General features: G+C 37.8%; 4 protein-coding genes across 4 annotated transcripts; 1 reads left to right on the top strand and 3 right to left on the bottom strand.

The window, feature by feature from the left end:
• Positions 1–5,229: 5,229 nt before the first annotated feature.
• On the top strand, positions 5,230–6,183 carry LOC130836255 (olfactory receptor 7A17-like). Its single transcript, XM_057708320.1, has one exon. It carries the CDS (start codon positions 5,230–5,232, stop codon positions 6,181–6,183), a length of 954 nt encoding a protein of 317 aa, XP_057564303.1.
• A 9,947-nt stretch (positions 6,184–16,130) lies between these two features.
• On the bottom strand, positions 16,131–17,081 carry LOC130836254 (olfactory receptor 7A17-like). The gene has a single exon (XM_057708319.1). It carries the CDS (start codon positions 17,079–17,081, stop codon positions 16,131–16,133), a length of 951 nt encoding a protein of 316 aa, XP_057564302.1.
• A 22,933-nt stretch (positions 17,082–40,014) lies between these two features.
• Positions 40,015–40,881, bottom strand: LOC130836168 (olfactory receptor 7A10-like). The gene has a single exon (XM_057708233.1). It carries the CDS (start codon positions 40,879–40,881, stop codon positions 40,015–40,017), a length of 867 nt encoding a protein of 288 aa, XP_057564216.1.
• Positions 40,882–50,619: 9,738 nt separating this feature from the next.
• LOC130836253 (olfactory receptor 7A17-like) lies at positions 50,620–51,555 on the bottom strand. The gene has a single exon (XM_057708318.1). It carries the CDS (start codon positions 51,553–51,555, stop codon positions 50,620–50,622), a length of 936 nt encoding a protein of 311 aa, XP_057564301.1.
• Between the last annotated feature and the right edge of the window lie 20,534 nt (positions 51,556–72,089).

The following is a 72,089-nucleotide window of genomic DNA, read 5'->3' as shown; positions in this document are numbered from 1 at the left end:
TCCCTCTGGTAACCACTACTCTGTTTTCTGTATCTATGTGTTCACTTTTGTTGTTTGTGCATTTATTTTTATTTTTTTATATTCCACTTGTAAGTGAAATTATATGGTATTTGTCTTTTCCCATTTTATTTGTTTCGGTTAGAATAATACCCTCAAGGTCTTTCCATATTTCAAGATTTCACTTTTTTTATACCTAAGTAGTATTCTATATATATATATATAAATATAAATGTATATATGGAAATATATAAAAAATATCAACCTTATCCATTTTTTTGTTGAAGAGTACTTAGGTTGTATCCATAACTTGGCTATTGTAAATGTGCAGCAATGAACATAGTGGTGCATATTAATTAGTGTTTTCATTTACACACTTTTTTTTTAAATAACCACACTGACACACATACTTAGGTATTTACAATTCCATCTTTTATATTTGCTGGAAATTTGAGACAAAGTTGGAGGATTAAAAAAGTGAAAAGTTTGAACATTTTAATTAACATGAAATGAAAGATGTATAAATTTAGACATAATGATTTAAAGTAGAATGGATGAACCTATTATTCATAACAAATTAATTTTCCTATATTAATGTCTCAAAATCCTTAAAGCCAGAGCCACATTTCAATTCATAGGAGGGTGAGTCAAAAATTATCCACACTCTGGCTGTAGAATTTACAGAAATTTTCATGTAACCAGTGTGCGGATAATTTTTGACTCACCCTTATATAATCTGTATCAGCAAATGGGCCCAAATATCTCCAAATTGACTGTAATCTACATCTATTTCAGGTGGGATATCAATGCAAAACTACTACATTCAAGAAAGCTAGATAAATGAATTGAGAAATTGAAATTCAGGTTCTTTCAACAAAATTTTATTGGATAAATGTCCATATTGGACTCCAATTGCTGCTGTAACAAATTAACACAGCAGTGACTTAAAACAAACATATCTATACTGTGACATTTCTGAATATCAGGAGCCTGAAATTGTTTCTATTGAACTCAAATAATGAGATCACCTTGGCTGGGTTCCTTCAGGAGGATGGAAGGAAGAATTTCTGTCCTGTCTTTTCCCAGTTTTTAGAGAATATGTGCCAATGATTACGTCTCCAAAGTCAGCAGTTTATCATTTTCAAATCTCTCTGGGACTCTCACACTTTTGCTTTTCTCATCCTCATTTACAGGAGGACCTGTGCCTACTATAGGGATTTTTTAAGAATTAGATTCTTTGGTGTGATTCAATGGCCCTTTTATAAAATAATTGGACACAGAATTTACCATAACCTCTGAATAAATTAACATGCTGTTCATTTAAAATTTCATGCAAAGACTATTTGGGGTGGAGAAATGTAAAACTATGTACACATGATACTAAAACATAAGGAGAGCCTTGCTTACTCAAAGATTTGGCCACAGTCTATTACCTTCCCCATCAACACCATCCTGGAGCCCCATTAGTCACCAGGTAAGACCTGCAGAATCAGAAACAGCATTTGAACTGGCATCTGGGTGATTATTTTGCACAGTGAAGTGGGGAAAATGTTGGTTTAGAACAGGTTTACTCATTTGCTCACTGTTGACATTTTGGGGCAAGATCATTATTTGTGTTGGATGCTGGCCTGAGCAGCATCCTTACAGACATGACCAGATATCACCCAGGGCAAAAGCAACTCTGAGAACACTAGCTCAGATTCTGAAAACTGGAAAAAAAGCCTGACAAAATTCCCCAAAATGCCCCGTGCCTTACTTAGATTGTAACTGGCATATAAATAATCACCATGAATCTTATTTGTGCAATGGAACACTGAGGTCATAGTAGTACTATCTCAGAGAATGGAGTTTTCTAACAATTATCATATAATCCCTATAAGGTGTTAAGATCTAAATATATCTTTTTAATTAACAAACATTTTCTAATGAGGGATTAACTGACAGCTATTAGCTAGTGATGGAAGTATGAAACCACTAGTTGTTTTGTCAAAATTCTCGTGAATCCAAGCAGTGTACTACATAGGAATTCAGGTTTTAAAAAGTCAACTCACTTCTCGAAGATGGGAATATTAGTTTCTTGGACATATTAAGGGCTGCGATCCACCAAAGGCAATGCATTGATTAGATCCTCAATCTTAGACTCTGGGGAAAACTTGAACTCGGGGTTGGGATGTGGTTATGGGACCTTAAGGTTCATTCCTCTGGAAGGTAGGAGAGATCATGGTGAATGGTTAATAAACACTGAATTCAACTGTCTGGTAACATTGTGTCCTAGACACAGAGAATTAGTAGAATTTTTTTTTTTCTGTCCGGACCAATGTCCCGCAGGGAAATCAATTATTACAGGTGGTGGTAACCAGAGGGACTAGGGAGCTATAAACATCTCTTCTGCTGGGTCCCTCTGCATGTGCGACCATGGGCTGAACAGGATATGGTTACTGGTTTTCATAACTCTGGATGCAGGACAAATGTTTGACACCATTCCGCTGTTTTGTCCTGGAAAAGAGCTTCTATCCCCATCATCAACCATCCAAGACAAATTTGGACATCTTTGTGGACAACCTTCCTCTCAGAGACTCCACCCAGGTGAGCCAAGAACCCAGTAATACTGCAGAAATTCAAAGGCAATGGCAGCCACAAACGTTTACCTGAGTTCACCTGAGGGGCAACTGAGGCCAGCCCAGAGCTGAGATCCCTGAGGTTGTTTGTTGGCTTGATTAATTAACTAACGTATTAATTTATGATGACAAAAGTATAAGTGAAATTGAACTCGGCAATGCAAGGGTCAGTGTTGACCATTAAATGGTGAAAATGCAGGTCTGATTTGAAAAGAGAATAGGAAGTGTAAAGTGCTTCCACTAAAATTAGAACCTAAGTACAAACATCTTTGAGATTAACTGGCTAACTGGAGTAGAGAAATAGGGTATTAGCTGTGGAGGCATATACAGGGACATTTTTGAAACTATGGAGCATATTTGACTATGATGAAAAATGTCCAGACCAAGGAATGCAGACACTTTCTTGCAACAACAGTTCATGAGACACACATTTCACAGCATCTCCCCTTTGTTAGTATTCACATAAAAATATATTAATTATGTGAAAAGGGGTATTTTAATGAGCTTACTTTGCAACCATTTCATTTCCTGTAAGACTGAATATATTTGCAATTCTGTTAGCCAGTTATTTTATCAAAAACTGCCTAAGTCCTTTACTTTTGTATTTCTGATTTTCTTCTTTCAAGCAAAGAATTGGAGTTTTTTTTCATCATACACTGTTTGCCATTTGGTTATTTTATTCATGCACGCAAGAATTTATTCAAAATATCTGAGAGTTTATGAATTTCATGTTGTAAAATCTTTGTCAGCCATATTATGTTCTCTCCACTGCTTTACATTTTATTTAACTGAAGGAATAGAGCTTCACGTAAATGTTCTTCACTTGTGAATCTTTGCTTTAAACACAAATGAAAATGAATGTTCTTCTGCATATTTGATGCTAATAAGTCATGCTTTATACATGTTTCTAACTGCTTCCCACATATCCTATTCCTTAATGTGTAAATAACTTTATTGTTAATAGATCTATTTATGAAAATTGCATAATGTTCCGGCACCATTTGGAAGCCATTCTCCTTTACTTGTGACTAAAGATCACCTTTACCTTCCACATACGTTCTTGAATCCGTACATCTCTAGGTAAGGGGAAATGATAATTTAGATATTGCTTCCTGCCCACATTTTAGAAGACTTTCTGTCATATTCTTTTACTTCCAAGTCTTTGATAATCTAAAAGTGAATGAGTGACCCACACTGATATCACTAAATTGTACCTATATTATATCTCTGTTTTTTAGAAATTAGTTTTGGATTTTCCATAACTTTTGTTTCATAAATTTGTATAATGAATTACAGTTTTTTATATTGAATTGACAGACTCCACTACAGAGATAATCTTGCCCACATATCATCATAAAGGTGTCATAATAGAGATTAAGTCAATTTACCCTTCATGTCCATTAAATTCCCCTCTTTCTCTCTTTCTCTGTTTGTGAACACATTTTTTGTGTTTCTTTATACACAGGACAGAAAATAGCCGTACCAAAATGGAGTCCCAAGATTACTTGTCCATGGGAGGCTTAAAAATAGGAATTTCTACATACTATTTCTGCAGAATTCATGAGAAAGTTAATATGATCTGGCCACCAAGTGTTGTATGCATTCATATTCTAAACAGTGAGGGGGGTGAGAGAACATGGGAGTAACACACATCAGGAGGCCATGGGTGTGCTATGCTGTGTGTGTGTGTGCGAGTGGGCGTGCCTTGCAGTGACAGAACCATTCTTAGACAGGGATATGTGGGCTCCTGTATTCCAAGGTCATGCTTATAATACAGCCAATGTTTGGTGCTAAGGGAGATCTGTTTCAATTAAGAGGAGGCCTTTGCAACCAGATTACTACAGTGCAAGAGGTACGTAGTATGGACAAGAGAGTCCCTGTGTCTTGAACTTTAAGCAGCAGTGAAGCCCTTTGTTCTTCAAATTCACTGACTCCATCACTCACCCCTTCTCCCTCTCTCTCTTGCTTATTATTATCCCCATACTGGCCTCCTTTTTCGGATTTAAACATCTGAAAGAAGGGTCTTTGCAGTGGTCCTTCCCTCTGCCAGGCACACTCTTCCCCAGATATGCTCTGACTCCTGCCTGCCTTCTGTTCCTTGAGGTCTCTGTTGAAACGTCACCTTGTCTGACTATCTTACAACAACATCCAGTAAAACATAACATCTCATATATACTCCCTGCTTTATATCTGCTTTGTTTGCTTCATAGCCCTGGTCACATATGACATGCTGTGTAATTCTTATGTTTACTTATATACTTTCACCATTGTTAGGTTTGTGGCAATTTCTGTTTTCAGCATCTTAAACTTTTTGACCAGACCATGCCAGATAAATAGTCTACACTGAATATACATTCCTCAAATGAAGGAAATCATTTATCATTTAAATTAGGGAATATGTAAACTCTTAAGGGAAATGCTGATTTGGGGACAAAAATTCCTAATCAGAGATGAAATGGGGATTCCCTGCAAGGAACCAGATCCATGTACAAAACATTGAAATGATTTCTTGACTGCAAAATGTAAATTGTAATATTTCAACTACTTGAGTGATGCTTGTTTCTGAAAAATTAATCACATTGTCTTACTGTTTCCTGGAAGTTACCTCCACCATATGGACCCAGGGAATGATACACAAATTTCAGGAATTCTTCTTCTGGGTTTTTATGAAGATCCAGAACGGCAACCCCTAGTATTTGGCCTTTTCCTCTCCATGTACCTGATCACTGTGTTTGGGAACCTACTCATCATCTTGGCCACCATCTCCGACTCCCACCTCTACACACCCATGTACTTCTTCCTCTCCAACCTGTCCTTCGTAGACATGTGTTTCATCTCCACCACCATCCCAAAGATGCTGTGGAACATTCAGACACAAACCAAAGTTATCACCTATGAAGGCTGCATCACCCAGATGTACTTTTTCACAGTCTTTGTATGTTTGGATGGCTTTCTCCTGACTGTGATGGCCTATGACCGGTTTGTGGCCATCTGTCACCCCCTGCACTACACAGTCATCATGAATCCCTGGCTCTGCATTCTGCTGGTGCTGGTGTCCTGGATCATAAGTATCCTACATTCCCTTGTGGAAAGTTTAATGTTACTGAGACTTTCCTTCTGCACAGACTTAGAAATCCCTCACTTTTTCTGTGAACTCAAGCAGATGGTCCAATTTGCCTGTTCGGACAACTTTCTTAATAATATGGTAATGTATTTTGCAGCTGGGCTGCTGGGTGGTATTTCCTTGGTTGGTATCCTTTACTCTTACTCTAGAATAGTTTCCTCCATAGGTGGAATCTCATCATTTGAAGGAAAGTATAAAGCATTTTCCACTTGTGCATCTCACCTCTCTGCTGTCTCCTTATTTTATTGTACATGCTTTGGAGTATACTTTACCCCTGCTGCTACGCACAGCTCACACTCAAGTGCAGTAGCCTCGGTGATGTACACTGTGGTCACGCCCATGTTGAATCCCTTCATCTATAGTTTGAGGAACAATGACATAAAGTTTGCTCTCAGAAAATTATTTGGGAAGAGTACTATAAGAAGACCATTTTTCTTAAGGTGAAGAAGTACCATGATTTCAGTGATCCAGTTTTCATGGTGAGAAAATGTTCTTCTTCCATGAGATTAGAAATAGAACTTACTCCTTCTAATGTATTTTTGACATTTTTATTTCTACCTCTCTAATCGAATTAAGTGACTCACATTATTAAGGTTTCTGGTCTCAAGTTGTCCTCCTCCTTCCCTTTGATGTTTTCCTACTTTCCAAAATGTATTCCCAACATTTGATTAGAGGTATTTGGAAAGTCCCATTTACCTAATGGGACAAAGTAGATTTTTAAAGAAGAATTTCTTCTCCAAAACAAATATTGTCCTGATTAATTTTTCTCTTGTGTTGCTAACAGAATAATCATGAGTTCTTCTACTGCTATGGGGAAAATACATTTGGAAACTAATGCTATTTATAAAATTTTGGAAGAAGGAAATCTAAGACCATATTTTTTTCACTTACGTGCACATACATCCTTTGTATATCGCTATCTTAACTCCTCTTCTGGAAAATGTAGACTTTACATATAGTGTGCTTTATAGATGGTCATTTGGTGCTATTCTTATCATTGGGGTCCTGTTTTATTATTCAGCTCTGTGTTTGCAGAGCCAATTATAATTATTGTGAAAAACTGATCCTCAAATCCATCATCCCAAGAGAAATTCTTCATTGAAAGAAAAAGAATTAATAAATAGATGAAACTAGTATGATCTTAGAGCCAGAAACGACCTTAACTTTAGTGGATCAAAATTTTAAATGATGCACTGTATCACTATGTAACACTATTTCTTTTTCATGTGGGACATCTACTCATTGGAGTATGGAAGATGGTTGTCTAAGGATAAGGACGTGTACAGATATGGGTGAACAAATGATTGGTGTTTAAAATTATGTTTATTGAATTATCTGACAGAAAACATCCAATTCTGCTTACAGTATGACTCATTGCATTGCTTTAAATGAAATATCTCCCTTCCTCAAAATTTGGTCATGACAACTAAAGGAGGGGTGAACGGTCATCAGCAGAACCTTCCAATTATATGTCTCCTTTATGCTCTGGAAACTATTCATCTCTGTGGATGAAGAATAAGTAATGACAGACCCTAAATTTCTATGCAGTCATGTGACTCAACATCTCCAGTTTTCCTACAGAAATATGCCATGTCCTTTCAATCTTTCCTGTTTACCTGGAATGGAATCCCAGTATAGACACGTTTTAATACTGTTTTCTGAAATAAACTTTATAATGGAATAACCAAGAACGCTGTCTTCGAATTTGAGAATAAGTGCCCACAAAAAGCAGCAGATGGTTATAATTGTCCTATTACGCAGCTATTCCTGCATTACCAGCCATCCTATATCTTTTTTTTTTTTTTTTTGGCACATGGGCTTAGTTGCTCCACGGCATGTGAGATCTTCCTGGAGCAGGGATTGAACTCATGTCCCCTGCATTGGCAGGCGGATTCCCAACCACTGCGCCACCTAGGAAGCCCTACCAGCCATCCTAAAAGCAAATGATTTAACAGAATGCCTTTATTGTCAAAGAAGAATGTATGGTGAGGTTTTCTAAGCTCTGTTGGTCTCCTCGGGGTCTACAGTCAGATGTGAAACGCTAAACTGTATTTCTTAGACTCACCCATGGTGTTGTGTCTGACTTTGATGATATTCTCTGTTTTCCTTTTCCTTTTTTATTTTTAATGTGGCCTCCTTTGGAATTTTCCTCCTTATTTAAAATCGAGGCATATTTGACATATAACATTATACTAGTTTCAGATGTAAAACATAACGATTTGCTATTTTTATATGTTGAAAATGTTCTCCACAATAAGTCCAGGGACCATCCATCCCCATACATAGTTACAATCTTTCCTTATGGTGAGGACTTTTCAGATGTACTCTTTCAGCAACCTACAAATATGCCAAACAGTATTAAGAGGTCTCCTGAATCGATATATGATAAATTGACTCCATTTCTATATCTAGGTTAACCTTCTATTTTACAGAAAAAAATGAGTTTATTAAGTGGAATTACTATAATTTACCTCTAGTTTTCCTATTTCCCTATATGAAAGTTTGGTTTACTACCAAAGAAATATCTTCCACCCCTGTTAAGTGTGAGTCAGTTACCTGTGCTCTATATCTTACCTGAGCCATGCATCATTAGATTTTAATCTTTTAACTAATTTATTGAGTATAATTGCAGACTATCAAGTGCACATATTTAGTGTAGAATTTGATGCATTATAGAAGATATATAACAATTAAGAGTGTATACTGCATGTTTCCATTTGTGTACAATTCTGGAAAGTGTACAACGAGCTTTCTAAGGCTTTAAAATTTAGTCTTCCTGAACCTCATTTTCCTTGTTTCTGAAGGTAATGTGGGAGAGTAAACATAGCTTTGGATGGATCTATTGAGGAGGAAATGAAACGTGTAGAAATATATCTTGAGCTCAAAGAAATGCTTATAGTTGAAAGTTATGCATATGTAGATGTACGTGTATGTTTGTATACATTTTTATTTCCAATAAGTACACTCACATCCATATATGTACACAGACTCATTTATAATCACATCTTTTATGTTGAAAGGAAACGAGGGTTTTTTGGAGAGAACAAACATGAAAGCAATGAACATTTGAATTAATGTAAAGTTAAGAGAATGTAAAATTAGACAAGAAGGTATAAAGGAATTGAATGATGTAAATTTGATTTCTTTTCCTATAACAATGCCTCAAAACCATCTAATCCTTAAGCACAGTTACATTTGTGCGACGGGAGGTTCTCTATACAACTAATCAAGCTAAGTATTTCCAAATTGTCTTTAGACTTCTACTTAACACAAAATGCCCTTCCTCAGGTGAAACTAAAGAATGAGTAGTTAAAAAAAAAGAATGAATAGTGAGGCTTATCTCAATTTCCTGAACAAAAATTTATTGGATAATTATCTCCATCATATATTCTTTTTGCTGCTCTTCCAGTTTCTAGCATCCATCTGCATTCCTAGCCTCATGGCCCTTCCCCCATGTTCAGATCTCTCTGTGAGTAACATGCATTTGCCCCTTCTCTTCCACATTTAGAGGACAATTGTGAATAGTTTAGTCCCACCTGGAGAATCATGGCCAATCTTCTTAAGGAAAAATGATTAGCAACCTTATTCTACCTGCTACCTTAGCCATCCCTTGCTATATATAACAACATGTTAAAATATTCTGGGCATTCTAATGTGGACATCTTTTGGAGGACTTTATTCTGCCTCTTACAAACTTTTTAGAAGTATGGTATTTGCTGTCACTCAGAGGTGATTATATTTAAAAAATAACTCACTGAATATCTTACAGCCTATATGAGAGTTAATGCATTTTTCTTTCAATCATGCAAAGGTGATTTTTAGTGAAAATGACCTTAAAATATTTATACCTGATTCTAACACAGAACCACTAACTTTTTCTCAAAAAGTAGTTCTCAGACCAGGACCTTGTAGTATCAACCTCACCCTGGAGCTTGTTGGAAATGCAGTCCCAGGAGGCCCAGCAGGACCTCCTGTATCAGATTCTGCATTTGAACTCGCATCCTGGGTGATTGGTGCACACATTAAAGTAGAAGTACTGTCCAGAATAGGTGTTCTCACCTTCTCACTGCGGACATTCGGGGATAGATAATTCTTTGTGTTGGGTGCTGTCCTGTGCATTGTGTGCTTAGCAGCTTACCTTCACACATTGTCAGATATTCCTTCTCAGGGGAGACATCATCTCTGGTTGAAAAACTCTGCCAGAATTTGGGAACTGGAAGCATCCTGACTGAATTCCAATCCAATTCCCATCTCTTACTGGGAGTATAACTTTGGGCACATCCCTAAGCCCCTCCCAGTTCTATTTCTGAGATGGAGAATGTAGCTCATAAGAGTATTTTGTCAAGCATGGACTCTAAAAGTAAACTCAGACAATCTATGTATGGTACTAACCTTAGGATATAGTGCATTGAAATATCTACATAGATCACCTATCATTTACAATGTTTTATAATGGACTAAATGGCAGCTTTTAACCAGCGATAAAGTATGAACTTCCTAATTGTTTAGGCAAATGTGTCCTGAAACAAGGAGCCTATTGCCTGAGGTTTAATATGAAGGGAACACAGTTTTCCCTTTTATTGAAGAGGAGAATAGAAAGGTTCTGGAGACATCAGTAGCTTTTCTCTCTGTAAGAGAAATGAATAAACAGAAACCTCAATTAAATAGCATCAGAAGACCAGAAGGGGGAGCTCTCGGGTCCTGTGATGATAGCATAGCCCAGCAGGAAGAAGAAAGATTCCTCTTTTTTCTTGGCAAGAGCTCAGCCACTGAAAAACCACAGACTTAGTTTACGATTGCCCTGTTAACTCCCCTTTCCCCTCTATAAAAGCTTTCTGCTTCCCTTGCTGTGCAGAGAGTTGCGTGTGGCTTGACATGGTTGCAGACCTCTAAGTGGAAATCTCTCCTGATCCCAAATAAACCCATTTTTTAAAAGAGTTTTTTGTTGTATTGACATTGAGCTGTATGAGCTTTTTGTATACTTTGGAAATGTAGTGTGAATCTTTGGCTTTTATTATAACTTTCTTTTTTAAAAACTTTTATTGGAATATAGTTGATTTGCAATGCAATTTAGTTGAGGTTTCTCTTTATTCATTTTTAACAGTTAAAAAAAGCTACTGATATCTCCAGAACCTTTCTATTCTCCTTAAAAAAAAAAAAAACAAACAAACAGGGTGGGGGCAACTCTGTTTCCTTCATATTAAACCTCAGGCAATAGACTCTTTGTCTCATGACACATTAGCCTAAATAATTAGGAAATTCTTACTTATGTCACTGGTTAAAGACTGCCATTTAGTCCATTATAAAACATCATAAATTATAGGTGATACATTTAGATATTCTAACGCGCTATATCCTAAGATTAGTACCATACATAGATGGAGTTTAATTTTAGAATCCACTCTTGACAAAGTACTATTATGACCTGTATTCTCCATCACAGAAATGAAACTTAGAGGGGCTTAGGGATTCTGCTGTTTCCATGTATTGTATTTTTCATTTCACTTGTCATATTCTTCAGCTCTGATGATTACTTTTTTCTATATTTTCTAGCTCTTTGTTGACGTTCTCACTGGGTTCATCTATATTTTTCCCAAGTTCAAGTACATTATTTATCTATATGTCAATGAGTTTTTTAATGGAGTTTTATCCTGTTATTTCATTTGAAAGATATTCATCTGTTTTCTGTGTTTTAATTTTCTCTGTCTCTATGAAATTAGGTGAAAAAATTACATATTCTTTTCTTGAATGTGTGTCCTTGTGTGGGAGCATCCCTGTGCTGTCTGCACATGCCCAGTGGATTTGGCGGAAGAGCTGGGTCCGAAGGGAGTGTGGGCTACATCTCCTCCCATATTGTGCTGGTGGTTGCTGCCTTGGTAGGAAGTAGCCTTGATTCATAGGGGATAGTGCTAGAGGCAGCTGGGGTCCAGGTTTTCTTTTAAGCTCAATGCTGGCTGCAGCCCTACTGGAGGCTGGACCATCACCTGAGTTTTGGGGCTGCACTTCTCAGCTGGTTTAAATTTTCCTCAGTGTGTGTGCCTTTGTTAGAAGTGGGTTCATAGCTGAAGGGGATGGCATTGAACTACTGAGCTGTTCCGCTCTTTCTCTGGTATGTGTGTGTGTTTGCAATGGCAATGATGATCTCTGCCCTGGCTTCAGGTGGAGCTGGGGCCCAAGCTGGCTTCTCTCCCCACCGGAGCACAGGTGCATGCACAACAGCTAAGGCAGCCTCCACTCTGCCTAGAGGAAAATTTAGCCCAAGTGGCTCCACTCCTGCCCAAGCCTGCACACACATGCTGGCAATGACAGTCTCTGCCTGGCTAGAGTCAAGACCAGTACTGGCTCCACTTCTTCCCTGATTCATGCATGCATGTTTGCAAGGGTGGCCTCTGCCTCAACAGGAAGCAGTGCTGGAGCAGGAGCCCAGTACAAAAGGGGAGGCACAGTGGGGTGGTCCTGCCGTGCTGGCCAGAGCCTCAGGCAGCTCTCAATATGTTGCCCCCATGCTGGACAGGGTGTGAGGAAGTTTGAGCACGTGCTCTTCAATAGTGTAGTCTTGGTTTCTTATAACCCTCCAGGGACCCCTGATGGATTTCAAACCAGCTAAGTGAGACATCTTCCTAGGGTCGGACTTGTTGCCAGAAAGAAAAATACACAATGTAAGAGTTGTGAATGTCAGGTTTTTTCAGGGACCTTACCAATTGCTTTAGCCTGGGAAACAGCCTCTCAGTAGCTCTGAGAGGACTGCTCTGCAGAGGTACAGGGAGACTCCTGTGTACACATATGACTTCAGCCTGGGAATACATGCCATCGAGCTTACATCTCTGTAAAGGTTTACAGCTAGTCATTAACTGATATTTCAATTAATGATTTTAGTGTTTTTCTGTGTATGGGGAGATGCAAGAACCTAACTTCATTAAAATTCTTCCTAAGAATTATCTAAGTATCTAAGAGGCCTGTTTTTCTAAAACACAGAGTGTCTTATTCTGTTTCTCATCCTTAATTCACTTCAGGGTGCACTGTTGGTCCGTGACTGCAGTGGCTCATGATTTAATCCTTGTTGAATTAGTGGGCAACTTTCTTTGCTTTACAAACCGCAGGTGTGGCTCAAAGCCTTAACTCCCCAGAGAGGATCCCTGAGCCTGTGATAGTCCGCTTTTCTTCTGGGTCATTCAGTGGGTATGAAAGTCCTGACTAGATCCTTTCTTCTCCACTTCCAGCAGATTCTTTGATGTTCCTTCTTTATAATCTTGTTTATAAAAGAGCCATTGTTCAGATTTTTATCAAGGAGAGTTGCTGTATAATTACTTGTATTTTTGATGTGTTTGTGGGTTGCTGAGCTCAGGGTCTTCCTACTTCTCCATCTTGATTCTGCTTCATCCCTGCATTGCTGAGTTCAAAGTTCACTTCTCTTTTTGGCATCATGAATAAATACAATAATTAATTAATCAAGCAAACAACACAGTGATCTCTCAGCTCTTGGCTAGGCTGGATCAATTCTCAAGTGACTCAGGTAATTTTTTTTTGGCTTCCATTCTACCTGACTCTTTGATAAAATACCTGATGGACTCTTGGATTCACCTGGATGAGATTTCTAAGAGAAACATTACTTTATGCAAGTCAGAATTCCTCCTGGATGATTGAGGATGGGGACTGAAGCTATGTCCTCAGATAAGACAGCAGGAAGGGATGAAACATCAGTCCCTCAGCCAGTCAGGACTCAAAAGAAACATTTTTTTTTTTTTTTTTTGTCCAGCTCAAGGCCACATACCTTGAGGTATGTAGGTATTGCAGCAGAGGAGACATTTACAGCTCCCTATATCTGTCCATTGGTACATTTTTCTTTTGTTACTCCAAGCGCTAATAACATGATTTCTCCAGAGGAAAATGGTCTGGACAGAAACAAAATGTATCCTACTGAATGTCCCCTAGAAACTAGGTTAGCATCCAAGTGAATTCTTTTTTTTTAAATTTTAATTTCTTAACCATGAACTCTCATGCTTTACGAGGTCTGACCTCTCAGCACCTTATCACAACCCTGAGTACAAGTTACCTCCAAAGCCTAAGACTGAGGAACCAGACTAGATTAGTCACAAAACTTTGACTTCTGGGGGTGTTGACAGAAAGCAAGTAGACTTCAAGTTATTCCTCCAGCAAAGATGAGTTTATTTGGGATCAGCAGGCAGTTGTGATTTGGGACCTGCAACCACGGCAAGTCACATGCAAGTCTCTGCACAGCAAAGGAAGGAGAACAGTTCTATAGAAAAGAAAGGAACTTTGAGGGCTGTAGTAATCAGAGTCCGTGACTTTTCCTTGGCTGAGTTCTTACCAGGAATAAAAGAGGAATCTTTCTTCTTGCTGCTGGGATCTGCTATCATCATAGGGCCTGAGAGCTTTACCTCCTGGTCTTCTGATATTTTTCTTTTCTGTCTAATAGTATTTTCCAGTGGGAAAAATTACTGATATTTCCACAAAATTTCTATTCTCCTTTTCAAAAAGGGAGCTGTCTTCCCTTCATGTTAAACCTTATGCAATGGGCTCTTTGTCTCATGACATATTTGCTTAAACAATTAGGAAATTCTTGTCTGTATCTCAAGTTAAGAGCTAGCATTTAATCCTTCATTATAACACATTTATAAGTTGTGACATATTAGGTTATTTTTATGCAGTATCACCTAGGATTAGCACCTTATATAGATTGTCTGCATTAATTTTTAGAATCCATTCTATGATGCAATACTATTATAAACTATGTTCTCCAATGCAGAAGTGGGACTTATAGGTGGGCTTGTCGATCTGTCCAAAAATATATTCTAAGTAAAGGTAGGTCTCACTGTCAGAATGCTTCCAGTTCTCAAAGTCTGTACAGAATTTTTCAACTAGAGATGATTGTATCCCTTGGAGGTATTTGGCAAATTCTAAAGTGATGCCGTTAAACAGCTATAATGAATAGGACAGCACCCAACACAAAGAATTATCTAACCCCAACTGTCAATAGTGAGAAAGTGAGAAAACCTATTCAGGAAAAGTATTTCTCCAGCTCCAATGTGCATACCATTTACCCAGCATGCAAGACCAAATGCAGATTCAGATTAATCAGGTCCTGGTGGGCTCAGAAATTCTACATTTCTAACAGGCTCCTGGGTGATGTTGATACTGTAAGTCCAGGTCTGAGGACTACATTTTGCATAAAGATTCTGTGGTTTTGTGTTATATTCGGGTGTACATATTTTAAGGTAATCTTTGCATGTCAATTATACCTCAATTTTAAAAAGGAGATAGGAACCAAAGGATGTTACATAAAAAAAGAGAGAGGGAAAGAGAGAGAGAAGATCACCATAGACACACACACCATCATGGGTGAGCCTTAGAAACACAATGTAGACATTCACAGTTGACTAGAGATTCACGAGGAGACCAGCAGAGCTCAGAACAATGCCACACCATACATTCACATTGGGTAACAAAGGAATTAACTTAAATCATTTGCTTTTAGCGTGACTTGTTATGCAGGAAAGGTGTATGCAATACAATAATCAAAGCTAACAGAAGTGAGGACAATGATGATATTTTAAAAGGCTAATCACTTGTTCACCCACATCTATAAACTTCCTTACGCATCCACAACAATCCTTCCTATGCCAATGAGTAGATGTACAACATGAAAAAGAAATATTGTTACATAGCAATACATTCTAAGTTTTCAAATTTTACTCCTTTAAAGGTAAGATTATCTCTGGCACTAATATCATACTAGGTTCATCTATTTATCAAAATTTTTGTTTCAGCGAAAAATCCTCTTGTGATCATGTATTTGATGATCAGTTTTTCGTAGACACTATGGTTCATACTGTGGACACAGAGGTGAATAAGAGGACAGGATCCCTGTGAGAAGAATAAAACCAAATGACCATCTATTAAACACATTGTATTCCAAAGTCAACCTCTTTTGAAGAGCAGTTGTTAGATTTACTTCTACTATAAATTCTATAAACGGCCTTCATTGTCAAGTGTAGTTTTTTTTTCCCCACAGCAGTAGAACACCTTCTTACTATTCTTTTTGAGAAAACAAAAGAAAAATTATTCAGTATGATATTTGTTATTTGAAAATAAATTATTCTTTAAAAATATACTATGTCTAATAAGTAAATGGGAATTTCCAAATATTTCTTATCCAAAGGTAGGAATAAATTTCAAAAAGTAGGAAAACAAGAAAGGAAAGGAGTAGGATATTATAAGAACAGAAACTTAATAAAGTTACTTAATTTGAACATGGAGTTTGAATAATAACATCAAGAAATACATAGAAGGAGTAAGTTCTATTTCCAGTCTTATAAAAGAATTAAAATTTCTCTATATGAACCTTTGATCACCACAATTGTGGCAGTTCTTCACCTTAGGAAAACTGGCCTATTTATAGTTTTCTTCCCAAATAATCTTTCCAGAGCCCTCTTTATGTCTTTGTTCCTCAGACTGTAGATGAAGGGGTTCAGCATGGGTGTGACCACAGTGTACATCACCGAGGCTGTTGCACTTGAGTGTGAGCTCTGGGTAGCAGCAGGGGTAAAATACTCTCCTAAAACTGTACAATAAAACAAGGAGACAACGGAGAGGTGAGATGCACAGGTGGAAAATGCTTTATACTTCCCCTGAGCTGAGATTCCACGTAGAGAGGAAACTATCTTTGAGTAAGAGTAAAGGATACCAAACAGGGGACCACCGCCCAGCAGCACAGCTGCACAATATATCACCATATCATTAACAAAAGTGTCAGAACAGGCAGATTGGACAATCTGCTTGAATTCACAAAAAAAGTGAGGAATTTCCAAGTCTGTGCAGAAGGACAATCTCAATACCATTAAGCCCTGTAACAAGGCATGCAGGGCACTCATGATCCAGGACACCAGCACCAGCAGTCCACAGAGCCGGGGGTTCATGATGACCGTGTAGTGCAGGGGGTGACAGATGGCCACAAACCGGTCATAGGCCATCATGGTCAGGAGAAAGTTATCCAGACCTACAAATAGTAAGAAAAATGCCATCTGAGTAACACAACCTGCATATGTTATCATTTTGCTCTGTGTCTGTATATTCACCAGCATCTTTGGGATGGTGGTGGAGGTGAAACAGATGTCTACAGAGGACAGGTTGGAGAGGAAGAAGTACATGGGTGTGTGGAGGTGGGAGTCTGAGCTGACAGCCAGGATGATGAGCAGGTTCCCAAACACAGTGATCAGGTACATGGAGAGGAAAAGCACAAATATGAGCGGCTGTAATTCTATTTCTTCTGAAAATCCCAGAAGAAGAATTTCTGAAATGTGTGTATCATTCCTTAGGTCCATGTGGTGGAGGTAACTTCCAGGAAAGAGGAAAAGCACATAATTAATTTTACAGAAATGAACATTTGCTCATTACTCACATAGTTGAAATATTACAATTTATATTTTTTAGTTAAGAAATTATTTCAGTATTTTTTGTGTATAAAGCTGGTTCTTTGAAGGGAATTCCCTTCATTTCTGAATTGGAAGTTTCATCCCCAAATCCACATTTCCCTCTAGAAGTTATATACTCTACAGTTTAAATGAGAAATTATCTTATTCACTTAAGGAATGTATATATATATTCAGCGTGGACTATTTCTCAGGCATTTTCAAGTCAATAAGTTCAAGACGCTGAAATATGAAAACTGCTACTATCTAATGATAGAGAAAGTATGTAAGTAAATATAAGAAAAATTATATAGTCAGATGGTGACCAGAGCTATGATGCAGACAATGCAGTTTTAAACCAAGGAGTGGATACGAGGTGTTATATTTTACTGGGTGTTGTGTCAAGGCAGTCAAACAAGGTGATGTCTAAACAGAGACCTCAAGGCAGAGAAGGCAGGGGTCAGAGCAAATCTGGGGAAGCGTGTGCCTGGCAGAGGGAACAGCCACTGCAAGGGCCCTGAGGAAGGTGCTTCTTTCAGATGTTTAAATCCAAACAAGGAGGCCAGTGTTGGGATAATAATAGGCAAGACGGAAAGTGATGATTGATGGTGTCAGTGAATTTTGAAGAATGAAGGGAGCTCACTGCTGCTGAAAGTTCAAGACAGAGAGTCTCTCATCCACACTATATACCTCTTGCGCTTTATTAACTTGGTTGCAAAGGGATTTGTGAATTGAAACAGATCTCCTCCTTAGCACCAAATATCAACTGTGTTCTGACCTCTGTATTAAAAGGGTCACCCTGGAACATATGAGCCTTTGTACCCTTGTCTGAGAACTCTTCTCACTCAACAAGTCTCTCTCTCTCTCACACAGCCCCTCCCCCCCCCCCCCCCCCCCCCATATAGCACACCGTGGCCTCCTGGTGTGTGTTACTTCCATGTTCTTCTAATCCCTCCCACTCTTTAGAATATGAATGCATACAACACACAGCGTCCAGATCACAGTAACTTTCTCATCAATTCTGCAGAAATAGTATCTAGAAATTCCAATTCTTAACCCTCCCATGGACAAGTAATCTTGGGGCTCCATTCAGGCATGCCCATTTTCTGTCCTTTATATAAAAAAACATCCAAAATGTGTTCAATAACAGAGAGAGAGAGAGAGAGAGAGAGCGTGAGGAATTTAAAGGACAAGAAGGATAAATCGATTTATTCTTCATGATGATATCTTGTATGTGAGATTATTCTTCGTAGTGTAGTCTCTCAATTCAATATAAAAATATAACTCAATATAAAAAATATGAAACAAAATTGAAAAAAATCCAAAACTAATTTCTAAAAGAAAAGACATACAATAGGTACAATGTAATGATATCAGTGAGGGTCACTAACTCACTTTTTGATTACCAACGGCTCAGAAGTGAAAGAATATGATAGTCTTTTAAAATGTAGGAAGAAAGCAGTATCTAAATCATAATCTCCTCATGCAGAGACATATGGATTTAAGAATGCATATGGAAGATAAAGCTGATTTTTTTTCAAATGTAAAGATCACCTCCCGAATAGTGTCTGAACATAATGCAAAATTCATAAATAGATCTATTAACAATAGAATCAATTAAACAATAAGAAATAAGATACGTGGAAACTAGTTAGAAATATCAATACACATGGAGCATGATATATTAGCAGGAAATACGCAGTGGAACATTCAATTTCATTTGTGTTTAAAGCAAGGATTTGCAAGTAAAGAACATGTAAGTGAAGCTCCATTCTTTCAGTTAAAAACATTTAAAACAGTGGAGAGAACGTAATATGATTGACAGATTTTACAGCACAAAATGTATAAACTCCCAGGCTTTCTGAACAAATTCTTGTAGACATGTATAAAATAACTAAATGGCAATTAGCAATGATGAAAAAATTCCAATTCTTTGTTTGAAAAAAGAAAATCAGAAATACAAAAGTAAAGGACTGAAACAGTTTTCAATAGAGAAAATAACTGCTTAACCAATCTAGAAATATATTGTCTTACAGGAAATGCAATAATTGCAGGGTAAGCTCATTAGCACACCCCTTTTCATACAATAAATACATTTTTATTTGAATACTAACAGAGGGGAGATGCTGTGAAGTGTTTGTCTCCTGAACTACTGCTGCAAGAAAATGTTTACCAGCATTCCTTGGTGTGGACATTTCTCATCATTGTCCAATAAACTCCACATTTTCAAAAGTGTCCTTATATCACTGAACATCCCTGCACAGCTAATCTCCTATTTCTCTACTCCAGTTCATCTCAAAGGTCCCTGGACTTAGGTTGTATCTTTTTGGTGGAAGCACTTTATATCTCCTATTCTCTTTTCAAATTGAACTTACAGTTTCATCGTTTAATGGTCAACATTGACCCTTGCATTGCTGAGTTCAGTATTCACTTATATTTTCTCATCATAAATTAATACATCAATTAATTAATCAGGCCAATAAACAGCTACAGTGATCTTGGCTCTGGGCTCGTCTGGATTGGCTCTAGGTGAACTCAGGTAAACGTTCTTGGCTGCCATTCCCTTTGACCTTCACCAGAGATATTTACTGGGCTGTTGGACTCACCTGGGTGGAGTCTCTAAAAAGAAGGTCTTAACATTGATTCCAAATTTGTCTTGGATGGTTGATGGTGGAAATAGAAGCTCTGTTCCCCAACAAGGACAGCAGAATGGTGTCAAACTTTGGTCCCCTAGTCAGAGTTATGATTCCGAAAACAACAACCATATCCTGTCCATTCCAAGGATGCCCAGGCTGAGGGACTGCAACGGAGGGGATATTTACAGCTCCCCATGTCTGCTCATTAGCACATTTCCCTCTTGTAACCACCACCTCTAATAAGTGATTTCCCTGAGGGACCCTGGTCTGGACAGACAGAAATAATTTCCTGCTAATTCTGTGTCCAGGACACACTGTCACAAGCCAGATCAATTCAGGGTTTATTACTCTTTCCAGAATCTCTCCCATTTTCCAAAGGAACAAAACATAAGGTCCTAGCACCTCATCCCAACCCTGAGTTTAAGTTTTCTCCAGAGTCTAAGATTGAGGATCCCTTCTTAATTAGGTTCCCAATCAATGCATTGACTTTGGTAGATCACAGTCCCTGATATCTCTGGAAAATCACTATTCCCGTCTTCAAGAAGTGGGTTAACTTATTTTTTTAATATAAATCTTTGGTTACTACACTGCCTAGATTCATGACAATTTTGCCAAAGCCAGTAGCAATTTTATACTTTTAGCACCAGTTAAGAGCTGTCAGTCCCTCATTAGAAACTGTTTGTTAACTATAAGAGACATATTTTAGATCTTGGCACCTTATAGAGATTATGTAATTTTTAGAAAACTCCATTCTGTGAGACAGTAAAATTATGATCTCCATTTTCCATTGCAGAAATGGGATTCGTGGGGGTTAGTGATTTGACAGTTATAATCTGAGTAAGGCATGGGGCATTTTTTCTTTTTAATTCTGTTAGTTTTTTTTTTTTTTTTTCTTCCAGTTTTTAAACTCTGGGCCAGTGGTTCTCAGTCAGAGTTGCCTTTGCCATAGGTGATATTTGGTCATGTTGAAGGGATGCTGCTAAACACCTACAATGCCCAGGACAGCGCCAAACACAAATAATGACCTTGCCCCAAATGTCAAAAGTGAGAATAAGAGTAAACCTATTCTAGACCAGCACTTTCCCCAGGTCTCTGTGTGTACCAGTCACCCAGATGCTAGTTCAAATGCACTTTCTCATACAGGGCATCCTGCCTGGTGAGTAATGCGGCACCAGGATGGTGTTTTTGGTGAAGGTACTGAACTGTGGCCAAGTATTTGAGTAAGCAAGGCTGCTGTTATGTTTTAGTATCATGTGTGCATAGTTTTACCTTTTCTCTACCCAAAATAATCTTTGCATGAAATTTTAAATGAAAAATTTTTATTCATTCCAGAGGTTATGGTAAATTTTGTGTCCAATTATTTTATAAAAGAGCCCTTGGATCACACCAAATAATCTTTGTATTAGCAGAATAATGGCCCCAAAAGATGTCCGCATCCCAATCCTTATAACCTTTGAGTATGTTATTCTACATAGCAGAAGACATTTAAGGTACTAAGTGGAATAAAATTTCTAATAAGCTGACCTTAAGTAGGTTAGCCATGATTATCTAGGTAGAAATAACTTAATTACAATGGTTCTCTAAATGTGGACGAGAGAGGCAGAAGAGTTAGAGTCCCGGAGAGATTAGAAAAAGTTAAGCTGTTGACTTTGAAGATGTGGCCACTAGCCAAGCAATGCAGGTAGACTCTAGAAACTGTAATAGGAAACGAAACAAATTCTTCCCTCCATCCTCCAGAAGGTAGCCAGCCATGCTGACCTCATTATTTTAGCTCAATAGAAACAATTTCAGCCTTCTGACATTCAGAAATGTAACATCATACATTTATTTCAAATTGCTACTGTGGTAATTTGTCCAAGCATCAATAAGGATTCAATACAGATATTTATCCAACAAAATTTTGTTTGAGAAAACTGAATTTCAACCTCAATTTATTTATTTAGCTTTCCTTGGATATAGTTGTTTTGGGTTGATATCCCATCTGAATTAAATGTAAAGTCAATTTGGAGATATTTGGGTCCATTAGCTGATACAGAGAATTTTCCATTATATAAATTGAAATGTAGTTCTGGCTTTGAGGACTTTGAGACAAGAAGACAGGATAATTAATTCATTATTAATATTAAGTTCATTCATTCTACCTTAAATCATTGTGTTTGAATCTACATTTCTTCATTTCATGTTAATGTAAATGTTCATTCTTCCACTTTTTTAGCCATCCAACTTTGTCTGTAGTTTCCAACAAACATAAAAAATGGGATTGCAAAGCAGTATGTGTGTCAGTGTGGTTATTTAAAAGAAATTGTATACAACATATTCACACAAATACACACACGCACTCCTTACTCTTGACCATTTTCATTGGGCACAAAAGAATATTTCCACATATTTCATTTATTCGTCTACACATCCATAAGAAATTCTGTTTCGTGTCCTGCATTACCTTTACAAATAAGGTTACTGTGGCTTAGGGAGTTTAAATTTTCACAATTATATCCAAAACAAAGATTATTTTGCACTATTGAATTATATACAAATAGAATCAGACAGTATGTACACATTTTTTATATAGCTCCGTTTCTACAAATTGTACATTTTATTTTATTTTTTCTAGCTCTGTTGAGATGTAATTGACCTATAACATTGTGTAAGTTTCAGGTGTACAGTGTAATGACATGACTTATTTATGTCTTCCAAAATAATTACCACAACCAGGTTGCTAACACTTTCATCACCTCAGAAAATTACCATGCTATTTTTGTGGTGAGAACAATTAAGATTTACTTTCTAAATAACTTTGAAGGATATAATAAAATGCTAACTATTGTTGCCAAGTTGTCTTTTAGATCCTTAAAACTTATCCATTTATAACTGGAAGTTTTAACACTTTGACCAATATCTTCCCAAATTATTTACATGTCAGCTGCTGGGAACCATCAGTCTACACTCTATTTCTATAATTTAGCTTTTTGAGACTCCACATATATGTGAGGCAATATTGTATTCATATTTTACTGTCTAAATTATTTCACTTAGCCTAACACCCTCAAGGTCCATTCATGTTATCAAAAATGCCGCATTTTCTTCTTTATAGCCAAAAATATTTCAATATATGTAACATTAGACCAATCCTTTCATGAACAACAGACGCTTAGATTGTATCAAGCCTGCACGTTGTGAGTAATGCTATAGGTACCCGGGCACATTTTTCTCTTTTAGAGAGTGATTTCAACTCTTTGGATATATGCCCAGAAGTGGAATTGGTGGATCCTATTCCAGTTCTATTTTTCATTTTTCAGATTAATTTTCATACTTTTTTACATCGTGCCTATAAATATATTATATTAAATTACCAGTAGTGCACAAGGGTAAACATTTCTGCACATCTTCTCCAAAACTAGTATTGTTTTTTTTTTTTTTCTTATTGAAGTAATCTTAGGTTTGCAACATGGTATAAGTTGAATGTGCACGATATCACATTTTGAATTCTCTTTACACTACAGTGTAGTCACCACCAAAAATTTAGTTTCCATCTGTCACTATGCATTTGTCCCCCTTTACCCATTTAGATGCTCTTGTATTGGTTGCAAATATTTAATGAGTGGAATATCCTCTTCTTGTATGGATTCCTTTATCATTATATAATGGCCTTATTTGCCTTTTGTTATCGTTTTTGTTTAAAGTCTATGTTGTCAGCTTTGAGTATTGCTACCCCCACTCTCTTGCTCTTTCCATGTGCAAGAATTGTACGTTCCCATCCTCTCACTTTCAGTCTTTGTGTGTTTTTTGCCATGAAGTTAGCCTCTTGTAGGTAGCATTTTGAAATCCAGTCAGCCACCCTGTGTCTGTGGATTGGGATGTTAAGTCCATTGACATTCAAGGTAACTATTGACAGGTATGCACCTATTTCCATTTTGTTTCTTGTTTTCTGGTTGTTTTGTGTTTATTCTCTCATCATTTCTCCTTCATTTTGTTCTTCCCTTGTTGTTTGATGATATTCTTGACTAGTATGATTGGGTTCCTTTCTTTTTAGTTTTTGTATATCTATTTTAAGTCATTGATTTGTGGTCACCATGGGGTTCATATATCTTGGTGTTTAATTCTATATACTTGTTTTAAACTGGGAGTCACTTAAGTTCAAACCCGTTCTAAATGCTCTACATTTTTCTCCCTCCCCAACAGGTTGCATTTTTGATATCATATTTTACACCTTCCTGCTTATCCTTTAACTATTTATTCTATTTATAGTTGCTTTTACCAGTTTCTAACCTTTTGATCTACGTACCAGCTTATTGATGGTTCATCCTCAGTTCTTACTATATATTTGCCTTTCCTAGTGGAACTCTTTTTCTTCTAGGTTTTTACTTATTTCCCTTTTAGAGAAGACCCTACAACAAGTCTTTTAAGATAGGTTTAGTATCAATGAACTCTTTTAGGTTTTGCTTATCTGAGAAGTACTTTATCTCTCCTTTTACTCTATTTGATAATCTTGCTGGGTAGAGTATCCTAGATTTCAGGTTTTCCCTTTCACACCTTGAATAGATTATGCCACTCCCTTCTGGCTTGGGGTGTTTCTGCAAAGAAATCAACTAATAGCCCTTTGGGGATTGTCTTTATGTGACTTTGGTTTTCTGTTGTTTCCTATAGAAATATCTTTGTCTTTGAAATAAATTTTGCCATTATAATTATGATATGTCTTTGTGTGGGTCTGTTTTGGTTCATCTTGTCTGGAACCCTCTGTGCTTCCTCTATTTGAATATCTGTTTCCATCTTCAAGTTAAGAAAGTTTTCAGCAACAATTTCATCAAATGCATTTTCTATCCCTTTCTTCTCCTTATGGAATTCCGATAATGCAAATGTTAGTAGACTTGATATTGTCCTAGAGATTCCTTAAACTCTCCTCTTTTTAAAAATCTGTTCTTTTTGCTGTTCTCATTGAGTGATTTCCCCTATTCCGTCTGCCAGATGACTTATGCGTTCTTATGCATCACTTAATCTGCTGTTAATCTCTCTATTGATTCATTATTTCACTTACGTATTCTTCAGCTCCAACTGATTGTTTTCTATATTTTCTAATTCTTTGTTGATATTCACATTGTGTTCTACTATTTTTTCCTGAGTTCAGTTAGTATTTCTATTACCATTGCTTTGAAATCTTCATAAGTTGTATTGTTTTTTTCTGTCATTAGTTTTTTTTTAATGAGGTTTTATCTTGTATCATTAGAAATATATTTGTCTGTTTTCTACTTTTGTTTAACTTTCTCTGTCTCTATGAAATTAGGTGAAACAGTTACCTGTCCTGTTCTTGAATGGGTGTCCTTGTGTGGGAGCATCCCTATGCTGTCTGCATGTGCCCAGTGGGTTTGGTGGAAAAGCTGGGTCCAAAGGGAGCGTGGGCTACATCTCCCATATTGTGCTGGTGGTTGCTGCCTTGGTAAGAAGTAGCCCTGATTCAGAGGGAATAGTGCTAGAGGCAGCTGGGGTCTGGGTTTTCTTTCAGGCTCAATGGTGGTTGCAGCCCTACTGGAGGCTGGACCATCACCTGAGTTTTGGGGCTGCACTTCTCAAGTGGTTCCAATTTTCCCCAGTGTGTGTGCCTTGGTTAGATGTGAGGTCATGGCTGAAGGGGTTGTCACAGCACTGCTGAGCTGGCTTCTCTCCTTCCCTGGTTCCTAGGAGCATGCACAACAGCAATGGGGATCTCCATCCTGCCTAGAGGCCAATCCAGCCCGAGCTGGCTCTGCTCTCCTTCCCAAGCGTGAACACACATGCTGGCAATGACAGTCTCTGCCTGGCTAGAGTCAGGCCAGTACCTGAGCTGGCTCCACTGCTCCCCTGGTACACATGTGCACGTTGGCAATGGCAGGCTCTGCCTAGGAAGGGAGCAGCCATCCCTGGAGCAGGAGGGCCTGGAGCAGGAGTCTGGTGCAGCCTGTGTGGGGAAAGGGGATAAGGAGGTGGTCCTGGCAGACCAGCCAGGGAACCAGGCTGTTTGCAATTTGTTGTCCCCATGCTGGACTGAGAGCAAGGAAGTCTGAGTTTTGCTCTTCAGGAGTGCAGGCTTGGTTTCTTATAGCTCTCCAGTGAGTCCCACTGGTTTTCACACGAGCTAACTGGGCACATCTTCCCAGTACTGGACCTGTCGACTGAAAGAAAAACACACAACGTAAGAGTTGTGAGTTGTGTGTTTTGAGGGGAATATTAAGGAGGACTTTAGCCTAAAAACAGCCTCTCAGTGTCCTGAAAAGACTACTCTGAGGAGGTGGAGGGAGAAGCAATAATATACATGACTCTGACCAGGGAACGCATGCACTCAAGCAAGCATCTCAGTAAAAGGTAACTGGTAGTCATGAGGAAAAGATATTTCAGTTAATGAGATTTGTGCTTTGCCTATGTATGGGAAGATAAAAGAATATGGTTTCATTAAAATTTTTCCAGAGATGTATCTACATAAGGGGCCTGCTTTCCAAACCACAGAGTGTCTTATTCTGTTTCTCATTCTTAATTCCTTTCAGGCTGTACTGTCAGTCAGTGACTGTAGTGTCTAAAGACTTAATCCTTGTAGGATTGGATGGTGGGCAACATTACTTGTTTTTCTTTTTTTAAAAACTTTTTATTTCATATTGGAGTACACTTGATTAATAATGTTGTGTTAGTTTCAGGTGTACAGTAAAGTGATTCCCTTATACATATACATGTATCTGTTCTTTTTCAAGTTATTTTCCCATTTAGGTTGTTACATAACATTGAGAAGAGTTCTCTGTGCTGTACAGTAGGCCCTTGTTGGTTATCCATTTAAAATATAGCAGTGTGTACGTGTCAATCCTAAACTCCCTAACTATTCCCCCCACCCATCTTCCCCCTGGTAACCGTAAGTTTGTTCTCTAAGTCTTTGAGCCTGCTTCTGTTTTATAAATGTTTATTTTGTATCATATTTTAGATTCTGCATATGTGATATCATACGGTATTTCTCTTTCTCTGTCTGACTTACTTCACTCAGTATGATAATGTCCAGTTGCACCCATCTTGCTATAAGTGGCATTATTTCATTCTTTTTAATGGTTGAGTAATTGTCCAGTGTGTCTGTGTGTGTGTGTGTGTGTGTGTGTTTGTACACCACATCTTCTTTATCCATTCCTCTGTCAATGGACATTTAGGTTGCTTCTTGTCTATTAGTCTCCAAAATTTACAAACAGCACATGCTGCTTAATATCACCAAAGCAAACAACCCAATCAAAAAATGGACAGAAGACTTAAATAGACATTTCTCCAACGAAGACATACAGATGGCCAAGAGACACATGAAAAGATGGAAAATGCTGCTAGTTATTAGAGAAATGCAAATAAAAACTGGGCATCACTTCACCCCAATCAGAATGATCATCATCAAAAAATCCACAAACAATTAATGACAGAGAGCGTGTGGAGGGAGAGGAACCCTCCTACACTGCTGGTGGGAGTGTAAATTGTGGAGAACAGTATGGAGGTTCCTTAAAAACTAAAAATAGAGCTACCATATGATCCAGCAATCCCACTCCTGGGCATATATCTGGAGAAAAACATGGTCCGAAAGGATCCATGCACCCCAATATTCACTGCAGCAATACCTCAGGGTTGGGGTGGCTCATGTGTGGCTTAAACCTCTTACTCCACAGGGAGGATCCCTGAGGCTGTGATAGTCCCCTTTTCTTCTGGGTCACCCACTGGGTAGGAAGGTCCTGGCTAGATTGCTTCTCCTGCCCTTCTAGCAGATTCTGTGTGGTTCTTTCCTTTTTTATATAAATTTATTTAATTATTTATTTGATTTTTGACTGCATTGTGTCTTCGTTGCTGTGCTCGGGCTTTCTCTAGTTGCAGCGAAGGGGGGCTACTTTTCATGGCAGTGCGTGCGCTTTTCATTGCGGTGGCTTCTCTTGTTGTGGAGCACGGGCTCTAGGTGTGTGGGCTTCAGTAGTTGGTGCACAAGGGCTCAGTACTTGTGGCTCGCAGGCTCAGTAGTTGTGGTGCACGGGCTTCGTTGCTCCGCAGCATGTGGAATCAGGGCTTGAACCTGTGTCCCCTGCATTGGAAGTGGATTTTTAACCTCTGCGCCACCCGGGAAGCCCTGTGTGGTTCTTTCTTTACATTCATGGTTGTAGAAGAGCCATTCTGCTAGTCTTCTGGTTGTCTTCATTGAGACTTTATAGGCAGTTGTATTTTTGATGTGTTCATGGGGGTGATGAGCTCAGGGTCTTCCTACTCCTCTATCTTGATCCTGCCTCACCCCTGCATTGTTGAGTTCTGTATTCATCTCTCTTTTGGGCATCATAAATAAATACATTGATTAATTAATCAATCAAGCAAAGAAAGACAGTGATCTCTCAGCTCTTGCCAAGGCTGGATCAGTTCTCAGGTGAATTCAGGTAAATGTTCTTGGCTTCCATTCTCTCTAATCTTTCCTGTTTTACCAGCTGGACTCTTGGATTTACCTGGATGCGATTTCTGAGAGCAAGGTCCCGTATGGAAGTCAGATTTCCTCCTGGATGGTTGATGATGGAGATCAAAGCTTTGTCCCGAGATAAGACAGCAGGAAGGAGTGCAGCATCAGTCCCCCAACCAGACTTAGGACTCAAAAGAAACAAATAATTTTACAACCCCTTGTATCTGTTTACTAGATACATTTTTTCTATTGTTACTCTAAGCTCTAATCACATGATTTCTTTTCCAAACACTAGTCTGTACAGAACGGAAATCATTCCTACTGGTTGTTCCCTAGAACCCAGGTCAGAAATCAAGGGAATTTTAAAAAACTTTCTTAACTATGAACTCTCATGCCTTGAAGAATTCTAACCTTCCAGCACCTTTTCACAGCCCTGGTTTCAAGTTATATCTAAAGTCTCAGACTGAGGGGCCAGTTTAGCTTACCTCTATTATCTTCAAAACATTGACTTCTGGTGGTGTTGACCTAAAACAAGTAGATTTTGAGTTATTTCTCCAGCAAAGATGAGTTTATTTGGGATCAGCAAAGAATAGCGCTTTGAAGTTTGCAACCATGACAAGCCACATGCAAGTCTCTGCACAACAAGGAAAGGATGAAACTTTTATAGGGGGGAAAGGTAAGTTAAGAGGGGTATAGTACACTAAGTCCCTGCCTTTTCATGGGTGGAGTTCTTGCCAGGAAAATAGAGGAAACTTTCTTCTTCCTGCTGGGCTCTGCTTTCATCACAGGACCTGAGAGCTCCCCCTTGTGGTCTTCTGATGCTATTTAATTGAGGTTTCTGTTCTATTTTTTAGCGTGAGAAAGGACACTGATATCTCCAGAAAATTTCTATTCTCCTCTTCACAAAAAGGTAAAACTGTTCCCTTCATATTAAACCTCAGGCAATAGGCTCCTTGTCTCAGGACACATCTGCATAAACTATTAGGAAATTTGTACTCATATCACTGAATAAAACTGTCATTTAGTCCTTCATTATAAAACATAAATTATGTGATATACTTAGATTTTTTTTAATACTTAGATATTTTGATGCACTATATCCTAAGATTAGTACCATATATAGATTGTCTGAGTTTAATTTTAGAGTCCATTCTCGCCCAAGTACTATTTTGAGCTACAGTCTCCATCACAGAAATGGTACTTAGAGGAGTTTAGAGATGTGACCAAATTTATAATCCCAGTAAGGGATGGGAATTCAATTGGAATTCTGTCAGGATGACCCCAGTTCTCAAACCCAGTGTTTTTCAACCAGAAATGATTTTGACCCTTGGGGATATTTGGCAATGTGTGAAGGGTTGTTGCTAAATACGTACAGTGCACAGGACAGCATCCAACACAAATAATTATCTAACCCCAAGTGTCAGCAGTGAGAAAGTGAAGAAAACCTGTTCTAAACCAGTGCTTCTCCTACTTCAATGTACATACCAGTCACCCAGGATCCTGGCTAAAATGCATATCCTGATTCAGCAGGTCCTGCTGCCCACAGAGACTCTGAATTTCTAACAAGCTCCTGGGTGATGTTGATACTGCAGGGCCTGGTCTGAGAACTACTCTTTGAGAAAAAGTCTGTGGTTCTGTGTTAGATATAAGTATATTAAGATCTTTTTCACTGAAAATCATCCCTGCATGATTTTGAAAGAAACGTTTATTTCACTCACATATAGACTGTAATATATTCTGTGATATCTTTTATATACACACCTTTAGTGACATCAAATGATATACTTCTAAAAAGTTGTTCAGAAACAAATTAAAGGCCTCCAAATGATGTCCAACTAAGAATGCCCAGAACATTTTAACCTGTGATTATATACAGCAAAGGGTGGTTACAGTGGAATAAGGAATAAGGTTGTTACACAGCTGAACATAAGAAGATTAGCAAGTATTATCCAGGGATAACTAAATTACACACAATTGTCCTCTAAATGTGGAAGAGAAGGGGCAAATGCCTGTTACTCAGAGGGAGATTTGAACATGGGCAAAGAGCCATGAGCTGAGGAATGCAGGTGCCACTAGAAACTGGAATAGGAAAAGAAAAGGACTTTTCCCTGGAGCCTTCAGGAAAGCAGCCCTGCAACATCGTGGTTTTAGTCTAATGAGACCCACTTTAAGCTTCTGACTTTAAAGCTGTAAGAGCATAACTTTGTTTGATGGAAGCCACTTGTGTGGTAACTTTTTACAGCAGCAACAGGAATATATAATACAAACATTAATCCAATAAAATTTTGTTCAGGAAATTTAGTTTGCCTTGGGTAAGGGCATTTTGTGTTCCATCTCACCTGAAGTAGAAGTAGAAATCTAAAGATAATTTGGAAATATTTAGCTTGGCTAGCTGGTACAGAGAATCTCTCATCACACAAATGTAACTGTGCTTCAAGATTAGATGCTTTTGAGGCATTGCTATAGGAAGAGAGATCATTTAAAATTAAATTTACATCATTCAATTACTTAAAACCTTCTTGTCTGATTACACATGGTTTTAAGTTTATGTTAATTCAAATGTTCATTCTTTTCATTTTTGTTCTCTCCAACTACCTTTCATGTTTCCTTTCAACAGAAAAGATGTAATTATAAATGAGTTTGTGTTTGTGGACATATATGGAAGTGAGTGTACTTATTTGAAATAAAAATGTATACAAATGTACATATACACACACATACACACAACCTTTACCTCTGAACACTTCTTTGGACTCAACAACATATTTCTACACCTTTCACTTATCCCTCACAATATCCATCTGAACTTATGTTTACTATCCCACATTACCTTTCAGAAACAGGGAAATTGAGGCTCAGGGAGACTAGATTTTTAAAAATTACATAAAAAACCTTTAAAAGCTTATTACACACTTTTCAAAATTGTACACAAATGGAAACATGCTCCATATAGTCTTAACTATGGTATAGTTTCTATAACACATTAAATACTGCACTAAGCACGTGCAGTTTAGAGTATGTAATTATATTCCAGTAAGTTAAATAGAAGCTTAAAAAATCTAATGCTGCGTGGCTCAGGTAGGATCTAGAGCACAGGTAGCAGAGTCACACTTAGCAGAGGTGGAAGATATCTCTTTACCTGGGTATAAAGCAAAGTTTCATATATAGATACAGGAACATTAAAGGTAAATTAAAGTAATTCACACTTGATAACTCATTTTATTCTGTAAATTAGAAGGTTAATCTAGATACAGAAATGGAGTCAATTTATCATATATGAATTCGGAAGATCCCCTTATTGCATATTTCAGTGCTGCTAAAAGAGTAGATCTAAAAAGTCCTTATCACAAGAAAAAATAGTTTTTGAAACTATGTGTGGATATGGATGTTAACTGGGACTTATTGTGGTGAAAAGTTTTCAACATATAAAATATCAAATCATTATGTTTTACATCTTGAAGCTAGTGCAATGTTATGTCAAATATTCCTCAATTTAAAAAAAAAGAAGGGGGACTTACAAAAGTAAGCCAGATTTTTTTAAAAAAAAGTGAAAAAGAGAAAAGATCATCATAGCCACACAAAGCGTGATGATGAGTCTAAGAAAAGCAATGTAGAGATTCACATCTGACTGTAGACCCTGAGGACACCAGAAAATTTCAGAACTAACTTGCCATTCATTTCTCTTTGATAATAAAGGCATTGTGCTAAATCACTTGCTTGTAGGATGGCTTGCATGCAGGAATAGCTCAGTAACACAATAATCAAAGCTAACAGAGGTGAGGACAGTCATAATATCTTGGTACTGATTGTGATCTGCATTTGTTCTTGAATTTGAAGACAGCACTCACAGTAACTCTGTTATGAAGTTTATTACAGAAAACTATTAAAAGGTGACTACATTGGGATTCCATTCAAGGTAACCAGGAGAGGTTGAAAAGATACGCATATTTCTACAGGAAAATGATGATGTTGAGTCCTGTGACTGCATAAAAATTTAAAGTCTGTCATCACTCATTCTTCATCCATAGAGATGAAAAAATTCCTGGGCATAAAGGTGAAATATAATTGGAAGTTTCTGATAATGATCGTTCACCCCTCCTTTAGATATCATGACCAAATCTTGAGGAAGGGAGATTATTTCATTGAAAGCAATGCAATGAGTTACATGATATGCAGCATTGGATGATTTTTATCAGAAACAGGAAAATAATTCAATACAGAATGTTTTTAAATGCCAATCAATTATTCACCCATATCTATAAACTCCCTTACATGTAGATAGCAACGCTTCATATTCCAGTGCCTAGATGTACAACAGGAAAAGGAAATATTGTTACATTGTATGCTTTAAAATTTTGCTCCATTAAATTTAAGGTCATCTCTGGCCCTCGTATTCTTTAAAATGTTTTTTTCAATGAAGAGTCCTTTTGGGATTGTGTATTCGATGATCACCGTTTCACAAGGACTAAGGTTTGCGCTGTAGACAGCTGAATAAGAGAACAGGATCCTCAGGAGGAGAAGAAAACCAATGAATCCACATAGAACACATGTATACTGAAATCAAGATTAACAGGAAGAGAAGTCAATAAAGTGACATAGAAAGATGATGGACCCAAAAGGGAAAACTGGTCTGAGATTTTCTTCTGATATAAACATAAAAATAGTAATGATTTCCAAGACTAACTTTTTCCATAGGAGTATACAGTTCATGATTATTCTTTTAGTAAAACAAACTGAAAAAGAATTTAATATAAGACTTTGGGCAGTGCACTCCTTGGCCCCCTGACACTTTTGCCAAAACTATTAGAAATTTCCCAGTTATATTACAAGGTAAGAGCTGTAATTTAGTCTCTCATTATAAAATGTTTGTTAATTATGAGAGAAACATTAAGATTTTATGCACTATTACCTAGCTATAGGGATTGTCGAATTTAATTTTTTACTAAAGTATAGTTGACTTACAGTATTGTATTAGTTTCAGGTGTGCAACATAGTGATTCAATATGTTTATGGATTATAATTCATTTAAAATTATAAAACATTGGCTGTACTCCCTCTGCTTACAATATATCCTTACATTTTATTTATTTTATACATAGTAGTATGTTTCTCTTAACCACCTACCCCTAATTTCCCTCCCCTAACCCCTCTGGTAACTACTAGTTTGTTCTCTATATCTGTGAGACTGTTTCTGTTCTGTTCTATTCAGTCATTTGTTTTATTTTATACATTCCACTTAGAAGTGATAACGTACGGTATTTTCCTTTCTCTGTCTAACTTATTTCACTAAGCAGAACACCCCCCAGGTCTAGCCATGTTGTTGCACATGGCAAAATGTCATTCTTTATGGCTGAGACCGGTTTAATTTTTACAGACATTTATTCCATGAGGTGGTACTATTATGAACTCCATTCTTCATTTTAGGAATGGGGCTCAGAGGGCATTAACATTCTGCTCATAATTGTAAACTGAGTAGGAGATGGAGTCCTGGTTGGAATTCTATCAGGAGGCTTCCAGTTCTCAATCTCAGGATTAGTAGTTATAAAATTATTTCTAAAATTAGCAAGGAGTCTGTGCAAGGTGATTCCCATTATAAAATTAATTCTAAAATTAGAAAAGAGTCTGTGTAAGGTTTATGGCAGGTGATTCCCATGTTCAGGCCCACCCTGTGTAAAGGTCACCCTAGAATAATGTAAGGAATATACTATCGCTGAAATCAAAGCCATAGAGAAATGATAAGTGGAAATATATGTTGGAGGTAGGTATAGAAGGAGGAAATTAATTGAGAAATGCGAGTGTAAACGAAATAAAATATTTTAAGTAAAAAAAAATATGGAGATGATTTTGTCCTTAGGGATATTTCGTAATATCTGAAGGGATGTTGCCGAACATCTACAATGCACAAGAAAGCTCAAAACACAAATACGTCTCCTGCTCCAAATATCAACAGTGAGAAGATGAGATAATCTACTGTACACCAGCATTTATCCAACTTTGTTGAGCACAAGAACACCCAGGATTCTAGCACAAATGTAGATTCTGATTTAGCACGTCCTGGTGGGTCCAGAGACTCTGTGTTTCTATCAAGGTCCTTGATGCTGTGGACTGTTCATTGAGTAGCTAGGCTGTGGTCCTGTGTTAGAGTTATGTGTATGTAAGATGAAAAAAAATGTGTTTGCATAAAATTTTGAATAAAAATACATTTACTCATTCCAAAGGCTATGATAAATTCAGTGCTCCATTCTTTTCTATAAGGCCCTTGAATGACATCAAATGATATAGTTCTGAAAAAGACATGCTAATAACTAGAGCCTTTGAATACATTAGTTTACAAAGAAGGGGGAAAGAAGATGAGCAGTGATTAATGTAGCAGGTGGAATAAACCTCCTAATAGGTTGATCTTAAAAATATTAATCAGGATTTCCTAGGTTGGACTAATGGAATTTCAATGGTCCTTTAAATGTGGAAAGTAGGTAAGGGAGAGGAAGAAGAGTCACAGACTGGAAGAAATTTGAAAATGTTATGTTTCTTCTTTGAAGATGGAGGAAGGATATGGGTCAAAGACTGCATCTAAGTCCTAGAAACTGAAATATGAAAGTCAATGGATTCTCTCTGGATTCTTCAGAAATATTCAGCCTTGAAAACATCTTGATTTTAGCCGAAAGAGGTCCGTTTCAGTCTTCTGATTTCTTGAACTCTAGGAGCATACTTTATTTTTTTTTAAGCCACTAGTGTGGCAATTTGTTTCAGCCCTATACAAATCTAATTGGCCTGTTAGATTGGCCTTCCTCAAAATTTTACAAATAATAGATGCTGGAGAGGGTACGGAGAAAAAGGAACCTTCCTACACTGTTGATGGGAAGGTAAATTGGTGCAGCCCCTATGGAGAACAGAATGGAGGTTTCTGGAAACAGAGCCACCATATGATCCTGCAATCCCAGTCCTGGGTATATTTCTAGAGAAAAACACAGTACGAAAAGATATACACACCCCAATGTTCACAAATCAGTAAATGGTCATAAACCAGTCACCAGCTGTCAAGATCAGGAGAACATCACCCAGCCCTGAAAAGATTATGAAAAAACACACCTGGATGTTGCAGCCTGTATAGATGGTGACTTTGTTCTTTGATTACTCACCAGCTCTGAACAGTGGTCAAGGTGAAACAGGTATCCATAAAAGCCAGTAAGAGAAGAAGAAGTACATAGGATTATGACGGTGGGAGTCTGATCTGATGGTCACGATGATGAGAAGTTTTACGCATATAGGGATCAGGTGCTTGGAGAGGAAATGTCCCAACATTGGGGCTGCAGTACTGGTGCCTCTGGAAATCCCAGAAGTCATTCTGAAATTCAGGTACCTTTCTCTGGTTCCAGGTGGTGCAAATGACTGCCAAGAACATTTTTTAAAAGACTCATGTTCACACAAGCTTGTGCAAATAAATGCTGCAATTTCATTTTAGAGTAGACAAATTCATTTCAACATTTTGTTTATGGGCCTGGTCCCCTTTAGGACATCTTTTTTCCATTTTTCATTAGGAATTCCTTTAATACTCCCAACCTGTTCTTTAAGCATAATATATACTACTGGTTTATTTAAAATATCTTTCATGCAATTGAGGAGTATATATTGAGTGTCAAATATTTTCCAGGCACTGTCTATGCAATGGGTATCAGGTACTAAAAAACAAATGCCTGTAAAATTCAGTGATGGAGGAAGAATAAAAGCAAATAAAAATAATCCTATACTAGGTCAGATGGTGACAAGTGCTAGGGAGAAAACACATCAGATATGGAGGAAAGAGTGGAGAACAGACATTTTTTTTTGAATGGGTGTTCTGGCAAGACTGCAGTCAAGGTGACATTTGAATGAAGCCCTCGACAAAGAGACAGCATGGGGCACGAGTGTATCTGGGGAAGTGTGTGCCTGTAGAGGGAATGGTCACTGAAAAGGCTCTGAGGAAGGTGCCTGCTTCAGATGGTCAAGTATAAAAAAAGAAGGCACTGTGGGGTAAGGGAAAGAGAGAGAGGGAGAGTGATGAGAGAGGGTGCCAGAGAATGTCCAGCAACAAGGTGGCTTCCCTGCTGCTGATGCAACTTCAAGTCACAGGTGTTCCTCCTCCACACTAGGTACCTTTACATTTTATTAATCCAGTTGCGGGAAGACATCCCAGGAACTGAAACAGATCCCTCCCTTATTGAAAATTTTTGGTTGAGTTCTGGCCTCTGTATTATAAGGGTCATCTTGAAAATATCAGCCCAGTTACATCTGCACATAAGAGAAACAATTGTTGTTTCCCTAATTTTGTATCATTTTCTCTGTTCTTGTAGTTTATTGCATTACTTTAAGATGATTATTATGCATATTTTGCCAGAAAATTTACAGATCTCTGTTTCTTTAGGGTCCGTCATTGGAGCTTTCTTAGCTTCCTTTAGGGGCTCTTTGTTTTCTTATTTGTAATCCTTTTGGCTTTGCATTGGTGTCTGTGCATTTAAAGATGTAGGTGTCTCTTCCAGTCTTTGTGGACTGGCTCTGGCAGGGAAAGTCCTTCACCAGTCAGCCTGTCATGATTCCAGATGGGTCATATGGTGATGTCTTTTGGTTGCCTTGCTGCTGGAGTTCTAAGGAGGGCGGGTCCTGTGCCTGGGCAGGTGAGTGGTAAGGTCTGGGGCTTGGGGCCCTGGGAGCAGACTAGACCCTGGGTTTGTGGGGGCTGTTGAGGCCAGGAAACCCTAGGTTGGGCCTGGCATTTGGGCTTTAAGTCTGGCCTCGTGCTGGGGTAAACCAAAAGCTTTGGTTAACAGGAGTCATGCTGGAGGCTGGGGCCACTTAGATTGGCTTGGCGCTTAGATGAACTTGGAGCCTGAGGTCTCAGCAGTCATATGGTACCCTAGGTTCTCCAGACCAGCCTACAGTTTGGGCCAATCGGGGCTGCCCTCAGGTTTGGGTGGGTGGGAACATTGTTGCACTGGAGCCTCCCTCTGGGGAAGTCTGCCTGGAGCCTGAGGCTGCAGGGTGTAGCCTGGTGCTGGGGCGGGCCAGGATCTGGTGCTGCAGTAGCGGGTCTGGTGCTGGTATGGCCTGGTGTAGGGGTCCATGGTGAAGTCAGGCACTCGCTTCAGTTTCCTCCCATCATGGGGAGGGTGTCTGTCTCCATACTGAGCTGCCCAGTTGTGGAAGAATGGTGATGGGGGTAACAGAAAGCTGGTTTTCTTCTTGTTTTTTCCCCCAGTTTCCATGTCTATTTATTTATGTATGTATGTATGTATTTATTTAATTTATTTATTTTTCAGATCTTTATTGGAGTATAATTGCTTTACACTGTTGTGCTAGTTTCCACTGTACAACAAAGTGAATCAGCTGTATTTATACATATATACCCATATCCCCTCCCTCTTGAGCCTCCCTCCCACCCTCCCCGTCCCACCCCTTTAGGTCAACACCAAGCATCAAGTTGATCTCCCAAAAGCTGTTTTTATCGCCATCTTCTCTTACTAATGTGCTCCACCCAGGTGCTGTAATCCCTGGTCTGGAACCCTTACACCTGTGAAGCGATTGTTCTGTACAGATAATTGTTCAAAGTGATGTTTCTGGGAGGGAAGGAGAGTTAGAAATCCCTATAAAGCATCTTGCTGATACCTTCCAAGGAAAGTGCCTCTCCTCCACCTGTGTATTTTAAACGTGTGTCATTTAATGTATGTCATTATACTCTAATACATTTGTTAAAATGAAAAAAATCTAATAATGCACGAATCAGGTAACATCGAGAGCACAGGTGTGGTAGATGTCTTCTAACTGGGAAGAAAACAAAGTGTTGTATAGGGATATAGGAACAGTGGCATTAAATTAAGACAATTCACATTTGATAAACTGATTTTTTTCCATAAATGGATAGTCTAGGTAGAGATATGGAGTGAACTGACCATAAATGTATTCAAGAGAAAAGAGCGAAGGAGAAACACACAGATTCGTGGAATCTTAGAAACACAGGGTAGAGACTCAGAGCTGAAAACAGACTCATCAGGGGCCCGGCAGGGCTCAGGACAACTCCCCACCATACTGTCTCATTCAATAATAAAGACGTTATGATGTCATTTTATTTTAGGTTGGCTTGTTATGCTCCAATAACTGATAACAGTAATTGATACAATAACCAAACAGAATTGAGGGCATTTAAAACAATCTGCTTCTCCTTCTTTTTGGCATTTATTCTGATATTTGAAGATAGCATTTCTCATTGTATCATTATTGATGTTTTTGTCAGGTAACAGAATTTAAAGATGACTACATTGATATCCTTTCCAGGTACCTAGGAGAGCTTGGAAGGACATCATGTTGCTGCAGAAACACTACTGACCCTGAATCAGACGATCAGGAAGCTTCAAGGTGTCTTAGGAGTCATTTATGCTAATGAAGATTGAAGAAATGTCCTTGTGTAGGAGGTATCTAATATATGATTTTGTTCACTCACTGCCCCTTTAGTGTTTATAATGAAATCTAGAAAAGGATGAGATATTTTATTTATAGCAATGGAAAGAATTGTATTTGGAGGCATCTCTGGAAGACTTCAAGAAGAAACAGTCAGGAATTCAATGCAACATCTTAAAACATGCCATCCAAACCTTCACACCAAGGAATAAACCCCCCCCCCCCCACAAGGGACATATTTCATACTTCAAAGAGTAAATGTACATTTTGAAAAAGAAATATTATGCAGAGTTATACAAAGTATAAGTTAAAACGTGCTTCATCATATTGAAGACCATGTTAATTCAATAGTTTATTCAAATATCTGGTTCCGTTCAGACATCACAAGGAGACATGTATTTGATAGGCATTTTCAGTAAGGAGCTAGTGCTGGCACTGTGCACACAGAGGTGAGTAAGAGGACAGGATCCTAGTGGGGAGAAAGACAACAAAATTCCAGCTAGAAAACACAGTATGTATTAAGCTTACATTATTATGAAGAGCAGCTATGTTATTGATACACAAACACTGGTGCACATATAAAGGAAAAAGGTGGTCTCAGATTTTCCTCTCCTATAAACTGATATAAATGGCCTTGGTTCCCAAATATGTTTTTTTTTCCTATAGGGTTAGTGCAACCTATGACTATGCTCTTAGTAAACCTAAGGAAATATTACATGGGAATATATTTGTCATTTGAGAAAAAAATTACTGAGAAATGTGTATAGCCCCATGAGATAAACGGGAAAGTCCAAATATTTAATATCCAAGATGTGGAATAAATTTGGAATAATAAGAATACAAAAGGACTTCCTAGGTGGCACAGTGGTTAAGAATCCGCCTGCCAATGCAGGGGACATGGGTTTGAGCCCTGCTCTGGGAAGATTCCATATGCCCCAGAGCAACTAAGCCCGTGTGCCACAGCTATTGAGCCCATGTGCCACAACTATTGAAGCCCACCTGCCTAGAGCCCATGCTCCACAACAAGAGAAGCTACTACAAAGAGCCCTCGCACTACAATGAAGAGTACCTCCCGCTCGCAGCAACTAGAGAAAGCCCGTGTGCAGCAATGAAGACCAAACACAGCCAATAAATAAATAAATTAAATAAATAAATAAATTTATTAAAAAAAAGAATACAAAAAAGGAAAAAGCTTTTGATATCAGAGAGAGAAGAAAGCTTAATAAAGTTAGTTAAATTGTATAGATAAATGGAAGTCAAAGAAATAACAATTCCAAAAATAAATAGAAACAGCAAGTTCTACATTCACAATATGATTTAAAAAAAATCACAATTTATGGCTCTGGGGTTCTGAGCCCTGCAATCAGTGGCAGTTCTTCAGCCCCAGGACAATCCCTTTTATAGTTTCCTTTCCAAATAATATTTTCAGAGCTTCTTTTATGTCTTTATTCCTGAGACTGTAGATGAAGGGGTTCAGCATGGGTGTGACTACAGTGTACATCACGGAGGTGACTGCACTTGAGTGTGAGCTGTGGGTATCAGCAGAGCTAATGTACACTCCTAGGGCTGAACAATAAAATAAGGAGACAACGGAGAGGTGAGATGTACAGGTGTAAAATGCTTTATATTTCCCCTGAGCTGATGAGATTCCACGTATGGAGAGAACTATCTTAGAGTAAGAGTAAAGGATACCAGCCAGGGAACCACCACCCAGCAGCACTGCTGCAAAATACATCACCATGTCACAGACGAAGGTGTCAGAACAGGCAAGTTGGACAAGCTGACTGGTTTCACAGAAAAAGTGTGGGATTTCCCAGTTTGTGCAGAAGGACAGCTGCACCACCATTATGCTTTGTAACAGGGAATACAGGAAACTCATGGTGTAAGATGACAGAAGCAGGAGACCACAGAGCATGGGGTTCATGGTGACTATGTAGTGCAGGGGGTGGCAGATGGCCACAAACCGGTCATAGGCCATGACGGTCAGGAGGAAGACGTCCAATCCTCCAAATAATAAGAAAAAATACATCTGGATGATGCAGCCTTCATAGGTTATGACTTTGCTCTGTGTCCAGATGTTCTGCAGCATCTTTGGGATGGTGGTGGAGGTGAAACAGATGTCTACAAAGGCCAGGATGGAGAGGAAGAAGTACATGGGGGTGTGGAGGTGGGAGTCCGAGCTGACAGCCAGGATGATGAGCAGGTTTCCAAACACAGTGATCAGGTACATGGAGAGGAAAAGGCCAAATATGAGTAGCTGCAGTTCTGGTTTCTCTGAGAATCCCAGAAGAAGAAATTCTGAAACTCTTGTATCATTACTGGTTCTGTAAGGTAGACGTGACGACTAGAAAGGAAAAAATATTATGACTAATTTTCATAAATATGGGCATTACTAACAGGTAATGGAATGGTGGAATGCTACAATTAATATTTTGAAGTTAAGCTATATTATATATAATATAGCTTTTATGCGTAAGTGTGAAGTTAAGCTGTGTATATATATATATATATAGTATGTATCTCATTCCCTTAAAGGGGTTTCTGTGACTTCTCTGTCTGTGAATTCTTGTCTCAGACTTTGCTGTATAAAAGTCCCTACAATCCGAGAACAGACTTGAGGACATGGAGTGGGGGGTGAAGGGGAAGCTGGGACAAAGTGAGAGAGTAGCACTGACATATACACACTACCAAATGTAAAACAGATAGCTAGTGGGAAGCTGCTGCATAAAACAGGGAGATCACCTCAAAGATGGGTGAGGACTAAGAGGGGCAGGATGGGAGGGGATATGGAGATATATGTATAAATACAGCTGATTCACTTTGCTGTACAGGAAAAACTGGCACAACAGTGCAAAGCAATTAAATTCCAGTAAAGAGCTTCAAACAAAAAAAGAATGACCTTCTTCAGAGTGATTGATAGACCATATGGCAAAATCTATGGCTAAATTGTAAATCCAATATTAAAATTTTAATAAAAGTATAAAAGAAGTCCCTACAATCCAATCATAGAGACAGAATACAAGGAAATATGTACCATGCCAGGTGGTGTCAGTGGTATGAAGGGAAATAGAGCGGGTATAAAAGAGAGATGGGTGTTACTATTTTATTGTGGATTTAGGAATATTGCAAATAAGGTGACATTTAAAAAGAGACCTCGGGCTTCCCTGGTGGCGCAGTGGTTAAGAATCTGCCTGCCAATACAGGGGACACAGGTTTGATCCTACATGCTGAGGAGCAACTAAGCCCATGTGCTACAACTGCTGAGCCCATGCGCTGCAACTACTGAACCCCGTGCCTCGAACTCATGCTCTGCAACAAGAGAAGCCACCGCAATGAGAAACCCATGCACCGCAACTAAGAGTAGCCTCAGCTTGCCACAACTAGAGAAAGCCCATGCTCAGCAACGAGGACCCAATGCACCCAAAAATAAAATAAACAAATAATAAAATAAATCTTTAAAAAAGTTAAAAATGAAAAAAATAAAAAGAGACCCGAAGGAAGCCACAGCAGCTGACAAGAAGTTGTCAGGGTGATGTGTATGTCCTTTAGGGAAAAGAACCAGTGTGAAAATTCCTGAAGATCTTTTTTTCAGGTAGCCAAGGCTCAAACGTAAGCCAGTGTTTGGGGGAGTGCAAGAGGGACAGTGATGAAGGCTTGTGTCAGAGGATGCTGACGCATAAAGCTGCTTTCCTGCTGTTCCTACAACTGCACAACATGCGGCGTCCCTCGTCCACGTGTTGTTCCTTGCTCTCTGCATATCCCCTTGATGCCCAGAATAACATATAAAGCAGAAAACAATCCAAAAGGAAAAAGAGCGATAGCATTATGATATCATGTCATCTTATGGATTCAACATCCCACTAGAAAAATGAGCAAAGGGAATAAATCCACAATTTAGAAAAGGAAATGCACAAAAGTTGCGTATTTTTAGAATCAAGAATTGTAAGTTTTATTTTTCCCGTGCCTATTGCATATTTATTTGGCCAAATGTTTTTTATATGGTCTGATGGGTATGAGCCAAGCTCCTTTCCCGCTTTTCTCATGTGGCATCTTTTCATTATCATCTTGGGTTTTGGGTTTTGATCTCTTTTTCAAAAATCAGTGGGCACACTTTATTCTTGGTTCTGGACCTTATCCAACATGCAAAGTTCTCCCTAGGACATGCTCTGCAAATCCTGCCACAACATGACAATTCTATTTTGTTTTTCACATGAGCAATTTTCTTTATATGATTATGACTGAGAACACTGTGTCATAACACATATTTCATTGTACAGCCTTCATTTCTTCAGGGCATGATCCAAAAATGCAGGGACTTCACCTGCTGTGTTCACCTTTGTATTTTCCTGTAAGTATGTGACAATATGTGCACTTATTTGAAACAAATTTGAGAATGAAAATTTATAAAATAGAAAGAATGAAGGGAGAATGAAAGCAAGTTTGAGTGGTTTCAAAACCAATTTGGTTAACTGAATGGAGAAGCAAACACTCACTGAAATAATATACAAAGTGGTAACATCTACAGACATCCTCCAAAAAGTCAAGAGAAATAACAAACTCAGCATGAGAGTAACCAATACATTTTAGATAAACATCTAGAAATCTACATACAAAATCTAAACATGCAGAAAACAGTCTTATGTAAGGTGAGAATGTCAGAGGTAAGGAGATATAGACATATTTACAAAAATTTTAAAGATCTTTTGGCCTAAAATATGCAACCAAATCTCAACTGGGCAATAGTGAGTTTAAAACTAATTTGAAATGTTTATAAATGCAGAAAACAGCATAAAATGCATGAGAATATAGTAATAATAGGCAAGTGAAAAATATAGTGAAATATGTAATCTTTGATCAAACTCAGTAATAGTTTAGGAAATCAACCATAAATCAATTGCACACCCATTAGCCTGAGAAAACACTAAAAATGCTGTCGCATGGATTAGTTTGGAACTTTTAAACAGGTATCATAGAGTAATCTCTAATTTTTATGATGGAAATGTGAAATGGAATAAGGTTGGAAAACAATCTGAAAACAGCCATAAATATTAAAAATACAGATATTATTTACTCAGGGTGTCTCGGTCTTGGCACTATTGACATTCTGGTCCAGAATGTTCTTTGTGGTGGTGTGATTGCTGGTCATTGTAGGAGATTTAGTGCAGCCCTGGCCTCTACTGATACTTTTCAACGTGATGTCTCTGGACATTGCTCACAGTCCCATGGGAGAACAATAACACCTCTGTGTGGAACTAAAATTTTAACATAACAGTCTCAAAATATTTTTGTGTAATTGTTGTAATAGCAATGTATTAAGAAAAAATATATAAAGCTTTCAAAGTGTGAGTAGCATAGATACACCGTGAGATTTTATGCAGATATGGAAATAATGAATGAACGTTACTCTAGTGGATTGGAGGCAAGTCCATGAAGTATTGCTGAGTAAGAAGGAAAAGTGGAAACAGGTAGGAAAAAAAAAGATTACACTGAAGCATATTTAGCATCTATGATGTGCACAGGGTTCTATTCCTGCATTTGTAAAATATAAAAGTACATGAATATGTATGTGTGAATATATAGTAAGAGAAGTTTTAATAGACTAAGAACTTATAGCATAATGAATGTCAGTAAGAATGAAATTACGGTAAAATTAGTGGTGTCAAAACAACTGTGTGAAACCTAATCGAATGAGAATCTAAAACTATCAATAATTATACAAAGACATAAGATAGTAAAATTTTAACAATATCGACATGGGTCTCTAACTCCGGTTAAAGTTTCAAAGACTTGGAAATGAAAGAATATAAGGTAATTGTGGAAGAAGCAGTCTCTAAGTTATAATATCATCTCGTATAATGATATATGGATTCATATATACTTATAGAAGGTAAAGATGAGCTTTAATCGAACATAATGAGAATGTCTTACATATGACAGTTGAAGATTATGCAACTTTTAGATATCAATCTAATCACAAAGGCAAAAGGAAACAATATGAAAAAAAGGAGTTGTAAAAACAAGATTGGTAATATGTAGAAAAGGTGATTTATTAGCACTAAGTAAACAGAAGAACATTCCCTTTCATTTTTGTTTATTGCAAGGACTTGCAAGTAAAGAATACTAAAGTGAGGGCTCAATTATTCAGTTAGAAAAAAAAAATGGAGGAGAACTAATAGGACTGAGTGGTAGATTTGACAACACTGTGCTAATAAACCCTGACAATCCCCTGCATATACGTCTAGGCACACACAGCATAGCTCAGTGACAAACAGCAAAGTTGTTGAAAAAACTCCAATTCTGTGCTTGAAAGAATGTCTTCAAAAACAAAAATAAAAACAATCTGGCCCCACTATACACTTGTAAAGAACTTGTACAGACAACTTACAGTAGAGAAAAATGAATAACTATCCCACAGAAATATTCAGCTTCACATGTAATAAAATAATTATAAAATAAATCTATTTAGCATACTCCCATTTTACTTATCAAATACAGTTTTTGTGTGAACCCCCAGAGTGAAAGAAGATAAAGTGAAATTAATGTCTTGTGAACCGCTGTTGCAGGGTAATATTTACACGCAATGCATTTGTCTGGATCTGTCTCAGGAATATGGAAACATTGTCAAATGTGCCCCATCTTAAAATGAAAAACAGATATACCCTCAATTCCCTGGATGTACCTCCAGACCTAACACATTTTTTACTCTCTTTTTTTTTTTTTTTTACTGCAAAACCGCTTGGATATGTTCTACCTTGCTTGAAGTGCTATATGCCAACCATTCCTTCCTCTAAAGGGCTACCATTGCTTAATATTCAACAGTCACCCCTGTGTTGCTGAGTTCATGTTCATTTCCCTTTTTAGCCTGACCCTTTCCTTGCAGTACCTCCTGGACTCTCCAACTCACCTGGTTGGGAACTCTGATAGGAAGGTCACTAAATGAAAGTCCAAATTCCTCCTGGATGGTTGATGATGGAGACTGAAGCTTTGGCCCCACAAAAGACATCGGGAAGGAGGCTGGCATTAGTCTTCCAGCCAAACTGAGGACTCCAAAAGCAACAACCATGCCCCATCCAGCCCAAATTTGCACAGGCTGAGGGACTGCAGCAGAGGAGATATTTACAGCTCCCCATATCTGCGCATTATCACAATTCCCTCCTTTTACTCCAACCACTAAGCACATGATATCCCTGTGGGGCACTAGTCTGAATGGGGAAGAAGATGTCCTGGAGATTGTGTGTTCCCAAGAGACCAGGTTAGACTCAGGTGCATCCAGTGTTTATTTGTTCTTCCTCATGAACTCTGCTGGCTTCCTGAGGCTGGACCGTTAGGTCCAGCCACGTATCCCTAACCTGTTTTAAAATTTTCTCCAAATTTAAGACTAGATTACGCCTCTGTCTGGATTAGATCCCTTGAATCTTCAAAGCAAGGAATTGTGGTAGATATACAGCCCCTGATGTCTACTGAAAATTGCTATTCTCCTGTTCAATAAGGAGGATATAACCTTGATATAAACCTTGAGCACTGCACACCTCAGCTTGATGCCACATTTGCCAAAATCATTAGGAATTTCATAATTATATCATAAATTGAAATGTCATTTTGTCCCTCATATTGAAATGTTTGTTAATTGTAAGGAATATATTTAGATTTTTTCCTACTATAATCTGGACTTGGAATTGGAAAGTAAATAGATTCTTCCCTGCAGCTTCCAGAAGAAATCCAGCTGTGCAAACATGTTGATTTTAGCCCAATGAGGCCCATTTCAGCCTACAGAACTCCAGAACTGTAGGAGCATAAAAGTATTTATTTAAATCACTAGTGTGGTATTTTTACATTAGCATTACAAATTGAATACAAAATGCATCCAATAAAATTTTGTAGTGAAAACTGAGATTATACTTTTTTTTCTTATAAATTTATTTATTTATTTTTTTTATTGGCTGTGTTGGGTCTTTTTTGCTGTGCACGGGCTTTCTTTTTTAGTTGCTGTGAGTGGGGCAACTTTTCGTTGTGGTGCGTGGGCTCCTCATTGCCGTGGCTTCCCTTGTTGCAGAGCACAGGCTCTAGGTGCATGGGCTTCAGTAGCTGCAGCACATGGGCTCAATAGTTGTGGCTCACGGGCTGTAAAGCACAGGCTCGATAGTTGTGGCACATGGGCTTAGTTGCTCCGCGGCATGTGGGATCTTCCTGGAGCAGGGATGGAACCCGTGTCCCCTGCATTGGTAGGTGGATTCTCAACCACTGCGCCACCTAGGAAGCCCCTGAGATTATACTTCTTAATTCATTTGTTTAGCTTCCTCTGGGTAAACACATTTTATTTTGTAATCCCATCATAAGTAGAAGAAAAATTTAATTTCTGTTTGGAGATATTTAGCATCTTTACCTGGTAGAGATGTTCTCATCGCCTAAATGTAAAATATGTTTCAGATTGTGATGACCCTGAGGCATTAAGATAGGAGAAGGAATTTTTTAAACTTTTGTCTACCATGTAGTTACATCTTTGTGTCTAAATTTCTATGTTATTTGATTTCATATTAATTCGATCATTCATTATTTTTATATCTGTCCTCTCCAACTTTCTCTCACATTTCCTTTCACCTTAAAATACATGATTCCATACAAATGTGTGTGCATGTTTCTTTGAAATAAATATGTATACAAATAAACACATAGATACACATACACATTACCTTCATCTTTGAACCTTTCGTATGGACTCACCAAAATATATCCACCCATTTAATTTATATCTTGCAATATTTATCTGCAGTTATGTTTACTATCCCACATTTCCTTCAGAAACAAGGACAGTAAGGCTCAGGGAGATTAATTTTTTACTATTCATTAAAAATGCCATTAAAGCTTATTGTGCACTTTCTTGAATTATACATAAACAAACCTGGGCATTATGTCCTCTTTTGTAGGTCTTCTCTAATTTGTCAAAAAGTTCATTTGAAATATATGCATTTTACAGTATATAAATACTTCTAATCAACTAAGTAGAAGGAAATAAAATGTATCAATGCATGGATCACAGAGGAATCCAGAGCATGGGTAGGTGATTCACACTGAGCAGTGGTAGTGGTTATCTCCTTCACCTGTGAATAAAGAAAACATGGATATAGGAACACTCGTACTAAATTAAAGCAATTCATACTTGATGCTCCTTTTTCCAATAAAATAGAAGATAAAATAGAGAATTAAATAGTAGAAAATGATCATATATTCGATCAAGAGAGAAGGGCACCATGGCCACATACTACATCATGGATGAGACATAGAAGCAGAAGATAGAGATCCACATCTAACTATAGTCTCAGAAGGAGAACAGCAGAGCTCATGACAACTCTTCACCATAAAATCTAATCATTTGCTCTTTGGATGGCTTGTTATGCAACATTAGCTAACTGATATTTAATCAAAGTGAAGAGAAGTGAGGACAATTATAATCTGCCACTGCTTATTTTTGGCATGTTATCCTATGTGAAGACAACATTCATGGTTACTCTGTTATGGAATTTTATTTTTGATAGCTGTACTAAAATGTATCTTATTGGGGTTCCTTTCCAGGTAGTCAGGAGAAGTTGCAAGGACATGCATTTTCATGTAAGAAAACTGGTAACCCTGATTCACATGACTGGATAAGAATTCAAGCTCTCTCAGGAGACATTCTTTGACTAGAAAGATGAAAATATCCCTGTACTTAAAGAAGATATATAATGAAAGATACAGACAATGATCATTCCCCACTCCTTTAGTGGTTATGACAACACTTTGAATCTGGGAGATATTTTATTATTAGCAGCATTGACAGTAATCTAGCAGAAAGTGGGAGATAGTTCAATAAAAAATACTTTAAACCGCATGAATCCATCCTTCACCATATGTAGAAACCCCATTACACATGGACATCAATCCTGCAAACTCCAATGAGTAGATGGACAGCATATAAAAATATTTTACATAGCAATGCATTGTATGTTTTAAAATTTTGCTCCATCATATTTAAGGTCATCTCTACTCTAAGGCCATATCAGGTCACTTTATTTAGTAAAATTAGTCTTTCAACAACGGCTCCTCTTGGAGATGTGTATTTGATGATCAGTTTTTCACAGGGACTATGGTAGGTACTGTGGACACTGAGCTGAGTAAGAGGACAGGGTCCTAGCGAAGAGATGAAACCCCAATGATCCTCTATAAACACACTATGTGCTAAAGTCTACATTTTCAGGAAGAGAAGTAAAGGTAATGCTACACAAAGGATTGTTGTACACATAAGTGAAAAACTGTGGTTAGATTTTCTTCTAATATATAATTATATAAATGACCTTAGTTGCCAATTGTATTTTTCCATGGCAGTAGAACAACACCTGATTATGCTTTTACTAAAAGAAAGCAAAAATTATTCAGTATGCTATATTCTATCTGACGAGAAATTGCTCTTTAAAAATCCTTCTTGTCCCATCAGGTAAATGGGAATTTACAAATATTTTTAATTCATGGCTGGGAATAAATTTCTGAAAGTAGGACGTCTACCCAGAGAAAACAATAGACATCAAAGGGACTAGCAGTTTAATAAACTGAGTTACTTAATTTAAAGGCTCCAAGGCATACGTAGAAGGAAGTTCAACTTCCACAGTCTGATCAAAGAATTACAAATCTGACTCTGAAGATTTGATGTCTGCAATCATGGGTACCCCTTCTGCCCTAAGGAAAATGTGCTTTTACTGGTACTCTCTTCAAGTATTTTTTAAAATTTTATTGTTTAATTTTATTAAATTTTAATTGAGGTATAATTGTTTTAATTTGCACTCCTCTAATAATTAGTGATGTTGAGTATCTTTTCCTGTGCCTGATAGCCATGGTACACTCTACATTATCAGCAAGAGCAAGTAAGGTTGTGATGTAAGACAGAATGACAATCCCAGAGTGAAAACTCTGCTTTCGTATTTCCCCTACAATTAAATTACAGAAATGCTCTTAGACGCCAAGTATAGTTTTTTTTTAAGAAGTCTTTTTAAAAATTTTTTTATTGAAGTATGGTTGATTTACAATGTTGTGTTAGTTCTAAGTGTATAGCAAAGTGATTCAAATATATCTATCTCTCTCTATATGTAATATATATTCTTTTTCAGATTCTTTTCCCATGTAGATTGTTACAAAATATTGAGTACAGTTCCCTGTGCTTTAGAGTAGGTCCTTGTTGTTTATTTTATATGTAGTAGTAGGTTTATGTTACTCACAAACATAGAAAACAATCATAATTACCAAAGGGGAAAGGTGAGAGGGAGGGATAAATTAGGAATTTGAGAGTAAAAGAAAACTCTTTTACAAGAACTTTCCCCAATATTAACTTTCCTAACTGTTGGAAACAAAAATTTTACAAGTAGAAATATGTAATTAGAAATAGTTATGTGTAGTTCTATAGAGAGCAATGTCAACAATAGAAAAAATTATGGAGAGGGAAAAAATGATCAGATTGGTTTTGTTGTAAGAAGTGTTGCCAATTAAGCTAACCAAACTTTTTCATTTAAATATCAGACAATTGTGAAGCCAAGCATCGTTTTATTCATGTGAGTGTGACAACTCATGATTATTCTTCCAGGAAAACTAGGGGAAATTATGCAGCACAGGACATGTCATTTGAGAAGAAGATATTTGTAAGGAATCCAAGTTGTCTATGCAAAATATGGAAATTTCCAAATATATCTGATCCAAGGTAGAGAAAACTTTGGGAATGTCTGAAAATGGACTGAAAGAAAAACTTCCTATATATCAGACAGAGCAGAAAGCTTAATAAAGTGAGTTGTTGAAATTGTATAGAAAAGTTGAATTCAAAGAAATAGAAAACTCAGGAAATAAATGGGAACAAATTATCTTCCATGATGGTCAAAGAATCACAGTTTTGTGATCTGAAGCTTTGAGTCATGCAATAGAGGGCCCTTCTTCACCTCCGGTCAACTGGCCCTCATATACCTGCTGCCATCCCATAGAAACTCTTCAGAGCCCCTTTTATGTCTTTATTCCTTAGACTATAGATGAATGGGTTCAGCATGGGTGTGACCACAGTGTACATCACAGAGGCAATGGGACTTGAGTGTGAGCAGTGGTTAGCGGCAGAGCTAAGGTACACACCTAGGACCGAACAATAAAACAAGGAGACAACTGAGAGGTGAGATGCACAGGTGGAAAATGCTTTACACTTCCCCTGAGCTGATGAGATTCTACATATAGAAGAAAGTATCTTAGAGTAAGAGTAAAGGATACCAGACAGGGAACCACCAGCCAGCAGCCCAGCTGAAAAATACAACACGGTGTCACTCAGAAAAGTATCAGAACAGGCAAGTTTCACCATCTGATTGAGTTCACAGAAAAAGTGGGGGATTTCCAAGTCTGTACAGAAGGACAGTTGCAACACCATGAAGCTTTGTGACAAGGCATTTAGGACACTCAAGATCCAGGACACCAGAACCAGCAGTCCACAGAGCCAGGGGTTCATAATGCCATTGTAGTGCAGGGGGTGACATATGGCCAAGAAACGGTCATAGGCCATCACAGCCAGAAGAAAGTTGTCCCAGCCTCCAAAGAGTGTGGAAAAATACATCTGGATGATGCAGCCTTCATAGGTTATGACTTTGCTGTGTGTCTGGATGTTCTGCAGCATCTTTGGGATGGTGGTGGAGGTGAAACAGATGTCTACAAAGGCCAGGATGGAGAGGAAGAAGTACATGGGTGTGTGCAGGTGGGAGTCTGAGCTGACTGCCAGGATGATGAACAGATTTCCAAACACAGTGATCAGGTACATGGAGAGGAAAAGTCCAAATATGAGGGGCTGTAATTCTGGTTCCTTTGATAATCCCAGAAGAAGAAATTCTGAAACTCGGGTATCATTGCCTGGTCCCATGTGGTGGTGGTAATGACTAGGAATTAAAATTTTAAAATAACATGAACGATTTTTACATAAATGGACATTAGTAACATGTTGGAAATGCTACAATTACAACGCTATGTGGGGAGAAAGCAAATATAAAAGAGGGTGTGTGTGTGTTATTTTTACTGGGAGTTCAGGAAGACCTAAAAACAAGGTAACATTTGTATAGAGATATCCAGAAAAACTGGTTGGGAGACAAGAGGTTATCTGGGGAAGTTATGTGCTCTGCAGGGAAAAGAGCCAGTGCAAAAGCTCTGAGAAAGGTACTTGTTTCAGATGCTCAGGACTCAAAATGTAGCCAGCGCGGTGAGCAATGAGCAAGAGGGAGGGTGGTGAGAGATTGTGTCAGAGTGTTGAGGAAAGAGGTGGTCTCCCTGCTGCTGCTGAGACTTCAAGACACAGGAAGACCTTTGTTCACAGTCTGTTCCTTGCCCTTTATTAATTTAGATTTCAAGGCATCTTGTGACTAGACATGGTTCCCTTCCTTATCTTCATATGTTGGTTAGCATTCTGCTTATTGTCTTTTATGGGTCACTTAAGAATATATGGGGTCAAGTACGCAACTCTCAGAACTGCTCCTCACCCACAAAACACACACACACACACACACACGCACACACACAGAGCATATTTTGTTCTTTTGGGCCACATAACTACCAGGCTCTTCTCATCCTAGCCACCATAACTAGGAAAGCAACTATAGAAATCAAGCTGTCAATATCAAATTATCTTTACCCTAAAGAATGAAGAAGTAGTATCCATATTCCAATTGGTGAGCCTCCCTTGGACGTGTGAACTTGATGCTTCATTTTAATGTGACCCTATTCTTTCCTGTATTTAAATATGTATAAATATCTCAGTTCAAAATATAGAGACAAAGGAAATAAATGCACATGATGTGTGAAATGTTCTAATAAGCTCGGGTGGTTCCTGAGAGACTGTAAAGAAGAGGAGCTTCCTTGATTCTGGCAGCATTCCACCCCCAGTTATACCTCCTTGATTCCCAGAATAACTAATAAAGCAGCAAAAGCAATTCATCCAAAAGAGAAAGGAGTCATATATTTACAAGATTGAGACACCTTAATGAATGTACGTCCACTCGAAATGTGAGCATAGGGACTAAAATCACAATTTACACGAAGAAATACCTCCTTTACAAAAATAGTGGGGATTTTAAAGAGGAAACGGTAAAAGACCTTTATAAATGGTATTGCATGCAATATTTTGGAATCAGTCACCAAATTTTGAATCTTGGATCTGCCATATATTAGCTCTTTGAATTTGTAGAGACAACCAATTCTCTTCTAAAGGTTAATATCTTCCCGCAGACAGTGGGAAGAGTGATATCCAACCTCCCCAGGTGGTCAAATAGATTTAGTCAATATATGTCAAACGTTTAGCATAGCTACTCCCTATTAGCAAGTTAATGGCTTTTATTGGCATTTATTCTCTTTGTTTAGTTATGTGTGTATACGTATATGCAGTTGTATGTTTGCATGTGCTCCCATGACTGATCACTATGTAAAAGGCATGTTTACTCTGAACACAGTGAAAAAAATTGGAATCCACTGCAATAAAAGGAAAAAAAAGTTTCAAAAAAGGGTCAGTCATGCTAATGAGTGAAATGCAATAGGAATGAAGACCCCGTCAGTAGAGGCAGGTTGCAGAGGGAAAGGCAGCCTGTGGGTGCTGACATGACCTCAGACTCAAGGGACCACACACTGGCCGCTCTGCTTGCTTCATCATGGCATCTGCCTCAGGTCCCTGAGCTATCTGCTTTTCCTGATCCTATTCCACGTTTATCTGAGCACACTTGTTTTTTGATGTCCCAGTAGTGGGTGAGGCTAGCCCTTCTCTCACTTTTCTTTTTTTCTTGGGGCTTGGGGTTTGACCTTGTTTTCGAGAAATCCAATGGGCATGCTCTTGTTCTGGTTCTGTTCCTCAGCCCCCTCCTGGACAATACTTTATAAAATCTTGTGTATTCCATGACAATCTACCCCCTTTCTTTATATGATTTTTCCCTGCTACCTTATGTCATTCAGGCATTTACTTCATTGTTCTTTGCTTTCTTCATTATAATGTATTATGCAAATGAGCAGGGACCTCACCTGCTTCCTTTGCTTCTGTTTTCAGAGGTGTGCATTTAAGCAGAAACACATTTTAAGAAAATGACAATTCATTAAATAAAATGAATGGTACCAAGAATACAACTCTGTTAAATACAGTAGATTCAAATTATGGTATTCAAAATTAAATAAATATGTAATACTAACAGCTCAAAAATATATAAAGTAATAATAAGTTAATCACACCAACATGGGTCTGTAATTTAAGATGAAATGGACAATATCTTGGAAATAGAAGAATAGGAAAATATAATTTTTAATACATAGTGGAGAAAGTAGTATCTAAAGTAATCATTTCATTCTATATAAACATAAACAGGCTCAAGCATGCATATTAAACGATGTACAAGTTATTTAGTTGAATGCAAAAGAATGTGTTCCACAACTTGAGAGAAGATAATTGCCTTTTTAAAAGATAGATTTAATCACAAAATATTAAACAGTAGAAATAAGGAAAATTAGGTGTTAAGATAGCAATATGAACAGAATCTATTCCTTACTATTAAGGATGCAGAAGAACTTTCAACATTTAAAAGCAGTGAGGGTAACACAATGTGACCGACTGATAGATTTGACTACACACAGTTTATAAACTCTCACACTACCCCATAAATGTATCTATACCTACACACAAGAATTAAATGGCATACAACAAACTTGGGGAGAAAAAATCCTAGTTTTTGGAAAGAATACAATAAAAATATGATAAAAACACTCAGATCCCAGGACACAAAGCAATGTACTTGCAAAGACAATTTGCATACAGAAAGTAAATGACTAACAAAACCAAACACATAGTTAGACTCCAGAGTAATGAGATAATTACAAAGTAATGCTCCCTGGCATACCCCTTCATGCATATTAAATACAATGTTCTTTATCATGAGAATATCATCTGGGAGACAATACTGTGAAATTCAAGTCTCAAGAACTACTGTTACAGCACAGTATCTACCTCTGTGGGTCTGGATACCTCTCATAAATACAGCACATGTTCAAATACACCCCATTTGAAAAAACTTCATTGCTCACACCTCCAAACATAACACTCTATTTGCCTATTCCTCTGAACTGCAAAATCCTCAGATTCATTCTAATTTTATGGGAACCACTTGTGCCTCCCATGCCCTCTTCATCCTCATCCAACTGGAATTCCATTCCTATCATTTAATTGTCAACAACGATCCTTACATTACTGAGTCCACAGACACTATTTTTTAAAAATATATTAAACATCAATTTTGAAAATATTAGTCAACCTAGAAAAGCGTGTCAATATTGTGGCTCTGGATTAATCTGGTTAAGTTCTCAGGTGACTTGAGATAAAAGTCTCCACTTACATTCTCTCTGAATCTTTCCTGAAGTTCCTATGGGGCTGTCAGACTCATTTGGATGCAGTCTCTGAGTGGAAGGGCTAGGAGTGGATTGTTGGTGATGGAGTCCGAAGCTCTGTCTTCAGACACGACAGCAGGAAGGAGTGAAACATGGGTTCTCCAGCCAGATTTAGGAATCCAGAAGCAGTGCCCATGTCCTGTCTCCTCAAGGCTGTACTTGCTGTGAGACTGCAGCAGGAGAAATAGTTATAGCTCCCTATGTCTGCTCATGAGACACGGTTTCCATTGTTACTCCAACTTACGAGCAATTCATTATCCTGTGGGACGCTTGTCTGGACAGAAGGAATTTTTCTCCTGCTGATTCTCTGTTCCCAGAAGACCAGATCAGAAGACATGTGAATTCAGTATTATTATTCCTTCTCCATGAACTCATTTGCCTTCCAGAGGTCTAACTTCACTGCACCTTACCACCATCTTGATGTTACAGTTTCTCCAAATCTAAGACTGAGGAACCTTTCTTGAGTGGGACTCATGGACCTCCAAATGATTGTCTTGTGGTGGGATTATAGTCTGACCTCTTTAGAAAATTGGTATTCCCTTCTTCAACAAGGGATAAAGAGGTGTTCCTTTGCGATAAATACACGAGTCCTGTAGATTTTAGCTTCATGATACTTTTGACAAATCAATTAGGAAATTCATGTTAGTGATACAAATTAAGAGGTGTCATTTAGTGCTTCATTTTTTTTCTTTCAATCTTTATTGGAGTCTAATAGTTTTACACTGTTGTGCCAGTTTCCGCTGTCCAACAAAGTGAATCACCTGTATTCATACATATATCCCCATATCCCATTCCTCCCGTGACTCCTTCCCACACTCCCTATCCCATCACCCATCATCGAGCTGATCTCCCTGTGCTATGCAGCAGCTTCCCAGTAGCTACCTATTTTACATTTGGTAGTGAATAAATGTCAATACTACTCTCTCACCTCATCCCAGCTTCTCCTTCCCCTCCTCCCCGTGTCCTCACTTCTGTTTTCTACATCTGTGTCTTTATTCTTCCTCTGCCACTGAGTTTTTAAAAATAAAATGTTAATTAGGTGATATATTTAGATCTTATGATGCACCATCCGCTGAGCTTACAATCTTATAAGGATGGTCTTATTTTACTTTTATGAAAGTTCATTCTCTGATGTCTGTACTACTATGTAACTTATTCTACACTTGTAGCCATGAGACTCAGAAGTTATGAACTGAGTAAGGGATGAGCTTTAACTGGGACTCCCTCAAGCTGTTTCCAGTTCTCATGCTCTAGAACACTGGGTCTCAACTGGGGTGATTTTGCCTCCAGGGAACACCTGATATTCTCTGAGAAAGTTTTGGTTGTTACAACAGAGGAGGTGCTACTGCCACCTAGTGGGTGAAGGACAAGGATGTTGCTGTACATCCTGCAATGCTCAGGATGGCCCCCAATACAAATAAATATTCAGAACACATGTCAACAGTGTGAAGGTGAGAAATGCTATTTTAGAGCAGAACTTCTCCAACATCAATGTGTAAAGGAATCACTTGGGGATCTTGTTCAGATGCAGATTCTGCTGGGTCTAGAGATTCTGCATTGGTAACTAGCTCCTAGGCGAGGTTGATGCTGTAGGTCCTGGTCTGTGGACCATTCTTTGAGCATAACGAGTGTGGTCCAGTGTTAGAGTCAGACATAGATATTTTGAGGTCCTCTCCACAAAGAAGCCTCCCATCCATCTCAGGTCTGACCGCAGATTTTCAAATGATGGACTCAGTACTTCAGTGTCAGCATGCTTAAGTCACATATGATTTTTGAGTATTTCTTTCATGGCAGGAAATGAATCTTCTAAGACTCTGGTTCCTTATCTATAAATAGCGAAATTCCACCTATGTTATGGAGTTGGTGTGCAAATGTAATAATAATTTAGGGCTGATAGAGAATATCAATACCTGGCACAGAATAGATGCTCAATCAAGAGCAGCTACTGTGACTTTGTCTCAGTTCTGCATTTACTAAGCTCAGTGTAACATCAGAGGATCTCTGGGGTCAGAAAGTGAGTCCAGTATTGCTTTGCTCCTGGGAGACAGGAAACTGTGGTCTTGCAGAGACATCTCCTCCCAGAGCCCCATATAAGAAAAGAGGGCTTGAGAGGTCAGTGATCTATGCTATGTTGTACTTGGGGACATGAACCCTGACCCCACACATTGGCTCCGAAACGCCACAGTAAGAATTTTTGGATTCTTCAGGCTAGTTTGCTATATTTCTATGTTCTATTCTTGGGGATATCTGTAAAGCTGCTGTTTTTGGTGATCAACTTATCATGACAACACTTTGTATCTTCTATAGCATATAATTTATAAATGTTTGTTATGAAAAGACGTATGACATGCTGGCGTGTCTGTTTGCCATATTTAGAATTTTATTTTTCACAATGATTGATTCACACTCTCATTCACTTAAATGGATTGCACATTCCCACCCCTTTCTTTGAGACTTTAAATAAAAATTTTCCATCTTTATCAAGATTTAATTGATATATAACATTGTATAATTTTAAAGCACACATGATGATTTATACAGATATATATATTGTAAAATTATTACCACAACAAGGTTAGTTAACACATCCAGCACTTCATATAATTACCTTTTTCTGGTAAGAACATTTAAAATACACTTCCTTAGCTATTTTCAAGTATATAACACAGTATTGTTAACTCTGGCCCCCATGCTCTACATTAGATCCTCAGAAGTTGTACACTGGAAGATTTCACTCTTTGATTAATATCTATCCATTTTTCTCACCCCCAAGTCCCAGGCATCCATCTAGTTAATCTTTGCTCTATGAGACTGGCTTTTTCCAATACCACGTGTAAGAGAGATTGTACAGTTTGTCTTTCTCTCTCTGACTTAGTTCATTTATTATAATGCCCTCAAAGTTCATCCATGTTGTTGCAAATGGCATGATTTCTTTATTTTTTAACAGTAAATAATTTCATATATTCTTATATCTATCTATACCTATACATATGTGACACTTTTATCCTTTCACCCTTTGGTGGAGACACAGTATTTTTCCCATGTCTGTCTTGGATTTTGAAAGAAAATACTGCAATAAAGATATGAACTTGGGGGGCATATATCTTTTCAAGATAGTGGTTTCCTATGCCCAGTAGTGAGGTGGCTGGATCATATGGTAGTTCTATTTTTAACTTTTGAGGACCCTCCATATTGTTTTTTTTTAATTAATTAATTAATTAATTATTTTTGGGGGGTACACCAAGTTCAATCATCTGTTTTTATACACATATCCCCATATCCACCCTCCCAAGAGTCCCCCCCACCCTCCCCGTCCCAGTCCTCCGTATTGTTTTTAATAGTGGCCACACAAGTTTACATTCTTGCCAACAGTGTACAAGCATTCATTTTTCTTCCTTTCCCAGCAGATATTTGCTAACTTTTGTCATTTTTGTAATACAATTCTGTTTTTTTATTTTTATTGAAGTATAGTTGCTTTACAATGTTGTGTTAGTTTCCACTGTACAGCAAAGCGAATCAGCTATATGTATACATATGTGCCCTCTTTTTTGGATTTCCTTCCTATTTAGGTCACCACAGAGCATTTGGTAGAGTTCCCTGGGCTATACAATAGGTTCTCATTAGTTATTTATTTTATACATAGTATCAACATTGTATACAGGTCCATCCCTAATCTCCCAATTCATCCCACCCCCACTTCCTTCTTGGTATCCAGACATTTGTTCTCAACCCCTGTGTCTCTATTTCTGCTTTGTAAATAAGATCCTCTATACCAACTTTTTCAGATTCCACATATATGTGTTAATATAGATAAATGTAACAAGAGAGAGAGCACAGAGATAAACCCACACACCTATGGTCACTTAATGTATGAAAAAGGAGGCCAGAAGATACAATGGAGCAAAGAGAGCCTCTTCAATAAGTGGTGCTGAGAAAACTGGACAGCTTCATATAAAAGAATGAAATGAGAACACTCCCTAACACCATATACAAAAATAAACTCAAAATTGATTAAAGACCTAAAGGTAAGGCCAGAGAGTACAAAACTGTAGAGGAAAACATGCAGAATACTCTGACCTAAATCTCAGCAAGAGCTATTTTGACCCATCTCCTAGACTAATGAGAATAAAAACAAAAATAAACAAATGGGAAGACTTTCCTGGTGGTGCAGTGGTTAAGAATCCACCTGCCAATGCAGGGGACATGGGTTTGATCCCTGGTCTGGAAAGATCCCACATGCGTTGGAGCAACTAAGCCTGTGCACCACAACCACTGAGCCCACACTCTAAAAGCCTGTGAGCCACAACTACTGAGCACATGCACCACAACTACTGAAGCTTGCATGGCTAGAGCTTGTGCTCTGAAGTAAGAGAAGCCACAGCAATGAGAAGCCCATGCACTGCAATGAAGCCACACACTGCTCACCACAACTAGAGAAAGCCCACACACAGCAACAAAGAACCAATGCAGTAAAAAAATAATTAAAAAATAAAAAAATAAGTAAATCAGATCTCTTTAAAAATAAAAAAATAAACAAATTGGGCCTAATTAAACTTAAAAGCTTTTGCGCAGCAAAGGAAACCATAAACAAGATGAAAAGACCACCCTCAGAATGGGAGAAAACATTTGCAAATGAAGCAACCGACAAGGGATTGATCTCCAAAATATTCATCCAGCTTATGCAGCTCAATACCAAAATAAACAACCCAATCAAAATCTGAGCAAAAGACCTAAATAGACATTTCTCCAAAGAAGACATACAGATGGCCAACAAACACATGAGAAAATGCTCAACATCACTAATTATTAGAGAAATGCAAATCAAAACTACAATGAAGTATCATGGTCAGAATGGCTATCATTGCAAAATGTACAAACAATAAATCCTGGAGAGGATGTGGAGTAAAGGGAACCCTCTTGTACTGTTGGTGAGAATGTAAATTGATACAGCCACTGTGGAGAACAGTATGGAGGGTCCTTAAAAAACTAAAAATAGAACTACCATGGAACCCAGTAATCCCACTACTGGCAGAAAACCACAGTTTAAAAAGACACATATATCCCAATGTTCATTGCAAGACTATTTACAATAGCCAGGACATGGAAACAACCTAAATGTCTAGCAACAGAGGAATGGATAAAGAAGATGTGGTACATATATACAATGGGACATTACTCAGCCTTAAAAGGGAATGATAATGTGTCATTTGTAGAGACATGGATGGACCTAGAGACTGTCATACAGTGTGATGTAATACAGTTCTTAACAGGTATGAGATGATATCTCACTCTGGTTTTGATTTGCATTTACATAATAAGTAGTGATGTTGAACACTTTTTCATGTACCCGTTGGTCATGTTTTTGTGTTTGTCTTCTTTGGAAAAACCTATATTTAAGACCTCTGCCATTTTTTAATCAGATGATGATGATGATGATGATTATTATTATTATTATTATTTTTGAAGTTTGTGTTCCTTCTATAATTTGGCCATTAACCACTCATTAGATACACAATGTACATATATATTCTCTTATACTATAGATTGCCTTTTCATATTATTGATGGTTTCTTTTACCATGCAGAAATTTCTTAGTATGATGTAGTCCTGCTTGTTTATTTTTGCTTTTGTTGTTTGTGCTTTTGGTGTCATATCCAAAACTTCATTGCCAAGATCCACGTCATGAAGATTTTCCCCTATATTTTCAGCTAGTATTTTTATTATTTCAGATCTTACATTTGAGTTAATTTCATTTCTCATTATTTTTTGTTAGTGGTATAAAATAGCTTTCTAGCTTCATTATTTTACATATGAATACCCAGTTTTCCCAGCACCATTTATTACAGAGACTCCTTTTTCCATTGAGTAGTCTTGTCAGCTCTATCAATTATTAGTTCACTATATATGCATTTGTTTATTTCTGGGCTCTCATTTCTGTTGCATTGATGTTTGTGTTTGCTTTTATGCCAATACTATACTATTTTGCTTTACAGTGTAGTTTGAAATCAGAAAGTGTGACATCTCCATCTTTGTTTTTCTTTCTTAGAATTGCTTTAACTACTCAAGTGTTTTTGTGGTTCCATTTGAAATTTAGAATTAGTTTTACTTTGGTGAAAATTGCCATTGGAATTTTTATAGGGTTTACATTGAAACTATAGATGTCTTAGCATAATGTGAACATTTTAATAATATTAATTCTTCTGATCCATGAACATATGATATTGTTCCATTATTTGTGCCTCCTTCAACTTCTTTCGTGAATGACTGAAACTGTTCAATGTATAGATATACGACTTCCTGGTTAAATTGATTCCTAAGTATTTTTCTTCCTTTTTGATGCTATTGTCATTGAGATAGTTTTCTTATTTTCTTTTCTAGATTGTTCCTTGTTAGTGTATACAAACAAAAATGACTTCTACATATTGATTTTCTATCCTGTAAGTTTACTATATTTGCTTATGAGTTTAATGTTTCTTTGTGGAGCCTTCAGAGTATCCTATATATAAAAACATATCATTGCAAACAAAGACAAATTTATGTCTTTCTTTCCAATTTGGATGCCTTTATTTTCTTTCCTAGTTGCTCTGGCTAGGACTTTCAGTATTACTTTGAAGAGAAGTGGTGAGAGTGGGCACTATTGTATTGTTTCTGATCTTAAAGGAAATGCTTTCAACTTTTTACCCTTCAGTGTGATGTTAGCTGTGGACTTGTCATATATGGTCTTTTTACTGTTGCGGTGCATTCCTTTTATACTCACTTTGGTGTAGAGTTTTTATCATGAAAGTTTAATTTTGTCAAATGATTTTTTGTGTGTGTCTACTGTCATCACCATATGATATTTACCTTTAATTCCATTAATATGGTGCATTAAATGTATTGATTTGCTTATGTTCAGCCATCCTTGTGTCCCAGGGATTAATCCCATGTGATCCTGAGGTATGGTACTTTTATGTGCTGTTGAATTTGGTTTGCCACTATTTTCTTTAGAATTTTTGCTGTGTATTCATCAGGGTTATTGGCCTATAGTTCTTTTTTCTTCTTTAGAAAATTTGGACTTTCAAAAACAGCTTTATTTAGGGCTTCCCTGCTGGCGCAGTGGTTAAGAATCCCCCTGCCAATGCAAGGGACATAGGTTCGATTCCTGGGCCAGGAAGATCCCACATGCCACGGAGCAACTAAGCCCGTGCACCACAACTACTGAGCCTGTGCTCTAGAGCCCACGCTCCACAACAAGAGGAGCCACCACACTGAGAAGCCCATGCACTTCAAAGAAGGGTAGCCCCTGCTCTCAGCAACTACAGACAGCCTATGCGCAGCAGCAAAGACCCAACATAGCCAAAAATTAAATGAAAAATAAAAAAAAAAAACAGCTTTATTGAGATACAATTCACATGCCATACAATTCACCCATTTGAAATATACAGTTTAATTCTTCTATTATATTCACATATATGTGCAACCATCAACAATTTAAAAAATTTTCATCAGCTCGAAAATAAATTCCATATTCTTTATCCATCTCTTCCCCATTCCCTGCTGCCCTAAGGAGCTACTAATCTGCCTTTTGTCTACAGGTTTCTCTATTCAGGACATATCAAATAAATAGAATCATAAAATATATGGCCTTTTGTAACTGTGTTCTTTCACTCAGAACAATGTTTTCAATAGTCATGCATGTTGCAGCATGTGTCATTCATTCCTTTTATGGCTAAATAATATTCCATGTATGGATATATTATGTTTTATTTATACATTCAACTAATATAATTTTGTATGTCAATTATACCTCATTAATTGTTTTAAATGGACCAAGTAAACATATTTCCCCCAAAATATGTACAAATGCCAATAAGCACATGAAAACTTGCTCAACATCATCAGGGAAATGCAAATTAAAAGTACAGTGAATTTTTTAGTTTTCTTTTCTTATGGTGTCTTTCTCTGGCTTTAGTATCAAGGTAATAAGCTGGCTTCAAAAAATGAATTTGAAAGTGTTAATACTCTTCGATATTTTGGAAAAGTTTGAGAAGGATCGGCATTAATTTTTTTTAGGGTTTGGTAGATTTCACCAGTGAAACCATCTGGCCCTGAATTTTCCTTTGTTTGGAAGTTTTCTTCCTTTCCTGATTATGTGTCCTTGATTTTACATGTTCTTATATGAAGAAGAAGTTATGTCCTCTAGTGTTTGCTGACTACTCAGGAGAGAAAAACCTTCATCCAGCCCTGTTAAGGATTCTGATGCAGCATCTGAAGTTTTCTATGCATATGCCTGCTCCACACTTCTTTGTCCCTCTTATTTGGGTGGGAGGGTTTTCTTATAAGTGTATGCTTTTTCTGGTCCTGCAAAGCCAGTCAAGATGTTGACAGCCTCGTGTTTGCTTTCCCTAGGATGGTGATAGAAGTTGAAATGTATGTACTTTCTCCCATCACATTAGATTCTGGCTGGATTTCTGCATGTGCTCACTAACCTTCTGCAAAGCTTACTCTTGATGATCCCAGGGACATGCACAGGGAGCCCTACATGGTGAGGCAGGGGTGTTGCAGGTGAAGTACATCAACTATTCATGATGCCTGTAGGCCAGTTGGAGTAATCCAGAGTGAGGGTTCCTAGGGGTTCATTGCTGGGCTTCCTGATGGAGATCATGATGCACTTGTTAGAATCTGCTTACCTCTATGCTCTCCAAGAGTCTTGGCTGTTGTTCTTCCAGTTTCTCCTCATCCCATTGTCATAAAGCTCACATCAGTTTTCTGGTTGGACATGAAAGAACTGGGTCTCTGGCAGTGTTCTGCACAGCCAGGGAAGATGGGCACTCGTCCATATACTCTAACTTTCCCTTTTGGGAGAAATCACAGGCCAAAAACTCTCTCTTGGCACTGAGCTGTTCCATTTCACACGAGGCATGGTGCCAGAACAACCAACTAGTCTGAAACCTAAAGAAAGCCAGATGCCTCCAATGAGAGACAAGGATGTGAGAAACAGCTTGCCTGGAAAAGACCACCATACAAGAAGACAGTGTTTTGGGTAAAATATTAATGAATTTCTAGAGGTCAGGTGTGGGCTTACTGTATAAGAAGAAATACAGGCAGGGGCTATTATTTCACTGTAACTATTAGATAGCCATGCATGTTGGCAGAGGTTGACCAGACAAAGCTCTTTAACAGATAAAGCTTTTGGGCAAAGAACGCCAGGAGCTGGCAGTTTGTAGTTGAGCTGAGAAACCTCATATATGAAAAGAACCAAGGGGATACATGTGGGACACAACCAGTATCTAACATAGACATAGATAGTGTGCTTCATCCCCTGGGGCTCTGTTGAAAGCCTATTATTCTTGAATTAATTGATGCAAGGTGAGCACAATTGGTGTAGAGTGAGCACATTGGGATGGTGGGATCACACACTACTTACACAATGCAGAGACTCACAGCCATATGGTCTCATGAGTATCTGAACAGCGATCAGAACAACTCCAACCATGTAATCCCATTTGATAATAAGGCATTGTAATAAACCATATGATTCAGGACAGCTTGTTATACAGCAATAGCTGACTGATATAACAATCGAAGCAAACAGCAATGATGGCAGATGTAAAGATCTACTTTTTTTTTAAGCTCTTTATTGGAATATAATTGCTTTACACTGTTGTGCCAGTTTTTGCTGTACACCAAAGTGAATCAGCTGTATTTATACATATATCCCCATATCTCTTCCCTCCCACGTCGCCCTCCCACCCTCCCTATCCTAGCCCTCTAAGTCATCACCCATCATAGAGTTGATCCCCCTGTGTTATGCAGGAAGCTGGGACGAAGTGAGAGAGTAAGATCTACTTTTTTTTTTTTTGGCATATGTTTTAATTTGGAGATAATACTCTCCCATTTAATATTATTTAAATGTATTTCAGATAACTGTGTTATCAATTGGCTACTTTAAGGTTCTGTTCCAGGGAACTTGGAGAGGTTGAAAGAACATGCATGTTGTGCAGAAATGAATGGTGATCCTGAATCACATGACTGGGTAGAATTTTAAGCTTTCTTGTGAGTCTTCCTTTGATCATGAAGTTTGAAGACTCCTGAGCAGGAAGGAGGTATGTAATGGTTTACCTTGATATTGTTCATTCACTGATTCTGATTCTTTAGTGGTAATGACAAAATTTAGAAAAGAGGAGATCCTTTGTTCAGAGAAATAGAGGATTCATAATTGTAGGCAGACAGGAGTTTTTGAAGCCAAAAAGGAATGATCCGGAAAAAAAATAATAAAGCACACCAACTAATCATTCACTCCAAAGCATAAGCCCCCTCAAGCTTCAACACCAATCTTCCATACTTCAATGACTAGATGTACAGATAGAAATAAACATTTTGCACAGTATTGAAGTGTGAGGTTTAAATGTTTGCTCCTACATATTTAAGGTCATCTCTGACAATAAGACCATATTAGGTCAATCTCTTTGCATTTGCCTTTCAATATAGATTCCACGGGGAGATACATATTTGGTTATCAGTTTTTATCAGTGATTCTGGTAGGTACTGGGGATGTAGGCTGAGCAATTGTATAACACAGGATACCAGTTATAAAATTCAGTGGCATGAAAAAAGTCGACATTACCAGGAAGAACAGTTAAGCTGGTGATGTAGAAAAAAATGACAGACCCAAAGTGAAAACATTGGTTTGAGATTTGACTCTGCAATTGAGTTAGATAAGTTATTTAGTTGCCAAGTGTAGTTTTTCCATTTGAGTAATACAACTTATGACAATTCTTTACAGAAAATTTTAAAGAAAATGAAAAAAGAAAAGAACTTGGAAACATAGATGTCACCTAAGAAAAAATTAAGAAATTCCAATTTTTCTTATGAAATAAATGGAAATTTCCAAATATTTCTCATCCAAGTTCGGGAAAATCTTAAGGGAAGAAGAAACAGAAAAAATGGAAAACTGTCTATATATTAGCAAAACAGAAAGCTTAATCAAAATAAGTTACTTAAATTGTATGGAGAAGTTGAAATCAAAGAAATGGAAAGATCAGGCAATATATACAAGGAGCAAGTTCTCTTTCCACAATCTGATCAAGAATCACAGTTTCTGCCTCTAATGCTTTGAGCCCCGCAATAGCTGACACTTCTTCAGCCTCAGGACAATTGGCCTTTTTTTTTTTTTTTTTTTTTTTTTTTTGGAGGAGTTATTAGAGTACTTTAATATTCTTGTATTGTTTGGGAAGAGGATAGCTAGGACAACCACAAAAAATAAGCATAGAGTATATAATTTCCAAATAAATAGAGGAGAAAAAACATAGCCAATCCAAAAGAAGGTAAGAAAGAGGGAAAAATAGTGTCTCATTAAGTAAGACAAGATGAAACCACATAGCAATCTGGTCTGAATAAATCCAAATATTTTGGTACTCAGAATGTAAATAGATGAAACTCCAATGAAATGACAAAGATTGTCAGATTGTAAAACAAAACAGCATCCAGCTATATGCTGTTTCAAGAGATGTATTAACGTCATTATTATGTAGACATTTTTTTTTTTTTTTTATTATTATTTTATTTTATTTTTTTTGGGGGGTACACCAGGTTCAATCAACTGTTTTTATACACATATCCCCATATTCCCTCCCTTCCTTGACGCCCCCCCCTCGATTCCCCCCCACCCTCCCTGCCCCAGTCCTCTAAGGCATCTTCCATCCTCGAGTTGGACTCCCTTTGTTATACAACAACTTCCCACTGACTATTTTACAGTTGGTAGTATATATATGTCTGTACTACTCTCCCGCTTCTTCTCAGTTTCCCCTTCACCCCCCGCCCCCTCCCATACCTCGAGTTCTCCAGTCCATTCTCTGTATCTGCTTCCCTGTTCTTGTCACTGAGTTCATAAGTACCATTTTTAGATTCCGTATATGTGAGTTAGCATACAATATTTGTCTTTCTCTTTCTGACTTACTTCACTCTGTATGACAGATTGTAGTTCTATCCACCTCATTACATATAGCTCCATCTCATCCCTTTTTATAGCTGAGTAATATTCCATTGTATATATATGCCACATCTTCTGTATCCATTCATTTGTTGATGGGCATTTAGGTTGCTTCCATGTCCTGGCTATTGTAAAGAGTGCTGCAATAAACATTATGGTACAAGTTTCTTTTGGGATTATGGTTTTCTTTGGGTATATGCCCAGGAGTGGGATGACTGGATCATATGGTAGTTCTATTTGTAGTTTTTTAAGGAACCTCCAAATTGTTTTCCATAGTGGCTGTACCAACTTACAGTCCCACCAACAGTGCAGGAGAGTTCCCTTTTCTCCACACCCTCTCCAACATTTGTTGTTTCCAGACTTTGTGATGATGGCCATTCTGATTGGTGTGAGGTGATACCTCATTGTGGCTTTGACTTGCATTTCTCTGATGATGAGTGATGTTGAGCATCTTTTCATGTGTTTGTTGGCCATCTGTATGTCTTCTTTGGAGAAATGTCTATTTAGGTCTTCTGCCCATTTGTGGATTGGGTTATTTGCTTTTTTGGTATGAAGCTGCATGAGCTGCTTGTATATTTTGGAGGTTAATCCTTTGTCCGTTGTTTCATAGGCAATTATTTTTTCCCATTCTGAGGGTTGCCTTTTAGTCTTGTTTATGGTTTCTTTTGCTGTGCAAAAGCTTTTAAGTTTCATGAGGTCCCATTCATTTATTCTTGATTTTATTTCCATGATTCTAGGAGGTGGGTCAAAAAGGATGTTGCTTTGATGTATGTCAAAGAGTGTTCTGCCTATGTTTTCCTCTAGGAGTTTGATAGTGTCTGGCCTTACATGTAGGTCTTTAATCCATTTGGAGTTTATTTTTGTGTATGGTGTTAGGAAGTGTTCTAATTTCATTCTTTTACATGTTGCTGTCCAATTTTCCCAGCACCACTTATTGAAGAGGCTGTCTTTTTTCCATTGTATACTCGTTCCTCCTTTGTCAAAGATAAGGTGCCCATATGTGTTTGGGCTTACTTCTGAGTTCTCTATTCTGTTCCATTGATCTTCCTTTCTATTTTTGTGCCAGTACCATACTGTCTTGATCACTATGGCCTTGTAGTAGAGTTTGAAGTCAGGAAGCCTGATTCCACCAACTCCATTTTTCCTTCTCAAGATTGCTTTGGCTATTCGGGGTCTTTTGCGTTTCCATACAAATCGTAAGATTTCTTGCTCTAGTTCTGTGAAAAATGCCATTGGTAATCTGATCGGGATTGCATTGAATCTGTAAATTGCTTTGGGTAGTACAGTCATTTTCACGATGTTGATTCTTCCAATCCAGGAACATGGTATATCCCTCCATCTGTTTATGTCATCTTTGATTTCTTTCATCAATGTCTTAAAGTTTTCTGCATACAGATCTTTTGCCTCCTTAGGCAGGTTTATTCCTAGGTATTTGATTCTTTTGGTTGCAATGGTGAATGGGAGAGTTTCCTTAATTTCTCTTTCTGCTCTTCCGTTGTTAGTGTATAGGAATGCAAGAGATTTCTGTGCATTAATTTTGTATCCTGCTACTTTACTAAACTCATCAATGAGTGCTAGCAGTTTTCTGGTAGAGTCTTTAGGGTTTTCTATATATAGTATCATGTCATCTGCAAAGAGTGATAATTTTACTTCTTCTTTTCCAATTTGGATTCCTTTAATTTCTTTTTCTTCTCTGATTGCTGTGGCTAACACTTCCAAAACTATGTTGAATAACAGTGGTGAGAGTGGACACCCTTGTCTTGTTCCTGTTCTTAGAGGGAATTCTTCCAGTTTTTCTCCATTGAGAACAATGTTGGCTTTTGGTTTGTCATATATGGCTTTTATGATGTTGAGGTAATTTCCTTCTATGCCCATTTTCTGGAGAGCTTTTATCATAAATGGATGTTGAACTTTGTCAAAAGCTTTTTCTGCATCTATTGAAATGATCATATGGTTTTTATCCTTCAATTTGTTGATATGATGTATCACGTTGATTGATTTGCGTATATTGAAGAATCCTTGCATCCCAGGGATAAACCCCACTTGATCGTGGTGTATGATTTTTTTAATGTGCTGTTGCAGTCTGTTAGCTAGTATTTTGTTGAGGATTTTTGCATCTATATTCATCAGTGATATTGGTCTGTAGTTTTCTTTTTTTGTGACATCTTTGCCTGGTTTTGGTATCAGGGTGATGGTAGCCTCATAGAATGAGTTTGGGAGTGCTCCGCCTTCTGCAATATTTTGGAAGAGTTTGAGAAGGATAGGTGTTAACTCTTCTCGAAATGTTTGATAGAATTCGCCTGTGAATCCATCTGGTCCTGGGCTTTTGTGTGTTGGGAGATTTTTAATCACTGCCTCAATTTCTGTACTTGTGATTGGTCTGTTCATGGTTTCTATTTCTTCCTGGTTCAGTCTTGGAAGATTGTATTTTTCTAAGAATGTATCCATTTCTTCCAGGTTATCCAATTGATTGGCATATAGTTGCTTGTAGTAGTCTCTCATGATGTTTTGTATTTCTGAGGTGTCCGTTGTGACTTCTCCTTTTTCATTTCTAATTCTGTTGATTTGCATCTTCTCTCTTTTTTTCTTGATGAGTCTGGCTAATGGTTTATCAATTTTGTTAATCTTCTCAAAGAACCAGCTTTTAGTTTTATTTATTTTTCTTATGGTTTCTTTCCTTTCTTTTTCATTTATTTCTGCTCTGATCTTTACGATTTCTTTCCTTCTGCTCATTTTGGGGTTTCTTTGTTCTTCTTTCTCTAGTTGTTTGAGGTGTAAGGTTAGGTTGTTTATTCGATCATTTTCTTGTTTCTTAAGGTAGGACTGTATTGCTATAAACTTCCCTCTTAGAACTGCTTTTGCTGCGTCCCATAGGTTTTGGGTTGTTGTGTTTTCGTTGTCATTTGTTTCTAGATACTTTTTGATTTCCTCTTTGATTTCTGTAGTGATTCCTTGGTTGTTTAATAGTGAATTGTTTAGCCTCCATGTGTTTGTATTTTTTGCAGTTTTTTTCCTGTAATTGATATCTAGTCTCATGGCGTTGTGGTCTGAGAAGATGCTTGATATGATTTCAATTTTCTTGAATTTGCTGAGGTTTGATTTGTGACCCAAGATGTGATCTATCCTGGAAAATGTTCCGTGTGCACTTGAGAAGAAAGTGTAGTCTGTCGTTTTTGGATGGAATGTCCTATAAATATCAATTAAGTCGAGATGGTCTAATGTGTCATTTAAAGCTTGTGTGTCTTTATTTATTTTCTGTTTGGATGATCTGTCCATTGATGTAAGTGGGGTGTTCAAGTCTCCCACTATAATTGTGTTACTGTCGATGTCCCCTTTTATAGCTGTTAGCATTTGCCTTATGTATTGAGGTGCTCCTATATTGGGGGCATAGATATTTACCATTGTGATATGTTCTTCTTGGATGGATCCCTTGATCATTATGTAGTGCCCTTCCTTGTCTCTTTTAATAGTCTTTACTTTCAAGTCTAATTTGTCTGATATGAGTATTGCTACTCCAGCTTTCTTTTGACTTCCATTTGCATGGAATATCTTTTTCCATCCCTTCACTTTCAGTCTATATGTATCCCTTGGTCTGAAGTGGGTTTCTTGTAGGCAGCATATAGAAGGGTCTTGTTTTTGTATCCATTCAGCCAGTCTGTGTCTTTTGGTTGGAGCATTTAATCCATTTACATTTAAAGTGATTATTGACATGTGTTTTCCAATTACCATTTTCTGAATTGTTTTGGGTTTGTATTTGTAGGTGTTTTCCTTTTCTTGTGTTTCCTACTTAGAGAAGTTCCTTTAGCACTTGTTGTAAGGCTGGTTTGGTGGTGCTGAATTCTCTTAACTTTTGCTTGTCTGGAAAGCTTTTGATTTCTCCCTCAAATCTGAATGAGATTCTTGCTGGGTAAAGTATTCTTGGCTGTAGGTTTCTCTCTTTCAGGACTTTCAGTATATCCTGCCATTCCCTTCTGGCCTGCAGAGTTTCTGTAGAAAGGTCAGCTGTTATCCTGATGGGTTTTCCCTTATATGTTGTTTGTTGCTTTTCTCTTGCTGCTTTTAATATTTTTTCTTTGTGTTGAATTGTCGTTAGTTTGATTAATATGTGTCTTGGTGTATTTCTCCTTGGGTTTATTCTGTATGGGACTCTCTGTGCTTCTTGGACTTGGTGAATTATTTCCTTTCCCATGTTGGGGAAGTTTTCCACTAGAACCTCTTCAAATATTTTCACAGACCCTTTCTTGTTTTCTTCTTCTTCTGGGATGCCTATAATTCGAATGTTGGTACGTTTAAGGTTATCACTGAGGTCTCTGAGGCTGTCTTCTAGTCTTTTTATTTTTTTATCTTTTTCCTGCTCTGTGGCGTTTATTTCTTCCATTCTATCTTCCAACTCACTTATTCGTTCTTCTGCCTCAGTCATTCTGCTGGTTAGAGCATCTAGAGTATTTTTAATTTCAGTTATTTTGTTATCCATTGCTGTTTGTTTTTCTGAGTTCTTATGAACTGTTTCTTGTACTTTCTCTATTTTGTTATCGAGATTTTGTATCATTTTTACTATCATTACTCTAAATTCTTTTTCAGGCATTTTTCCTATTTCCTCCTCATTTATTTGGTCTTGTGGGTTTTTTTCCTGCTCCTTTGCCTGCATGGTGTTTCTTTGTTTCCTCATGGTTGTCCAAGCTTTTGGGGTTGCTTGTCCTGGTGATAGAGGTGTTTATAGAAGACTCTCCAAGCCTCAGACTAATGTCCAAGTATTGGATTAGACGAATATTCAGTCTAGGAAGCACATACATGTATAAGACACACAATTATTGAATCCGTTAGGACATAAGGCTCTAGAAAGACCTGACAGAACCCCAGTGTGCTATCAGATATTCAGAGAGAAACCCAGCAGAAATTGACAACTGAAACAGAACAAATCAGAGACAAAAGCAAAAGCAAACAAACAACAAATAACACCCTACACATACAAACATCAATCCAGGGAGATTTTGTAAGCTAGGATCAAATATAGAAAT

The sequence above is a fragment of the Hippopotamus amphibius genome, chromosome 15 (genome assembly GCF_030028045.1).
Source record: "Hippopotamus amphibius kiboko isolate mHipAmp2 chromosome 15, mHipAmp2.hap2, whole genome shotgun sequence".
In the NCBI taxonomy this organism is placed as follows: Eukaryota; Metazoa; Chordata; class Mammalia; order Artiodactyla; family Hippopotamidae; genus Hippopotamus; species Hippopotamus amphibius.
This window is presented reverse-complemented; position numbering and strand designations above follow the sequence as displayed.

Coding starts and splice junctions, on each gene's coding strand:
- LOC130836168 (XM_057708233.1), bottom strand. CDS start 40,881: ATGTACCTGATCACTGTGTTTGGAAACCTGCTCATCATCCTGGCTGTC.
- LOC130836254 (XM_057708319.1), bottom strand. CDS start 17,081: ATGGACCTAAGGAATGATACACACATTTCAGAAATTCTTCTTCTGGGA.
- LOC130836253 (XM_057708318.1), bottom strand. CDS start 51,555: ATGGGACCAGGCAATGATACCCGAGTTTCAGAATTTCTTCTTCTGGGA.
- LOC130836255 (XM_057708320.1), top strand. CDS start 5,230: ATGGACCCAGGGAATGATACACAAATTTCAGGAATTCTTCTTCTGGGT.